At 48.4% G+C, this 71,554-nt stretch overlaps 3 protein-coding genes, 2 non-coding genes and 1 pseudogene across 5 annotated transcripts; 2 read left to right on the top strand and 4 right to left on the bottom strand.

The window, feature by feature from the left end:
* The first annotated feature begins 32,432 nt into the window (after positions 1–32,432).
* Positions 32,433–37,855, top strand: LOC123047161 (V-type proton ATPase subunit D). The gene is made up of 2 exons (XM_044470655.1): positions 32,433–33,394; positions 37,490–37,855. Exon 1 carries the CDS (start codon positions 32,551–32,553, stop codon positions 33,361–33,363), a length of 813 nt encoding a protein of 270 aa, XP_044326590.1. The 5' UTR covers positions 32,433–32,550; the 3' UTR covers positions 33,364–33,394; positions 37,490–37,855.
* An 856-nt stretch (positions 37,856–38,711) lies between these two features.
* Positions 38,712–42,966, bottom strand: LOC123047160 (glutamyl-tRNA(Gln) amidotransferase subunit A, chloroplastic/mitochondrial). The gene is made up of 10 exons (XM_044470653.1): positions 42,335–42,966; positions 41,670–41,981; positions 40,863–41,042; positions 40,666–40,760; positions 40,512–40,587; positions 39,938–40,015; positions 39,755–39,848; positions 39,602–39,651; positions 39,225–39,338; positions 38,712–39,122 (listed from the first exon to the last, which is right to left on the bottom strand). The coding sequence occupies exons 1-10, from the start codon at positions 42,875–42,877 to the stop codon at positions 39,039–39,041; spliced, it is 1,626 nt and encodes a 541-aa protein (XP_044326588.1). The 5' UTR covers positions 42,878–42,966; the 3' UTR covers positions 38,712–39,038.
* Positions 42,967–44,878: 1,912 nt separating this feature from the next.
* Positions 44,879–48,449, bottom strand: LOC123039551 (uncharacterized; annotated as a pseudogene).
* A 4,554-nt stretch (positions 48,450–53,003) lies between these two features.
* LOC123047159 (3-oxoacyl-[acyl-carrier-protein] synthase III, chloroplastic) lies at positions 53,004–57,983 on the top strand. The gene is made up of 8 exons (XM_044470652.1): positions 53,004–53,417; positions 54,308–54,456; positions 55,127–55,263; positions 56,337–56,439; positions 56,523–56,641; positions 56,840–56,904; positions 56,984–57,200; positions 57,278–57,983. Exons 1-8 carry the CDS (start codon positions 53,221–53,223, stop codon positions 57,497–57,499), a joined length of 1,209 nt encoding a protein of 402 aa, XP_044326587.1. The 5' UTR covers positions 53,004–53,220; the 3' UTR covers positions 57,500–57,983.
* A 222-nt stretch (positions 57,984–58,205) lies between these two features.
* Positions 58,206–58,277, bottom strand: TRNAE-UUC (transfer RNA glutamic acid (anticodon UUC)). Its single transcript has one exon. It is a non-coding gene; the product is annotated as a tRNA-Glu (tRNA).
* Positions 58,278–70,090: 11,813 nt separating this feature from the next.
* On the bottom strand, positions 70,091–70,164 carry TRNAE-UUC (transfer RNA glutamic acid (anticodon UUC)). Its single transcript has one exon. It is a non-coding gene; the product is annotated as a tRNA-Glu (tRNA).
* Positions 70,165–71,554: the final 1,390 nt, after the last annotated feature.

Below are 71,554 nucleotides of genomic sequence, written 5' to 3'. Positions count from 1 at the left end.
ACAAGGCAAGGAAAGCAATTCATCACAAGATGTACCAACATTGTGAGTAGATGGATTACAAGGACTAGCACATGGCAATATACTATTTTGACTAGAAGTAGTGCTAGTATCCACATGAGGCTCACTAGATGTTACCTTAGCAATCATGGCCTCATGAGCTATCTTTAGCACACTATGGGATACTACAAGATCATCATGAGAGCTTGAGAGCTTTTCATGACTTTCTTCCAATTTCCCATAATTGCAAGATAGCACCTCAAGTTGAGCCCGTAGCTCAACATTCTCCTTCAAAATGGATGCTTCATAAGTAATAGAATTAGTAGCACAAGCATCATCATTAACAACAAGAGGAGAAGGCAACTTGGCAAGCTCTTTTAAATAAGAAGCTTCAAGTTGAGCATGAGACTCGGTGAGTTTGATGAGCTCACCCTTGATGACCCTTGAGCCATTTTCGAGGTTCTCAAAATCCTCAAGGAGTCTAGCATGAGCAACTTCAAGCTTAGCATTTTTAGTTTCAAAAACATTGGCCACCTTAAGAGCTCTATCAGTAGATTCCTTCACCCTAGACAATTCTAGAGCAAAAGTCTCCTCAAGAGATTCCTTGGTGGTTTGTTCAAGTTCAAGAGCTTGAGAGAGGTCCGCAATCTCATTAGCGTAATCACTCCCATGACCTTCCATTTTATCAATGGTGACCTCATGCTCCTCAAATGAGATTCCAACTCATCAATATATTTCTTGCTCTCAATAGCAATGGACATAATTTCCATGAAGCTGGAACGAGCAATTTTATTTTTATGAAGAGCTTTAAAAACCATTTCCCCCTTAATTTTTAAGGAGGCAACATTATCATTCTCTCCATCATTATTCTCATCATCATTAGCATCAACATCATCATCAAGAGACATATTAGGGTACAAAGTAGGAGATACCTTTGACGCCTTAGCCATAAGGCAAAACGCAATAGATGATGATGTAGGATCCCTTGAGGCACCATTAAACACCACATCTTGTTCCATGGAGTGTTCGGTTTCCTCTACATTGTTAGCACAACAATTCGAGGAAATAGATGCATTTTTATCATGGCAACAAGACATAGCAAGCATATCATCATGATATTTAGTCAAGCAATTTCTACATGATATGCAAGGACTATCAACACAAGCATGTGAAACATTTGGAGTGCTCGAAGTGTTAAAGCCAAACAGGGAGCATTGCAATAATACAGTGATGAAGGATCATCCACAATAACCATACTATCATCATTGCAATGACCAACACTACTCACCATATCATTACCTTGTGGCAAACCACATGTAGGTGAAGTAGAATAAGTTGAGAAGACTATATTACCGGGGGTGGAGGGAGAACAACCATCCCCACAAATCTTGGACACACCATATTTATCTTGAAGCTTTGTCCATAACTCATGAGCATCCCGGAACGGCATGAGTTGAAATATAACTACATTGCTCAAAGCATCAAAAAGCACATTAGAGGCTTGAGCATTGAGATAAGAGTTTTTCTCATCCTCTAAAGATAATCTTTGGGGATCCTTTGGAGGAGAAAAACCCATATCTACAATTCGCTCTAAATTTGGGTCCATGACCCTAAAGAGATTAAGCATGCGAATTACCCAAACATCAAAATTTGTGCCATCGAAACTAAGAGTGTCAGAGAATCCTAATCCTCTAGTCGACATCTTTACTCTCTAGGCAGTTAAGCCGAACAAAGAGAGACGAGGCTCTGATACCAATTGAAAGATCGTAGATGTCGCCTAGAGGGGGTGAATAGCCGTTTTAAAATAATCACGGCTTAGGCTTGAACAAATGCGGAATAAACCTAACGGTTAATTTGTCAAGCACAAAACCTAAAACAACTAGGCTCACCTATGTGCACCAACAAGTTATGCTAAGCAAGATAAACAACTATGTGGTAGCAAGATATATAACAAGGAACACTACCGCTATCACAAAGTAAAGTGCATAAGTAAAGGGGCTCGGGTAAGAGATAACTGAGGCACACGGAGACGATGATGTATCCCGAAGTTCACACCCTTGCGGATGCTAATCTCCGTTTGGAGCGGTGTGGAGGCACAATGCTCCCCAACAAGCAACTAGGGCCACCGTAATCTCCTCACGCCCTCGCACAATGCAAGATGCCGTGATTCCACTAAGGGACCCTTGAGGGCGGTCACCGAACCCGTACAAATGGCAACCCTTGGGGGCGGTCACCGAACCCGTACACTTTGGCAACCCTTGGGGGCGGTCACCGGTACCCGTCAAATTGCTCGGGGCGATCTCCACAACCTAATTGGAGACCCCGACGCTTGCGCGGAGCTTTACACCACAATGATTGAGCTCCGAACACCACCAACCGTCTAGGGAACAAGCTCAAGGGCAACAAGCACCCAAGAGTAATAAGCTTCTCAACCTGTAACTTCCACGTATCACGTGGAGAACTCAAACCGATGCACCAAATGCAATGGCAAGGGCACACGGAGTGCCCAAGTCCTTCTCTCCCAAATCCCACCAAAGCAACTAATTCTAGGGAGGAAAATGAGAGGAAGAACGAAAGAAGAACACGAAGAACTCCAAGATCTATATCCAAGGGGTTCCCCTCACTTAGAGGAGAAAGTGATTGGTGGAAACGTGGATCTAGATCTCCTCTCTCTTTTCCCTCAAGAACTAGCAAGAATCATAGGAGGGATAGAGAGTTAGCAAGCTCGAAGAAGGTCAACAATGGGGGAAGAACACGAGCTCAAGGGATAAGGTTCAATTGGGGAAGAAGACCCCCTTTTATAGGTGGGAAAAAATCCAACCGTTATGCTCACAGCCCGCACAGGCGGTACTACCGCTCCAAGGAGCGATACTACCGCTAGGGCGGTAGTACCCCTTCGAAACAGAACAGCGAGGAGGCAAAAAGGCCATAAGAACCGTCGGAGCGGTAGTACCGCTTGACCTCACGGTACTACCTCTAGGGGTAGCGGTACTACTGCTAAGGGGTAGCGGTACTACTGCTTGCGAGCGGTACTAAAAAATTACATCCATGCGTACCACCACTGGACTTGTGACGAGTTTTTGGTCCCGAGCGGAAGTAGCCACGGAAGTAGCCGCGGTAGTACTGCTCCAAGAAGTAGTACCGCTCCCAAGAGCGATAGTAAAAAATTACTTCCGCTCCTACCCGCGGTAGTACCGCTGCAGCCTTTTCAGAACACCAAAACTACCACAACTTCTGCAAACGGACTCCGAATTCGACGAAACCAAGTTTATTGGAAAGCTAGATACAAGGGCTAACACAATCTTGATAGAAATACCAATAATAAGCAAATGAGAAAAGGCCCAAAAGAAAATGGTGAGAACCCTTCCTCGGATGACACCGAAAACATCATAGAAGATGCATGCAAACTCCGTTTTTGATGAACTCAAGCTTGTCATCAAGATGACCATAAGCTCTAAGACTCACAAAGAGAATCAAACAAGAACCAAGAAACATGATGCAAGGATGCAATGGTTTGAGCTCTCGACGAACGATACAATCAAGCTACTCACTTGAGAGCCCCCCTTGATAGTACGGTTATCGATCCTATATCCCGGTCTCCAAACTATCACCATGTGACCGGTAAAATATAAAACCTATCAAGGGCAAACCTTTGCATTGCACGAAGTCCACTTGAGCTAGATGATGACGATCTTGACTCCCTCAAGTTGGACCACCTTTCTTGATTGCATTCGCTCGATGAAGACTAGTTGATTGCTCCCCCATAGTCCACTATGGGTGAGCCACTCTTCGGCACATCTTCACAAGTCCATTGTCACCATAATGGACGGCAAGATTCAAGCACTTGATCTCTTTGTGATGCATCACTTGAACTTGCACACCGCAACCTAACCCCACAAAGAACTCTCACGAAGACCATGGGTTAGCACACAAAGCGTAATGGACAATGCTTACCATACCATGCGATCACTTGATCCCTCAGTACATCTTGTGCGCTTTGTGTGTTGATCAACTTGATTCACTCTTGACTTAGTCTTGATCAACCTTGAATCTTTCCAACTCTCTTCATTTGGATGATGTCTTGTAGGTAAACATGAATGATCACACAATCTTCTTCTTCAAGACATGCTTGCAATAAGCTCAACACTCACATGATCGATCTTTGGATAATTCCTTAATAGCACCGTGGTCATCACAAACTCTCCTTGAGACCAACAAATGGACTCCAAGAAAAGCCTATGGACAAACCTGTTAGGATTTAATTAATTCTCTTAATTAAAGGGATAATCCTCCCTATGTAATATCTCGTGCGGTTGTTTCTACAACCGTCGCGACCCACTCTCACGCCCCTGCGAACAGACGCATCTCTTCGCTCGCGTCTGTTCCCTTGTATATATACTGTGATCGTCAATGGAATAAGTGACACTTGAATCATTTGTTGTCTCTCTCGATTCTCTCTCGATCTGAATTCTAAACACGTTATCAGCACGCTCCTAGCCAAGAGCGATTTGGCCGAGAGAAAAGCAACGATTTGGCGTCCTCGATGACCGAAGCACGCGATGCAGCCCTAGCAACGTCGTCGCCGGCCGCAAAAGGGTGCATCCCTCGCGACGTCGTCGCCGGCCGCAACAGGCCGTAGCCGCTCCTGGCCGCGTCCGCGCCGCTCCCCGGCCTCCGCGGCCGCGCCGCCGAACTTGTGCCCGCGCTATGCAGCGCCGCGCCCGTGGCCACCAAGCGCCCTGCCGCCCGGCCCCCGTGCCGCTCACCGGCCTCCGCGGTCGAGCCTGGCCGTGCCTGCTCCACCTCATCTTGCCGCCCGGCCCCCGCGCCGCTCACCGGCCTCTGCGCCGCGTCCTAGCCTACGCGGCCGAGCCCGCCCACTTCCGCTCCAGGCTGTGGCCGCGCCCCGCCCGTGGCGCCTGTCCCGCGCCACGCCGCACCCCGATCCCGGCCGCTACGCCGAGCCCCACGCCCGACCGTGCGCCGCGCTACGCCAGCCGCCCTGCCGCCCGGCCACGCACCCTCTAGCACGCGCTTGGTCTTCCGACCTGCGGCTGGGCAACGCGGCGGCGCCCTCCGGCGTGGCTCCCCAGCGGAGACGGCGACGCGGCCCTTGGCTCGCATCCGCGCAGGCGGCACCCGAGGCAACAGCCCTCGGCTGGCCCTCCGGCCTCGGGAGCGGCGGCGCCCTCCGGCGTGACTCCCTGCAGCGGAGATGACGACGCGCCGGGTTTTTCCCGCTCCTCGCCGATGAGACGGCCGCCGGCAGCAGGGATCGGAGGAGCGGTTGCTCCCGAGGCCACTCCAGGCGGTGGGGCTGGGCCGCCTGTAAGGCCGTATGGGCCGGCAGGCCCTTGTGTTCTCGGTCCATTTTAAATCCTGCCGAATTAATCCTATATTTTCTTGATTATTTTGCATTTTGTTCTATTAACAGTGGTTTAACTCTGTTTTAGACACTGTTAATTACAGTACTTAAATTTCAGTATTGTAAATATGTTGAGTACTATGTATTCCATATAATATGTTGATGTAATATATCTCCAAGTTTCTTACATGTTGAGATTAATTACATCTATTATTTGCAATTGAGATTTTCTTTATCTCTTGCAAATACTCGTTTGCGATTGAGAATTTTCTTCTCTCGCAAAACAATCTCATTGCGATTGAGATTAATTTTCCCTCGCAAAATATTAATTCACTTTGCTGAATTATCTTGCAACTTGATACAACATCATCGCATTTAATTTGAGGTCTATGTAATTCAAGTTTTTCACTTGAACATCAAGATTGCAACATCATTACTATTCATTACAATAGTAATGTATTTCCGTTGAGTATGATGTATTCCGGAATGTATGTATCTCCATGTTCGCTACATGTCGAGATTAATACGTCTATTTGCAATTGAGATTTTCAATTTCTTGCAAATACATATGCAAAATTCAAGGTGTCATCCTTAGCAATTTGAGGTTCACACTAATGATTTCGAGCCACCTTCTTGAAATCTATTAATTTTGCAACATTAAGATATATTTATATTACGCAATCTGTAATATAAATAAATTACCGGTTTTTCACCGGGGATGATATGTTTTATGTGTTTACCACATTGACATTCTTCATAAACACGTCACAGCGGTCGAGATTGATTTCTCCCGCACAACAAACTTGTAAATTTTTGACAATAATATCTCCCTCATTATATTAGGAAAACACAAGGTAACGAGTTGGATCTACTGCCCATGTGTAGACTATCTATATTACTGTGAGATATGTATGATCTTCAATGTGTTATGTTCCCACAATTGAGGTTGAGCATTTTCAAGTTATACACTTGAGTCAAATTTTTACATTTTGATTACAAAACCATGATGGTTTTTAATTTACTGTCTGTAAATTAATTATCTCTGGTAATCGGTGGCTAGAGAATTTGAGGCATTCGCCCTCAATTGCCACCACTGCCCTTCCTGGGCCATGGACATCATGATCACTCTGGTGTCCCATGGGATAGCGTGTGTGAGGGAGTCCTGGACTAGGGGGTGTCCGGACAGCCGGACTATCATTATCCGCCGGACTCCCAGACTACGAAGATACAAGATTGAAGACTCCGGCTCATGTCCGGATGGGACTTTCCTTGGCGTGGAAGGCAAGCTTGGCAATACGGATATGTAGATCTCCTACCATTGTAACCGACTCTGGGTAACCCTAGCCTCCTCCAGTGTCTATATAAACCGGAGGGATTTAGTCCGTAGGACAACATACATTACAACAATCATACCATAGGCTAGCTTCTAGGGTTTAGCTTCCTTGATCTCGTGGTAGATCTACTCTTGTACTATCCATATCATCAATATTAATCAAGCAGGACGTAGGGTTTTACCTCCATCGAGAGGGCCCGAACCTGGGTAAAAACATTGTGTCCCTCGTCTCCTGTTACCATCCGCCTAGACACACAGTTCGGGACCCCCTACCCGAGATCCGCCGATTTTGACACCGACATTGGTGCTTTCATTGAGAGTTCCTCTGTGTCGTCACCGATAGGCTTGATGGCATCTTCAACCAACGACGTTGTCCAGGGTGAGACTTTTCTCCCCGGACAGATCTTCGTATTCGGCGGCTTCGCACTGCGAGCCAATTCACTTGGCCATCTGGAGCAGATCGAAAGCTACGCCCCTGGCCGTCAGGTCAGATTTGGAAGCTTGAACTTCACGGCCGATGTCCGCGGAGACTTGATCTTCGACGGACTCGAGCCACAGCCGAGCGCGCCGCACTGTGACGATGGGCATGATCTAGATCTGCCGCCGAACAGTGCCTTGGTGGCCGCACACGGATCCGCTTCGGCCGTTAGGCCGGAGCCGATCGCCCAGATCGAGGGCCGGTGGATAGACGCCGCCCTGGGGGCTTCAACATCCACGACGATGGAGCCGAACACTGATCTTGTCCCCTGCGAAACTCGTGATTCCGAGGCGCCGGACTCCTCGCCGGACTCCGAACCTCCCGCGCCCCTACCAATCGATCCAGATTGGGCGCCGGTTATGGAATTCACCGCCGCGGACATCTTTCAATACTCGCCTTTTGGCGATATCCTGAATTCATTAAAACGCCTCTCGTTATCAGGAGAGTCCTGGCCGGACTATGGCCAGGATGGCTGGGGTACGGACGACGAAGAAATTCAGAGCCCACCCACCACCCACTTTGTAGCCACTGTCGATGATCTAACCGACATGCTAGACTACGACTCCGACGACATCGACGCTATGGACGACGATGCCGGAGACGAACAGGAGCCAGCACCTACAGGGCACTAGAAGACCACCTCGTCATACGACATATATATGGTGGACACCCCAAAAGACGGGGATGGCGAAGAAGCAGCGGAGGCAGACTCTCTAAAGAAGCAGCCCAAATGCCGACGTCAGCGGCGCCGCTCTAAATCCCGCCACAGCAAGAATGGAGATTCCGGCACAGGAGATAATAATACTCCAGAGAGTGCCGAAGACAATCCCCTCCAGCAAGACTCAGCGCAGGAGGATTGCAGAAGCAAGCCCTCATGAGAGGGCGGCAGACGAAGAGGTTGAGGATCATAACTATATGCCTCCCTCCGAAGACGAAGCAAGCCTCAACGATGATGAATTCGCCGTACCTGAGGATCCCGTCGAACAAGAGCGCTTCAAGCGCAGGCTTATCGCCATAGCAAACAGCCTAAAGAAAAGCAGCAACAGCTCCAAGCTGATCAGGACCTGCTGGTCGATCGATGGACCGAGGTCCTCGCGGCCGAAGAGTATAAACTCGAACGCCCCTCCAAAAGTTACCCAAGACACAAGCTGCTCCCCCGATTAGAGGAGGAAGCATACATACCTCCATCACCAGCGCACGATATGGCTGACCGACCACCCCGTGGTCGTGACAGAGAGGCATCCAGGCCCCCAGCCAAGACCGTACCCCGGCATCGCTCCAAAAGTACGAAGCCAAGAGGGAACGCGCCGGACTTGCGAGACATATTGGAGGACAAAGCAAGGCAATCCAGATCCATCTACGGATCACGTGGGCGCCCCACGACCCATGACGAATCCCGTCGCGCCGGATACAATAACACCAGCCGGGCCAAACACAACAGACAGCGCTCTCTCGAGCTGCGTCGCGATATTTCTCAATACAGAGGCGCCGCACACCCGCTATGCTTCACTGATGAAGTAATGGATCATCAGATCCCCGAAGGGTTTAAACCCGTAAACATCGAATCTTGCGATGGCACAACAGACCCCGCGGTTTGGATTGAAGACTATCTTCTCCACATCCATATGGCCCGCGGCGATGATCTCCATGCCATCAAGTATCTCCCACTCAAGCTTAAAGGACCAGCTCGGCATTGGCTAAACAGCTTGCCCGCAGAGTCGATTGGGTGCTGGGAAGACCTGGAAGCCGCATTCCTCGACAACTTCCAGGGCACGTATGTGCGACCACCAGACGCCGATGACCTAAGCCACATCATTCAGCAGCCAGACGAATCGGCCAGACAATTATGGACACGGTTCTTGACAAAGAAAAACCAAATCGTCGACTGTCCGGATGCAGAGGCCCTTGCAGCCTTCAAAACATAACATCCGGGACGAATGGCTAGCCCGGCACCTAGGGCAGGAAAAGCCGAAATCCATGGCAGCCCTCACATCGTTAATGACCCGCTTTTGCGCGGGAGAGGACAGCTGGCTAGCCCATCGCAACAACCTCCGCAAAAATTCTGGCAGTCCGGATACCAAGGACAACAACGGCAGGTCACGTCGAAACAAAAATAAGCGCCGCATTAACGGCGACGATAAGGAGGATACGGCAGTCAATGCCGGATTCCGAGGCTCTAAACCCGGTCAGCGGAAGAAGCCATTCAAAAGAACCACTCCGGGTCCGTCCAATCTGGACCGAATACTCGACCGCTTATGCCAGATACATGGCACCTCTGAAAAGCCAGCTAACCACACCAATAGAGATTGCTGGGTGTTCAAGCAGGCCAGCAAGTTAATTGCCGAAAACAATGACAAGGGGCTAAATAGCGACGACGAGGAAGAGACCCGACCGCCGAACAACATAGGACATAAGGGTTTCCCCCCACAAGTACGGACGGTGAATATGATATACGCGACCCACATACCCAAGAGGGAGAGGAAACGCGCACTAAGGGACGTCTATGCGATGGAGCCAGTCGCCCCAAAGTTCAATCCATGGTCCTCTTGTCCGATCACTTTCGACCGAAGAGACCATCCGACCAGCATACGCCATGGCGGATTCGCCGTATTGGTTTTAGACCCAATCGTCGATGGATTTCACCTCACGAGAGTCCTGATGGACGGCGGTGAAGGAAATATGCCCTAGAGGCAATAATAAAGTTATTATTTATTTCCTTATTTCATGATAAATGTCTATTATTCATGCTAGAATTGTATTAACCGGAAACATAATACATGTGTGAATATATAGACAAACAGAGTGTCACTAGTATGCCTCTACTTGACTAGCTTGTTAATCAAAGATGGTTATGTTTCCTAACCATGAACAAAGAGTTGTTATTTGATTAACGGGATCACATCATTAGTTGAATGATCTGATTGACATGACCCATTCCGTTAGATTAGCACCCGATCATTTAGTATGTTGCTATTGCTTTCTTCATGACTTATACATGTTCCTATGACTATGAGATTATGCAACTCCCGTTTACCGGAGGAACACTTTGTGTGCTACCAAACGTCACAACGTAACTGGGTGATTATAAAGGTGCTCTACAGGTGTCTCCAAAGGTACTTGTTGGGTTGGCGTATTTCGAGATTAGGATTTGTCACTCCGAATGTCGGAGAGGTATCTCTGGGCTCTCTCGGTAATGCACATCACTTAAGCCTTGCAAGCATTGTAACTAATGAGTTAGTTGCGAGATGATGTATTACGGAATGAGTAAAGAGACTTGCCGGTAACGAGATTGAACTAGGTATTGGATACCGACGATCGAATCTCGGGCAAGTAACATACCGATGACAAAGGGAACAACGTATGTTGTTATGCGGTCTGACCGATAAAGATCTTCGTAGAATATGTAGGAACCAATATGGGCATCCAGGTCCCGCTATTGGTTATTGACCGGAGACATGTCTCGGTCATGTCTACATTGTTCTCGAACCGTAGGGTCCGCACGCTTAAGGTTTCGATGACAGTTTTATTATGAGTTTATGAGTTTTGATGTACCGAAGGAGTTCGGAGTCCCGGATGAGATCGGGGACATGACGAGGAGTCTCGAAATGGTCGAGACGTAAAGATCGATATATTGGACGACTATATTCGGAGTTCGGAAAGGTTCCGAGTGATTCGGGTATTTTTCGGAGTACCGGAGAGTTACGGGAATTCGTATTGGGCCTCATTGGGCCATACGGGAAAGGAGAGAAAGGGCCAAAAGGGTGGCCGCACCCCTCCCCTTGGACTAGTCCGAATTGGACTAGGGAGGGGGGGCGCCCCCTTCCTTCCTTCTCCTTCTCTCTTCCCTTTCCTTCTCTCCTACTCCTACTACATGGAAGGGTTCCTAGTTGGACTAGGAAAGGGGGAATCCTACTCCCGGTGGGAGTAGGACTCCCCTAGGGCGCGCCATAGAGAGGGCCAGCCCTCCCCCTCCTCCACTCCTTTATATACGGGGGCAGGGGGCACCCCATAGACACACAAGTTGATCATTGATCGTTCCTTAGCCGTGTGCGGTGCCCCCCTCCACGATATTACACCTCGGTCATATTGTAGCGGTGCTTAGGCGAAGCCCTGCGACAGGAGAACATCAAGATCGTCACCACGCCGTCGTGCTGACGGAACTCCCCCTCGGCGTCTCTACTGGATTGGAGAACGAGGGTGCATCATCGAGCTGTACGCGTGTCAAGAACTCGGAGGTGCCGGAGTAACGGTGCTTGGATCGGTCGGACCGGGAGGACGTACGACTACTTCCTCTATGTTGCGTCAACGCTTCCGCTTCGGTCTACAAGAGTACGTAGACAACACTCTCCCCTTGTTGCTATATCATCACCATGATCTTGCGTGTGCGTAGGAAATTTTTGAAATTACTACGTTCCCCAACAGTGGCATCCGAGCCTAGGTTTTATGCGTTGATGTTATATGCACGAGTAGAACACAAGTGAGTTGTGGACGATATAAGTCATACTGCCTACCAGCATGTCATACTTTGGTTCAGCGGTATTGTTGGATGAAGCGGCCCGGACCGACATTACGCGTACGCTTACGCGAGACTGGTTTTACCGCCGTGCTTTGCACACAGGTGACTAGCGGGTGTCAGTTTCTCCAACTTTAGTTGAACCGAGTGTGGCTACGCCCGGTCCTTGTGAAGGTTAAAACGGAGTCTATTTGACAAACTATCGTTGTGGTTTTGATGCGTAGGTAAGAACGGTTCTTGCTAAGCCCGTAGCAGCCACGTAAAATTTGCAACAACAAAGTAGAGGACGTCTAACTTGTTTTTGCAGGGCATGTTGTGATGTGATATGGCCAAGACGTGATGCTATATTTTATTGTATGAGATGATCATGTTTTGTAACCGAAGTTATCGGCAACTGGCAGGAGCCATATGGTTGTCGCTTTATTGTATGAAATGCAAACGCCCTGTAATTGCTTTACTATATCACTAAGCGGTAGCGATAGTCGTAGAAGCAATAGATGGCGTAAACGACAACGATGCTACGATGGAGATCAAGGTGTCGCGCCGGTGACGATGGTGATCATGATGGTGCTTCGGAGATGGAGATCACAAGCACAAGATGATGATGGCCATATCATATCACTTATATTGATTGCATGTGATGTTTATCCTTTATGCATCTTATCTTGCTTTGCTTGACGGTAGCATTTTAAGATGATCTCTCACTAAAAATTATCAAGAAGTGTTCTCCCTGAGTATGCACCGTTGCCAAAGTTCATCGTGCCCAGACACCACGTGATGATCGGGTGTGATAAGCTCTACGTCCATCTACAACGGGTGCAAGCCAGTTTTGCACACGCAGAATACTCAGGTTAAACTTGACGAGCCTAGCATATGCAGATATGGCCTCGGAACACGGAGACCGAAAGGTCGAGCGTGAATCATATAGTAGATATGATCAACATAAGATGTTCACCATTGAAAATTACTCCATCTCACGTGATGATCGGTTATGGTTTAGTTGATTTGGATCACGTGATCACTTAGATGACTAGAGAGATGTCTGTCTAAGTGGTAGTTCTTAAGTAATATGATTAATTGAACTTAAATTTATCATGAACTTAGTCCTGGTAGTATTTTGCAAATTATGTTATAAGATCAATAGCTCGTGTTGTTGCTTTCATATGTTTATTTTGATATGTTCCTAGAGAAAATTGTGTTGAAAAATGTTAGTAGCAATGATGCGGATAGGATCCGTGATCTGAGGTTTATCCTCATTGCTGCACAGAAGAATTATGTCCTTAATGCACCGCTAGGTGACAGACCTATTGCAGGAGTAGATGCAGACGTTATGAACGTTTGGCTAGCTCAATATGATGACTACTTCATAGTTTTGTGCACCATGCTTTATGGCTTAGAATCGGGACTTCAAAGATGTTTTGAACATCATGGACCATATGAGATGTTCCAGGAGTTGAAGTTAATATTTCAAGCAAATACCCGAGTTGAGAGATATGAAGTCTCCAACAAGTTCTATAGCTAAAAGATGGAGGAGAATCGCTCAACTAGTGAGCATGTGCTCAGATTGTCTGGGTACTACAATCGCTTGAATCAAGTGGGAGTTAATCTTCCAGATAAGATAGTGATTGACAGAATTCTCTAGTCACCATCACCAAGTTAGTAGAACTTTGTGATGAACTATAGTATGCAAGGGATGATGAAAATAATTCCCGAGTTTTTCATGATGATGAAATCGATGAAGGTAGAAATCAAGAAAGAACATCAAGTGTTGATGGTTAACAAGACCACTAGTTTCAAGAAAAGGGCAAAGGGATAGAAGGGAACTTCAAGAAGAACGGCAAGCTAGTTGCTGCTCAAGTGAAGAATCCCAAGTCTGGACCTAAGCCTGAGACTAAGTGCTTCTACTGCAAAGGGACTGGTTACTGGAAGCAGAACTACCCCAAGTATTTGGCGGATAAGAAGGATGGCAAAGTAAACAAAGGTATATTTGATATACATGTTATTGATGTGTACTTTACTAGTGTTTATAGCAACCCCTCGGTATTTGGTACTGGTTCAGTTACTAAGAGTAGTAATTCGAAACGGGAGTTGCAGAATAAACAGAAACTAGTTAAGGGTGAAGTGACGATGTGTGTTGAAAGTAGTTTCAAGATTGATATGATCATCATCGCACACTCCCTATACTTTCGGAATTAGTGTTGAACCTAAATAAATGTTATTTGGTGTTTGCGTTGAGCATGAATATGATTTGATCATGTTTATTGCAATACGGTTATTCATTTAAGTAAGAGAATAAACTGTTGTTCTGTTTACATGAATAAAACCTTATATGGTTACACACCCAATGAAAATGGTTCATTGGATCTCGATCGTAGTGATACACATATTCATAATATTGAAACCAAAAGATGCGAAGTTAATAATGATAGTGCAACTTATTTGTGGCACTGCCGTTTAGGTCATATTGGTGTAAAGCGCATGAAGAAACTCCATGCTGATGGGATTTTGGAATCACTTGATTATGAATCACTTGATGCTTGCGAACCATGCCTCATGGGCAAGATGACTAAAACTCCGTTCTCCGGAACAGCGGAGCGAGCAACTGACTTATTGGAAATAATACATACTGATGTATGTGATCCAATGAGTGTTAAGGCTCGCGGCGGGTATCGTTATTTTCTGACCTTCACAGATGATTTGAGCAGATATGGGTATATCTACTTGATGAAACATAAGTCTGAAATAGTTGAAAGGTTCAAAGAATTTCAGAGTGAAGTGGAAAAATCATCGTGACAAGAAAATAAGGTTTCTACGATCTGATCGCGGAGACAAATATTTGAGTTACGAGTTTGGTCTTCAATTAAAACAATGTGGAATAGTTTCACAAATTCATGCCACCTGGAACACCACATCATAATGGTGTGTCCGAACGTCATAACCGTACTTTATTGGATATAGTACAATCTATGATGTTTCTTACCGATTTACCAATATTGTTTTGGGGTTATGCATTAGAGACAGCTGCATTCATGTTAAAAGGGCACCATCTAAATCCGTTGAGATGACAACATATGAACTGTGGTTTAGCAAGAAACCCAAGTTGTCGTTTCTTAAAGTTTGGGGCTGCGATGCTTATGTGAAAAAGTTTCATCCTAATAAGCTCGAACCCAAATCGGAGAAGTGCGTCTTCATAGAATACCCAAAGGAAATTGTTGGGTACACCTTCTATCACAGATCCGAAGGCAAGATATTCGTTGCTAAAAAAATGGATCCTTTCTAGAGAAGGAGTTTCTCTCGAAAGAAGTGAGTGGGAGGAAAGTAGAACTTGATAAGGTAACTGTACCTTCTCCCTTATTGGAAAGTAGTTCATCACAGAAATCTGTTCCTGTGGCTAATACACCAATAAGTGAGGAAGCTAATGATGATGATCATGTAACTTCAGATCAAGTTACTACCGAATCTCGTAGGTAAACCAGAGTGAGATCCGCACCAGAGTGGTTCGGTAATCCTGTTCTGGAAGTCATGTAACTAGACCATGATGAACCTATGAACTATGAGGAAGCGATGATGAGCCCAGATTCCGCGAAATGGCTTGAGGCCATGAAATCTGAGATGAGATCCATGTATGAGAACAAAGTGTGGACTTTGGTGGAGTTGCCCGATGATCGGCAAGCCATAGAAAATAAGTGGATCTTCAAGAGGAAGACATACGCTGATAGTAGTGTTACTATCTACAAAGCTAGACTTGTCGAAAAAGGTTTTTGACAAAGTTCAAGATGTTGAATACAATGAGATTTTCTCACTCGTATCGATGCTTAAAAGTCTATCCGAATCATGTTAGCAATTGCCGTATTTTATGAAATCTGGCAAATGGATAAACAAAACTGCATTCCTTAATGGAGTTATTAAAAAAGAGTTGCATGTGATGCAACCAAGAGGTTTTGTCGATCCTAAAGGTATTAACAAAATGTGCATCTATGGACTGGTGCAAGCATCTCGGAGTTGGAATATACACTTTGATAAGTTGATCAAAGCATATAGTTTATACAGACTTGCAGTAAAGCCTGTATTTACTAGAAAGTGAGTGGGAGCACTACAGCATTTCTGATAAGTATATGTGAATGACATATTGTAGATCGGAAATAATGTAGAATTATTCTGCAAAGCATAAAGGAGTGTTTAAAAGGAGTTTTTCAAAGAAAGACCTCGGTGAAGCTACTTACATATTGAGCATCAAGATCTATAGAGATAGATCAAGACGCTTGATAAGTTTTTTCAATGAGTACATACCTTGACAAGATTTTGAAGTAGTTCAAAATGGAACAGTCAAAGAAAGAGTTCTTGCCTGTGTTACAAGGTGTGAAATTGAGTAAGACTCAAAACCCGACCACGGCAGAAGATAGAAAGAGAATGAAAGTCATTCCCTATGCCTTGGCCATAGGTTCTATAAAGTATGCCATGCTGTGTACCAGATTTGTTGTATACCCTACACTGAGTTTGGCAAGGGAGTACAATAGTGATCTAGGAGTAGATCACTAGACAGCGGTCAAAATTATCCTTAGTGGAATAAGGATATGTTTCTCGATTATGGAAGTGACAAAAGGTTCATCGTAAAGGGTTACGTCGATGCAAGTTTTGACACCGATCTGGATGACTCTAAGTCTCGATCTAGATACATATTGAAAGTGGGAGCAATTAGCTAGAGTAGCTCCGTGCAGAGCATTGTAGACATAGAATATTTGCAAAATACATACGGCTCTGAATGTGACAGACCCGTTGACTAAGATTCTCTCATGAGCAAAACATGATCATACCTTTGTACTCTTTGGGTGTTAATCACATAGCGATGTGAACTAGATTATTGACACTAGTAAACCCTTTGGGTGTTGGTCACATGACGATGTGAACTATGGGTGTTAATCATATACAGATATGATTATTGGTGTTCAATCACATGGCAATGTGAACTAGATTATTGACTCTAGTGCAAGTGGGAGACTGAAGGAAATATGCCCTAGAGGCAATAATAAAGTTATTATTTATTTCCTTATTTCATGATAAATGTCTATTATTCATGCTAGAATTGTATTAACCGGAAACATAATACATGTGTGAATATATAGACAAACAGAGTGTCACTAGTATGCCTCTACTTGACTAGCTTGTTAATCAAAGATGGTTATGTTTCCTAACCATGAACAAAGAGTTGTTATTTGATTAACGGGATCACATCATTAGTTGAATGATCTGATTGACATGACCCATTCCGTTAGCTTAGCACCCGATCGTTTAGTATGTTGCTATTGCTTTCTTCATGACTTATACATGTTCCTATGACTATGAGATTATGCAACTCCCGTTTACCGGAGGAACACTTTGTGTGCTACCAATCGTCACAACGTAACTGGGTGATTATAAAGGTGCTCTACAGGTGTCTCCAAAGGTACTTGTTGGGTTGGCGTATTTCGAGATTAGGATTTGTCACTCCGAATGTCGGAGAGGTATCTCTGGGCCCTCTCGGTAATGCACATCACTTAAGCCTTGCAAGCATTGCAACTAATGAGTTAGTTGCGAGATGATGTATTACGGAACGAGTAAATAGACTTGCCGGTAACGAGATTGAACTAGGTATTGGATACCGACGATCGAATCTTGGGCAAGTAACATACCGATGACAAAGGGAACAACGTATGTTGTTATGCGGTCTGACCGATAAAGATCTTCGTAGAATATGTAGGAACCAATATGGGCATCCAGGTCCCGCTATTGGTTATTGACCGGAGACATGTCTCGGTCATGTCTACATTGTTCTCGAACCGTAGGGTCCGCACGCTTAAGGTTTCGATGACAGTTTTATTATGAGTTTATGAGTTTTGATGTACCGGAGGAGTTCGGAGTCTCGGATGAGATCGGGGACATGACGAGGAGTCTCGAAATGGTCGAGACGTAAAGATCGATATATTGGACGACTATATTCGGAGTTCGGAAAGGTTCCGAGTGATTCGGGTATTTTTCGGAGTACCGGAGAGTTACGGGAATTCGTATTGGGCCTCATTGGGCCATACGGGAAAGGAGAGAAAGGGCCAAAAGGGTGGCCGCACCCCTCCTCTTGGACTAGTCCGAATTGGACTAGGGAGGGGGGGCGCCCCCTTCCTTCCTTCTCCTTCTCTCTTCCCTTTCCTTCTCTCCTACTCCTACTACATGGAAGGGTTCCTAGTTGGACTAGGAAAGAGGGAATCCTACTCCCGGTGGGAGTAGGACTCCCCTAGGGCGCGCCATAGAGAGGGCCGGCCCTCCCCCTCCTCCACTCCTTTATATACGGGGGCAGGGGGCACCCCATAGACACACAAGTTGATCATTGATCGTTCCTTAGCCGTGTGCGGTGCCCCCCTCCACGATATTACACCTCGGTCATATTGTAGCGGTGCTTAGGCGAAGCCCTGCGACAGGAGAACATCAAGATCGTCACCACCCATCGTGCTGACGGAACTCCCCCTCGGCGTCTCTACTGGATTGGAGAACGAGGGTGCGTCATCGAGCTGTACGCGTGTCAAGAACTCGGAGGTGCCGGAGTAACGGTGCTTGGATCGGTCGGACCGGGAGGACGTACGACTACTTCCTCTACGTTGCGTCAACGCTTCCGCTTCGGTCTACGAGGGTACGTAGACAACACTCTCCCCTCGTTTCTATATCATCACCATGATCTTGCGTGTGAAATTTTTGAAATTACTACGTTCCCCAACAGGCGGCAGTAGCCTGAACCTGCTTTATCAGGATACAGTGCGTAAAATGGGCATAGACCCATCAAGGATATAACCTACAAAGACAACCTTTAAAGGTGTCATACCAGGAGTGGAAGCCAACTGTACAGGCTTAGTCACACTGGAAGTGGTCTTCGGATCCCCGGATAATTTCCGGAGCGGAGAGTTAATCTTCGACATAGTCCCGTTTCGCAGCGGCTATCACGCTCTGCTCGGACGAACCGCGTTTGCAAAATTCAACGCGGTGCCGCTTTATGCATACCTAAAGCTCAAGATGCCAGGCCCTCGTGGAGTCATCACGGTCAATGGGAATACGGAACGCTCCCTCCGAACGGAGGAACATACAGCGGCTCTCGCGACAGAAGTACAGAGCAGCCTTCTAAGGCAATTCTCAAGTCCGGCAGTTAAAAGGCCGGATACAGCAAAGCGCACCCGGAGCAATGCCAACCAAGACCACCTGGCGCGATCAGAGCACGCGTAGCAATGCGGCCCCAACCCTCGCCCGCGCATGATCGCAAGAATAACACTCCGCGCCTTGGAGATACCATGGGCACAGGGGAGGGGGCACGATCGCAACGGACCCAGAGTGCGGTTCGACCACACCGGGGGCTCGCAAGTGTGCCCCCCTTTTTTTTATTTTTTATTTTCTTTTATGTACACAGGACTCTGTTAACCAGAAGCCCTGTCCGGCGGCGAACCTGCCGAAATCATGATGCAACAGTCAGGGACTAAAGAAGGCCGCGACGAATATTCAGGTGGTCTCAATTACGAGCATTAAATTCGATTATATACACCAAGTCTGCAGCTCATCCCTGGAGGGGGACATATTTATTTAGTCCAAATCCCTTGCTTACCGCACTATTTGTATCAGTCCGCTCTACTAGCAGACTTTCTTTCATAAATAATGCAGCACCTTTTTATTGCAATTGCATTATCTTTTATATATATGTTCATTACATGACATCTTGCACCCGTATATTTTGATACGGCCGAATACGCCAGGGGCTTCTGTTCCCCAAATTATGGTGTGATAAAGTCCGAACACTTTCACAAGTACGGCACCCCGAACTTATAGCATTATATGAATCGGCTCCGAATCATGTCTTGGGTCAATAGTTGGGTTTGCCCGGCTCCCACGTTTTGGTGCCTTACGTTCCGTTCTGTCGGCTAAGGTGGCACTGGGAGAACCACTGCGATTGCGCCCCGATTGAGCCGGGCGAGCGCCTCAGTGGAGAAAGCTAAAACTGACTGGTATGATAAGGCGAGAGACTGGTCGCTATTCGAGAGGTTTTTTTCGGGTCCTTAAAGACTCACGCCGCTTCAAGCGAAGTTCCGGACAATGTCCGAAGAAGGCGTAGATATCGCCCCGGATTCGGTCTTCCGAATACCAGGGGCTTCGCCGAAATTTAAAATTATAGAATTCTATGGCTAAGTGAGAGTGTTCAAGCATTATAAGTCCGGTTGCCTTGTTCGTTGTGTTGAGCGCCTCCCTCGATGGACCCAACAATGGGAACAAGAGTGCTCAAGTTTATCCCGAACACCCCAGCACTCGCGGCTTGGGGGCTGAAGCCAACGACTTGCCATCTCTCAGATTTTACAAACGGCCGCACAGAAGGTAATATTTTAAATTAAACAAGTGTTGCTCATGGTGCATATGAACGAAGTTTTCAGCGCACAGGATAAATACATAGTGAGTTCACTCAAAGATTACATTTCGGGGGCACTCATCCGCAATATTGCGGGCTCCCTTCAGGACAATTTTATAATACTTCTCCGGCGTACGATAATCCCTGCCCGGTGGCGGTGGATTCGTGAGAAGCTTCTCCGCATCCAACTTGCCCCAGTGCACCTTTGTGCGGGCAAGGGCCCGACGAGCGCCTTCAATACAGGCGGAGCGCTTGATGACCTCCACCCAGGGGCATGCATCCACCAGCCGCCGCACGAGGCCAAAGTAGCTCCCAGGCATGGCCTGTCCAGGCCACAGCCGGACTATGAGGCCCTTCATGGCCTCCTCAGCTACCTTGTGGAGTTCGACCAGCTGCTTCAGCTGGTCGCTTGGGGGCACCGGATGGCCGGCCTCAGCGTACTGAGACCAGAAGACCTTCTCCGTCGAGCTCCCCTCCTTGCCACGATAGAATGCGGCGGTATCAGACGCACTACGCAGCAGATCTGCAAACGCCCCTGGAGAGCTTCGAATGCGGGTAAGTGTCAGGTAGTTCACATTAACATGCCTGCTTTGCATGAAAAATGCCTTACCCGCCGCTATCTTCTTTATATCTTCAACCTCCTGAAGGGCCTTATGGGCCTCGGCCTTGGCGGACTTGTCACTTTCGAGAGCCGAGGCAAGCTCGGACTCTCGAGTCTTGGAGTCGCGCTCCAAACTCTCATGCTTTTCCATGAGAGCCTGGAGCTCTTGCCGAACTTCCGCCACCCGTGCCTCTTGCTTTTCTCGCTCAGCCCGTTCTGCGGCCGCATTGCATTCGGCCGCGGACACAGCATCCTTCAGGGCTGCCACCTCATTAGTGGCCCCTGCAATACACATATTATCCTTGTTAAATTTTATTGCAACCAAAATCCTTTTCTGTAAGGTACCTATTCAAAGTGGTGTTACTCACCTTCTTTTTCCTCGAGCTGCTTCTTCGCATGGCCGAGCTCTCGCTCGGACCGCTCGAGATCCTGCTTCAGCACATCGACCTCCGCCGTTAATGCGGCAGAGGCCAGCAGCGCAGCCTGCAAACCCATATTGACATATTTTTTAGCAACCCTGCGCATATCTTGTTAGATCCTCGGTCCGGCTTTTCTTTCCGAACACCAAACTGATCATCAGGGGCTAGTGTCTATGCGGTATTACATTACATGATTTTAACTTCTTACCTCAAAGCCTGTTAGAAGGCTGTTGCAGGCTTCGGTCAGCCTGCTCTTAGCAAGCTGAACCTTCTCAATCACCGCACTCATGATAGTGCGGTGTTCTTCCTCGATGGAAGCGCCTTTAAGCGCCTCCAACAGGTTATCCGGCGCCTCCAGTTGGACGGAGGCCGCCGGCATCACGGTCCTGCCCTTCTTTCGAAGGGGACGCTTGCCGGACTCTGGAACCACTGCGGGTTCCGATGTAGAGTCCGGCACAAAGTCCGGGAGGCTGCCTGACGGCGCCTCCGGAGCCTCCTCCTGACGGGTCCCTCTCTAGGATCCCACCTCGGCGTCTTCGCCTCGGGGGGTAGTGGCGGTAAGAAGTGAGTCCACATCCGATGGGGCCAATGACCCGCTTGATGAAGCGGTAAGATCATCATCGGCCGGACTACGGACAGAATGCGGCGTTAGAAGGACAATACGCGACACAAAAGAAATTACACATCAAGGATCCGGATACTTACGATCTTGCCGGACGCCTGGCCCTTGGAGGCCACTCATCCTCGCCAACGCTGGTGTTGGCGGAACTGTCCGGGGGGATAGTTCTCCCCCTCTTGGACCCTTCGGCCTCCCCGATTGGGGAAGCCTTCCTCTTCTTCTCTCCCTCCTTCGGGAGAGAATACTCCTCCTCCTCGTCTTCGGGGGAGGAGTCCGCGTCGTCATCAGACGCCTGATTGCGGGAACTCTTTCGAGTCCCCGCGGCCACCTTCTTGGCCTTCTTCTCCGGCACCACGTGCGGTGCGAAACCAGCAGCCCTGTTAAGCGGGCGTCCACTGGGTCTTCTGGCATGGGAGCCGGGCTGATAAGCAGCTTGGCCTTCTCCATCCATTCCTGTCAAAGGAAGAGGCAGAATGAAACCTCACCAAGAGTTAATTTAATTATCATAAGTGTCCCGTGATGGGGTTAAATCACTTACCTCGTCAGTTGGATACTGCGAGTTGAATCCGCGATCTTCCGTCGCGGATGCGGGGGCTTCGGCGCCCTTGAACAGCACCCTCCAGGCGCCTTCGTATGTTGTATCGAAGAGCCCGCTTAGCGCCTGGTGCTGTTCCGGATTGAACTCCCACAAATTGAATGCCCGTTCTTGGCATGGGAGGATCCGCCGAATGAGCATGACTTGGACCACGTCGACGAGCCTGAGCCCATTGCTCACCATCTTCTGGATGCAGGCTCGGAGTCCCGTCACCTCCACCGGATTGCCCCACTGCAAGCCCTTCTCTTTCCAGGAGGTGAGCTGCGTGGGGATGCCAGATCTAAACTCGGGGGCCGTCGCCCATGTGGGCTTGCGCGGCTCGGTGATGTAGAACCACCCCGATTGCCACCCCTTGATGGAGTCCACAAAGGTCCCTTCGAGCCAAAGGACGTTGGGCAATTTGCCCAACATGGCGACTCCGCATTCCGCTTGCGTGCCCTTCACAACCTTCGGCTTGACGTTGAAGGTCTTGAGCCACAGGCCGAAGTGGGGCCGGATGCAGAGGAAGGCCTCGCACACGACGATGAACGCCGAGATGTTGAGGATGAAGTTCGGCGCCAGATCGTGGAAATCCAGGCCGTAGTAGAACATGAGCCCCCGGACGAATGGATGGAGCGGAAAGCCCAGTCCGCGGAGGAAGTGGGGAAGGAAGACGACCCTCTCCTGAGGCCCTGGGGTAGGGATGAGCTGCCCCTCGTCGGGCAGCCGATGCGCGATATCGCCGGAAAGGTATCCGGCGCTGCGCAGCTTGGTGATGTCCTCCTCCTTAGCGGTGGAGGCTAACCATTTGCCTCCCGCTCCGGACATATTCGGAGAAGGTCGAGGCGAGATGCGCGAACTTGGGCGTTGGAGCTTGAGTGCGCGGAGATGGATAAGCAAAGGAGGAAGAAGGCGTAGGTGAGAAGGTGAATCCTTATCCCTTATATATAGGCGGACGAAACTGTGCGTCCCTCGCCGGCCTGGTAAAACTCGCTTGTCTCCCAAGCGCCACCATCAATGGCGCGGTTGGGTTACCCATGTCCGTATTGATGAGGATCCCGGAATAAGGGGAACACGATCTCTGCTTCGACAAGACGTGCCAAGGAAATCGCTTCACTAAACGTGCTGAGGTGGTGTAGTAAAAAATGATTCAAACAAAGGCTTGGTAGCGGTGTGATGTCACGCCGCATAATACGTCAGCAGATTGAGCTAGTGTATATTTTATTCTCTCTACGGTGGAATGTGGAATTTATTTTGCAGAGCCGGACACTATCCTGGTGTTCATGATCTTCTCTGGATTATTCAAGGAAGGAACCCGCCTTGCAATGCCGAACATTATGCGCGCCGGACTAATCGTGATTGAAGCCTGGTTCAGGGGCTACTGAGGGAGTCCTGGACTAGGGGGTGTCCGGACAGCCGGACTATCATTATCCGCCGGACTCCCAGACTACGAAGATACAAGATTGAAGACCCGGCTCATGTCCGGATGGGACTTTCCTTGGCGTGGAAGGCAAGCTTGGCAATACGGATATGTAGATCTCCTACCATTGTAACCGACTCTGTGTAACCCTAGCCTCCTCCGGTGTCTATATAAACCAGAGGACTTTAGTCCGTAGGACAACATACATTACAACAATCATACCATAGGCTAGCTTCTAGGGTTTAGCCTCCTTGATCTCGTGGTAGATCTACTCTTGTACTACCCATATCATCAATATTAATCAAGCAGGACGTAGGGTTTTACCTCCATCGAGAGGGCCCGAACCTGGGTAAAAACATTGTGTCCCTCGTCTCCTGTTACCATCCGCCTAGACGCACAGTTCGGGACCCCCTACCCGAGATCCGCCGGTTTTGACACCGACAGTGTGCAATCCAAGCCATGCCACCGGGACGCAAAGGACCTCAAGGGTAATGGTTTGAAACTCACTTCAAACCCTCAACATGACACCATCAAGCTGTCACGAGACCCTATGAGCATGGAGAACATGATGGTTGAATATGCATCAACCGACATGTTTGGAGACTATACATTTAGTCCCTTAGTCTCCTTAGTGATCTATTTATTTATGTCCATTTATGATGTTCTAATAAGAACATGATTATTGTTGTCATTATATATTGTATATCATAATATATTGTATCAGCACTTTGATACAAATTCATTTGTATGTATTCTATATATCTGACAGTGATTTTCTTGAGAATCTTCATGTCTATATATAGATTTCTACGGGAGTCAACCGATGAAAAATGATATGTGCCTTGTGGACATATGCACCACAAACTCTATACTCAGGGAAGTCCAATGTTTCCGCTCTCATTGAGAGAAAGGAGATATTTTAAAATCGCTGGATGCGATGAGGTATTTGTTGACTCAACTCGAGTCATATTTACTATCCCTGTGGGTACTCGAGTAATTTCGGGATGCTTTATTGCTTCCCAGGTTTAACTCGTACCCTACTAAGCTATAGAGGTATCCGTTCAAATAGTTTTCGTAGTGAAACTTATGATGACAACAAAGAGGAATACATTCTCTTTACCATATGCAACGGATATGGAAAACATATTCTCTATGTATCATCTGGATTGTACTACACATACTACAAAACCCGTAGCACATGTTGCGCCCGTGATAGTTTTCCAAAATGTCTTATACATGGCAAACTTGGCATACTCGCCTTGGTCATCGAGACATTGGGTTGAAACTGAAACTATCAACAATTCCAATAGTTTATGATTGTTATGATGCTAAATTCTAACAATACTTGGATTTTGTGTGCACTACATGTGATACAAGGAAGCTAATTTTAAGGATTGCGCACCTTATAGTTTACGCTGAACCACTCAGACTCCTTGAATGCATCAAGTCGAGGTAAGTGGTTTTTCCCAACCATTGACTAGACTATTCAGGTATCCATGGTTTTCCAAAGACACATCTACATGATGGTCTCAAGTGTGCTTTATTCACACGAAACCATTGACTCATTATCCTGACATCGATTTCAAACAAATCGAATGGATAGCATTTGCAGAATTCTCCTTGAGTGCCTTTTTCTATGTCCCTCGGATTGAAGTTTAGCAATTTGTCCTAATGTCTAGACTCAAAATGGTTTGGTAGAATCCCATCCAAAGAATTGAGCTCATTGCATGATCTTTACTTTGAAATTGCAACTTACCAACTTTACGTTGGAGTCATGGAGTTTTACACGCTCATGACCAAACTGCATAATTTTATTCCCCTCTATCTTTGATACGTGGAAATCTACCAAGTATTTCCTATATGCGGTAATTAGGTTAGACACCGATATCATCACCCTGACATACATCATTGGCCCCTCAACATATAGTTGGGATCTATGTGAGGAATAACTGTATTACCGTCAATACCTCAAGCCCCTCACAAGGGGAGTTATTCAAGGCCAGTATGTTGATTCAATGAGGAATATTTCTAGGCATTAGGGGGAGAATTCAAGTACCATAAAGAATGCCAGGAAATTAGTGGAATGTTCAACACATTTCTGCCTCATATCCACGTAATCAAAGAGCTGAACCATGTGTTCAGAAGATTTGCAACATATTGCAAATAACCTGCCAGATTCATTTACTGACTATAAAGGTGTCACACAATCCTACAATCCTGCAAAAGTATGCCTGAAAGAGTGGAGGTACCAACAAAATCTACTCCACTCCCCGTTCAAAGCAACAGGGGGAGATGTATGGCAGAAGTACATCAGGATTCAGCTTCTCGCAAGCAAGGATATCAAGGCCTGTGAATCAGTAAATGCAAGTCAACTTCACGTTGGCAGACACCTAATGGGTTGTATACACCCACTGGACGGCAAACCTCCACCAACCCAGGTCATAGTACACACAATGACCGGGATATTGGAATACCCGACTTAGCCGCATTGGGAAATCGCGAGCAGTCACCTTGGGTAACGATATTTCCATCAACTCTATATTGATATATAGATTCTGGAGAAACATATAACCGGAAGTCTACAATTGTCGACATACATTTCTCAAGTAGATTGCAAAACCTTTCAAATGATTCAGGTCCAAAGACCATGGCCATGGCAAAGTGTGAACAACACTTGGACTGAACTCAAGCAAAGGGTATAATCTAGGTAGAAATGATCTTGCTCAATAATGGGAAGGTATTCATAAGCAATACCTACACCAGTTTTCTTCTGGAAATAGAATTGAGAACAACATGGTGGTGAAACAAAGAGCAAGTATTGTAGCACAAGGGTTTACGCAGATACCTAACTATTCTCCAGAGGTGGAATCTCATTCCGATAACTTATATCATTGGCAGTACAAAATCATCTATCTCTGCAGTTGATAGATGTAGTGATCACATATCCATGTGGCTCACCAGATTCAGACATATATGATTGATTTCCAATGGAATCTCAATTCTGAATCGAAATACAAAATGCAACATTACAAAATCGGTAAGCCACCATGCGGCTTATTGTTGTCGGTACATATGGTACAACCGACACAGTGAGATACTTATACACAGGGATTACTCCTACAATGATGATTATCCATGTGTTGTGTGTCTACAATGACGACACATGTAATCATCTAAGTGACGGACCTTTAAATGAAGGATTTGGGTAAACCAAAATACCGCTCGTTACTACAACTTGAGCACCTTCATCGTACATTATGTCTATATTCAAAATATATTGGAGAAATTCATTGTGGACAAATCTTATCCATCCATAACTCTCATGGTAGTTCATTCTCTAGACGTAGAGAAAGATCTATTTAGACCAAGATATGATGGAAATAAGATATTGGAACTCAACGTTCCATAATGCCATTGGATCCACCAAACACAATTGGTTGGGACTTAAGAATATATTTTTGATATCTCCAAAGGCATCAAACATCTTGTCCTGGTTTTTCAGTTTCACAGAAATGTGAACACCGATATTGTTGGATACATCGATCAGATCCCCACTATGTCAGATCGTAGACAAGCTTAGTGTTCCTACTAGGTGTGATAGCCCTCTCATGAAGAGTCTTTGAAACAGACCTCATGGCTATATCCACCAACCATTATCTCAATGATAATGTTTCTTGTGTTGCCCGGATGCAAGCAGGTTACATAATAAGCAATATCACTATATTGCATATCTTGCAAGTCAAATCATGCAACTGATTTGTTCACCAAGTCTCTACCAACTTTTACATTCCAAGAATGTGTAAATGGAATTGGTATATGACGACTTTGGAATATGCAAGAATCAGGGGGAGTATCTTCCTAAATTGTTCCTGTTCAATGCATCATATTATACTCTTTTTTTCCTTCATGAGTTTACTATACAGATTCTCATAAAGGTTTTTAATGAGGTAATATCAACATGAGATCATATGTCATACTTTCTGTTTTCCCCACCGGGGTTTTTGGGAAAGTATATACGACATATTTATTGTCCTCTGAACTCTATGGGTTTTCTTGTATTGAGTTAAAAGAGACAATAACCATTATATGTTGCTTCATTTTCTCCTTATTTTTCCCATTGGGTTTGAAGGAGTTTTGGCAACATATCAAACACTATACTCCTCATATTTTTCCCACAGGGTTTTTAGAGGAGATTATTCCAAGGATGGTCGATCAAAAGCACAAGGAAGGATTAGGGGGAGTGTTAGGATTTAATTAATTCTCTTAATTAAAGGGATAATCCTCCCTATGTAATATCTCGTGCGGTTGTTTCTACAACCGTCGCGACCCACTCTCACGCCCCTGCGAACGGACGCATCTCTTCGCTCGCGTCTGTTCCCTTGTATATATACTGTGATCGTCAATGGAATAAGTGACACTTGAATCATTTGTTGTCTCTCTCGATTCTCTCTCGATCTGAATTCTAAACAAAACCCTTCAAATATAACTCAAGGCAACCATTAGTCCATAGAGATTGTCATCAATTATCAAAACCAAACATGGGGGCACCGCCTTATCTTTCAACCAATTATTTTGAAATGTCCAACAATTTATTTTAAGAGTGTCAACTTGTGAAACCGGTTATTTCAAAATGCCCAACAATTTATTTTAGGAGTGTCAACTTGTGAAACCGATTATATGAACTAAAATGTCAACTTGTGAAACGGTCATTTTCAAATGTGCAACTAAAATAGATGTGATTTATCTCAAACAAACCGGTGAAAAGTGAAATGTAAGTTCTGAATGTGAAAAACAACACAAAACTGAAATGTATATTTGTAAAACTGATTGAAATCATTTTATTCATAAGGTTTTAAGCGGCTGAAATATGTGAAATGTATTTCATGAATTTTAACTTATTTAAAATGTATCCAAAATCAGTCTTGTTTTAAAGATCTTTGCGACATGATTTCAAATATATAAAAAGTTTTGAAATCGAAAGTTTGCTTTAAGAGATATGAATGGTTTTAAGTTAGCAAAGGTAAAATAAATGTATGCATTAGTTTGAGAGAGAAAGAGGGAATGGATAGCACATGCATGCAAGACGCTATGTCATCTGACAATAAACTGACTTTGATGGGACCTGTGTATCCTGTTTGCATGTTGTATAGCTATGTATTCTTGAGAACAAACTGCTTTGTTTTTTATACTGTACAGTATTGCACCAATCTTTAAAACGCAATGGATGGCCGGAGATCCGCCGGTATGAGACGGAACCGCGCAATTTTCTGCTTCAAAGTCTCCTCTCCTGTGCTCATGCGCGATAGCAAGGTCGTGGTGTTAGTAGCGCACTTGTGGGTTCTTTCGCGGTGCAATTTCTGTTATTTGGTTTTTTTGGTTTTATAAGAAGAGTTTTTCACTACCAACGTTTGTGAGACAGGGGTTGGTTAATTAACCCCTCACGTAGCCGCCGCCTCCTCTCCCAAGCTTAGGTTTTATCCGTCTCCCGTCAGTGCGGTCGCCGGTCCGCCTTGTCTCGGGTGACCTTAGGGCATGGAGGTGCGGTGGATCTTAGAGTCTGTTTGGTTTATAGCCCAGAGGTGCCAAGCCAAAAAATTGGCGTTGACCCAGCTTTGTATGTGTGTTTGGATTGACACCAATAATTTGGCTCGCCCAAGCTTCCTCTTGTCTTCCCATTCAGTTTCACGCCAAATCTTTGGCGAGCTGTGGGCGGCCAAATCTTCCGCCAATATTTTGGTCTGCCAATATTGGCAGGACATACAGGGGCGGCATCCAAACAAGCCCTTAATCCTTGGTGGGAGGGATTCGTTTTTAGATCTTACTTTAAGTTTTGTTAAGGTTTATGTCCTACTTAGGGAGGCGAGACGGTGGCAACTCCCTGAAGATGGAATAAAATTCTTCCCGCCTAGCTCTCGTTCCGCTGGTGCATCTAACACCATCGGTGGGTGTGTGAAGGTGTGTATCCGACGGATCTATGTTTGGTGAATTTGCTCGGATCTGTTTGTCGTTCATCTACATTCATGCGTCTTCCTGTCGTATTCTTTCGATCTACGCTACTTTTCATCGGCGAGGGTTACTGTTGTGGTGTGTTGGTCCCATGAGGCGTTAGCACGACAACTTCTCGACTGTTTACTACAACAAGGTTTGTCTAGCTCTGACGAAGAAGGAGCGATGACGGTGGCGGGCCTTCGGCTCGCTTCGATTCTTGTAGTTTTCGCTAGGTAGTCTATGAATCTGGATGTAATTTTAATTATTTCTGGTGTTCGTTGTACTATCATAATTGGAGATGAATAGATTGAAAGTTTTCTTAAAAAAATAACTTTTCACTGCCTTATTTTCTTTATGACTTGTGGATCTACTTTATAACTCAATATTGTTTTCTTAGACAAACTCAATATTATTATATGTTGGTATAAGCCAAAAAGCTTTCTTATATGAACAAAAGTTGGAAAGTCAAGAAAAGCCCAAACAAAGGGACCTATTTGTTTGGGATTGCTTTAGCTTTTGCATTTTTCCACTTTGGCCTAATAAAAGCCAAAAAAGATGGGCTTTTGGTTTCGGCTTTGGTTGATGATCTTAATAAGTGTTTACTAAATATAAAATTATTATTCTAATACAATCACATTCATATAAGCAGATAATTACATATTAACACATTGAAATATTGTCGAGTATCACATCTAGCAACTCGCCAACTCTCGAAAAGAGCGGATCGTACACAAACGAATAGGAGGCAACTGCGGCTTCCCTTTGTGTACCGCAGGCACCACCGCTGGTTCCCTCTCCCTCTGATGGTCGCTCCAGTGGCGGGTGGGTTGGAGAACCTCGGATATGTGCGTAGGGTGGGTTCTCAGTAAGGTTAGGGTTGAGGGAGATACTGTCAAGGCCGGTGACGTCGTGTCTGAATAAGTTTCCCCGACTTCTGTTTGCGGTCAGGCAGGGCTCTTACCTTCGTCTAGGAGCCAGCGGGGTGGGGGTCCCTGGATCTCGTCGAGGTCGTGGGCTATGGTGTCTGGAGGTCGACCGACACTGGCCGGTTTGGTCCTCGTATGGGTAGTGGTTGTGTGAAGACGGAGATTATTCTTTTGCCCCGCTGGTATGATTTGTTGTTGTTGTTTTTCCTCTTTCATTGTGTTGCTGTTGGAGGGATGTTCTGATTTGCCCGAGCGATTGGTCCGGCCACATCGCCAGAACCGGATCCTAGTTCTATCCCATCCGAAAGGGACACATATAGCGGTACTCAAAGCAACAGATGACGAAGGTTGGTTCATGCGTGTTGGATGCACATGCATGTCCTTGTACTTTCGGCGCCGGAGCGGAGAAAAGAGGGAGCAGCATGGTGGCGATTATGTCGTTGTTGAAGATGACGCCTGCTTGAGTCTGGTTGCAGAGGTCTTCTCGCAAGTTTCATAGATGATGACCCAGAGCTCTCGAGATCTTCGTGTTTTACTGGTTGTTTTAGGGTGCTCTTTGTTATTCTGGTTCGTCGCGCGTGTGTTAGAGTGTGATCGTACGGGTCAAGGACTTTATATTATTTCATGAATTAAATACAGGCATTCTAAAAATACGGAGATATTTACACCTCGCAAAAGAAAATACAACAAAATACGGAGTAATTTATCTGTGGCAACCACGGACAATCCTCAGCTGCAACTGTGAGGACAAACACCAGGACGCTTTCCCTACCCTAGCCGCCGCCAACAGCCAGGCGACTAGGGAGGTGATCTCCTTCCACCGATCTCCACCGGCCGGTGCGCTGGCCCCCTCTCCCTCCAGCCGCTGCTCCGGCGGCAGGAGGGAGGGGGGACCCCGTTCCTCCGCTCTGTAGTTAGGTTTTGGATTTGTAGGTCGTGGTGCGTCGTTGGGGTGGTGGGAGCGGCGCACAAACGAATAAATCTGCCTTAGCTTCACTCCCATACCGGCGGTGCCCTTCACGGCGGCGTCTCGGAGTTGATGGCATCGTGTCTCTGCCGATCCTTCAGATCGGCAGCGTTAGGGTTCATGGATGATGTTGGCGAGGCAGCGGCGACCACTCCATCAGGTGTGTCTCTTCTTCTGCTATGTCCCCGTTGCTATGGCGTTGTCTCTGACGTCATGGTGGAGCAGGAAGGTTTTGTCGTTCAGGAGTACGCGCAGGCGGTTGTCTACGCAAGTGACAGCTGGAAGATGGAGAATCTTGTGCTGGGTCTGTGATTGAAGGCTGACAGTTCTGGTTTCCTCCTCCGACGTCGTCGTCATGCGGGGGTGTCAGTTCTGAAGTTCGATGGCGTGTCCGGGGACATATTGCCCCGGTCTGATTCTTTCAACGGCTATGGTTTTGCTTCTGGCAAACTACTTTGGAGGTCCGCAAAGCTGCTGATCAGCGATGGAGCCGCGTCGAGCTTGGGTGAAGAGGTGATCTGTCTTTTTACCCTTTGGTGGCCGTTTCGGTGGTGTCAAAGGAGAGGGACAGACGTTGGTATTTTGCATAGGATTTTTCTATCTTTTCAGTCTTGTATGGTCGGTGCTTACGTGCCTTGTAACTTGATCTTTATTTTATATAAATGAGAGACGTATTACCATGAAAAAAAAAAGACAAACACCAGGCACGCGGCTACACGAACCGGAGACGTGTCTCGATCAACTACAAGTATTTGTTTACCAGAGCGATTTAAGATTTCTTTTCTTTTCAGCTCACAAATCAGACAAAAAAAAACCTAATTTCCGATCCGATCCGACCCACGACGCAATAACTCTAATCTCTACCCCTCCTCCGCGATCCCCTTCCCCCTCCTCCCCGTCTTCCCCCCTCAGATCTCCGGCGACCCCCCGGCGAATCGGCGCCATGTCAGGGCAGAGCCAGCGCCTGAACGTGGTGCCGACGGTGACGATGCTGGGGGTGGTGAAGGCGCGGCTGATCGGCGCGACGCGGGGCCACGCGCTGCTCAAGAAGAAGTCGGACGCGCTCACGGTGCAGTTCCGCGCCATCCTCAAGAAGATCGTCGCCACCAAGGAGTCCATGGGCGAGGCCATGCGCGCCTCCTCCTTCTCGCTCGCCGAGGCCAAGTACGTGGCCGGCGACGGCGTGCGCCACGTCGTGCTCCAGTCCGTCCGCTCCGCCTCGCTCCGCGTCCGCTCCCACCAGGAGAACGTCGCCGGGGTCAAGCTGCCCAAGTTCACCCACTTCGTCGACCCCGCCGGCGCCTCCTCCGGCGGGCCCTCCGGCGCCTCCCCCAGCCTCACCGGCCTCGCCCGCGGGGGGCAGCAGGTCTCTGCCTGCCGCGCCGCCCACGTCAAGGCCATCGAGGTGCTCGTCGAGCTCGCCTCGCTCCAGACCTCCTTCCTCACCCTCGACGAGGCCATCAAGACCACCAACCGCCGCGTCAACGCCCTCGAGAACGTCGTCAAGCCCAGGCTCGAGAACACCATCACCTACATCAAGGGCGAGCTCGACGAGCTCGAGCGCGAGGACTTCTTCCGGCTCAAGAAGATCCAGGGATACAAGAGGAGGGAGGTCGAGCGCCAGATGGCCGCGGCCAAGCTCTTCGCCGAGGAGCAGCTCGCCGAGGATCTCGCCCTCAAGAGGGGCGTCTCCATCGGGGGCGCCACCAACATACTCGTCGGCGGCGGAGACAAGGACGAAGACATCATCTTCTGATCCCCACCCCTGCTATCCAATTGTTCAATCGGTGAGTAGCCTACCTACCTTGTGCACACGTTTTAGATCTAGGATTAGAAAGAAACCTTTTGGACATAGATACATAGATGTGTTAGCTGTGATGCTTTCTTTCACAGATGCTGCTGATTTAGTTCATTTGATTGTAGTATCAAACAAGGATTGCGGTTTTTGGGAACAATAGTCTTAGGTGGATAGTTGTCTGTCAAACATAAACAACATATATAATCACAAGTGCATGATTCATTAAATTATCCTCAATCTGCACATTATTCACCTAGAAAGTTTGCTAGCCAAGCATTACGGTAGCTTATTCAAACAATTGTTAACTCAATAAGGTTGTAAAATTCTACTGTTCGAGCCTACCAATAAGATTCTGTGAGCTTATTAGCAATTGTGATGCTTTCTTTCACAGATGCTGCTGATTTAGTTCATTTGATGATTGTAGTATCAAACAAGGATTGTGGTTTGGAAACAATGGTTCTTAGCTGGATGGTTGTCTGTCAAACATAAACAACATATAAAATCACCAAGTGCATGATTCATTATGTTGTCCTCAATCTGCACATTGTCACCTAGAAAGTTTGCTAGCCTTGCATCACAGTAGTTTATCCAACAATTGCTTACGCCATATAAGATCCTAAACTTCTAATGTTAAACCACTAGCCAATAAGATTTCATGAGCTCTATACTTTGCTCTTGTCTCGTTTCTGTGCTCTAACTTCTAAGTGCTAACTATCCAAGGAAAGTGGTCTTTGGATGGTTGCATCAGGTCACTGGCAGAGTAGTCACCTACAATCTTTTTTTTTTTTTGAGGATAGTAGTCACCTACAATCGATGAGTAGCGTTCTTGCCTTGTGCACATGTTTTGGATCTAGGATTAGAAGAAACCTTTCTTAGATAGATGTGTTAGCTGTGATGCTTTCTTTCACGAATCTGCTTCTTTAGTTCAGTTATAGTTGTAGTATTGAACAAGGATTACGGTTTGGGAACAATATTTTTCTTAGATGGCTGTCCGTCAAACCTAAACAACATATAGTATTACAAGTGCATACTTCATTATATTATCTCCAATCTTCACATTAATTTGGAAAGTTGCTAGCCTTGTTTTAGGATAGCTTATCAAACAATTGTTTACTTGATATGGCTCTAAATTCTAATGTTAAACCACTACTGGCCAATAAGATTTCATGGGCATTAAACTTTTCTCTTGTCTTCTTTTGTAGTCACCTATGATGCGTTCCTCAGGAAATCAGTATATGGCATGGTATTTTAACAAGTAAACAGGAGAGTACATCATAAAAAAATAGTGAAGCGCAAATCAGCAACAAACTAGTTCCATGTGCTCATCAATACACAGTAGGACCAGCTACAGAACATTATGCTTCTCATATAAATTAGCCTGGATACATATATATATTGAGGATAACTTCACCTGGAGCTAGGGGAAGGCTGGTCTCCTAGATACATGTAAATTAGGCAAAATAGGACTCATCAACTCTTCAGTAGAGAAAAACAGATGGGCCATAGACTACAAACATAAACAACATATGGAATCAGAAGCGTGTTCTTCATTATATTATCCTCAATCTTCGCATTATTCACCTAGAGATATTGCTAGCCTTGCATTCCGGTAGCTTATTCAAAAAATTGTTAACTCAATAAGGTTCTGAAGTTGTCTTAGTAATCACTGGCCAATAAGATTCCATGAGCATTATACTTTGCTCTTGTCTTGTTTCTGTGCTCTAACTTCTAATTGCTACCATCCAAAGAAAGTGGTCTTTAGATGATTGTGTTAGGCTCACTGGCAAGTTAGTCACCTACAATGCATTCCTCGGAACATCAGAATAGGGCATGATATTTTTTTTAGATCATCAGGGGATATATCCCCGGTTCCATTCCTTACGAAATGAAACCATGTTCAAAGATGCAAAGGTTCAAGGTTCACGAACTACACACTTAAAGGAAATGCATTTTCATATCATGAAAAGGAAACAAGTTGATGGAAACTAAAAAGCTAGCTGCCCCAAACAAAAGATCGCCCGGCTGTTAGCTTTCAGCGGCCACCTCCTCGCGCTTAGTCTTGGATCACGTGATCTGCACCGCTCTTGGAAGGGTGTAGATGAAGAAAATCCAGTGTTGCATACCCACCACCATGATCCGAGGCAAGTGAGGTTTCCCCCCAGGAAACCACACAATCCAAGGTTCTTGCATTCCTTTAGCCCGTATCCAGCGGCAAAGGAGTCCTGAGCATGCTCACCAGGTGTTTTGAATAGACATCTAGCGTCGTACATTCTTGGCTCCTGAAAATAATACTCCAGTTTTGCAGATTCTTCAGCACTAGGTGCCAACCTGCTTCTTGTTCAACCATGTGCTATGGTTAGACACAATCTCATTCCTAAAAAGCCACAATCTCCACATGGTTGAAGCAGAGATCACATTTGAATGATCAAATGTCTTATTGCAAAGCCATTTAGAAGCCGAAGACTCGAAATCAGGAATCTCAAACCAAAGAGAGTTTGAACATCAGCTGATAGCTGCTGTGCTAGTATGCAATCAAATAATAGATGTTTCACAGACTTAATCTCTTTGCAATGGCTATGTTTCAAAGGCTTAGGGATGCCCCTTCTCAGGTTATCACTAGTCATAATCTTATTTTGTGACAGTAGCCATAGAAAGAATTTGATGATAGGGCATACTATCAAATCAATGATGGGTATCACATCATAAACAAATTAGCAAAGTCGGATAACAAACTAGCTCCATGTGCTCATCAAAACATGGTAGAAAAGAGAAGACCGGCTAAACACAAACAAGCGAGTGATGTGCAAAAAACTTAACAGATATAGAACAGGCAAGTTTAGTTCTTGTCAAAGGATGCTACGTATCTTAAAAATTAGCCTAATCTGTTAGATGATTACCCACTGCTGCTAGATACATGTAGATTCAGGATAACCACACGTGTAGTTCAGGTAAGGCTAAATATACGTATAGATTAGTCAAATAGGATGTGCTCCTCAGAAGAAGAAAACAGATGTGGCATGCTGTTAACCCAACAAGTGCGACAACACCTTATGAACATATTAGCACATCACAAACATGGTAGAAAAGAGAGAACCACAACTCTCTTATATACACACACAGATTCATATTGGATAGACTGTAAACTCATTCAGAAGGCGTTTGCAGGATGAGAAAGTCAAAGACCCTCAGATGTATTCTCTTTCTCTCTTTGTCAAGACCAGATGGCTTGAGAAATTAATCAAACGATGTACTAATAATCACGAAAGATGTTACACTTCTCATGAAAGTTAGCTTAATCTGCACCCATGATTAGCTCCAAGATACACATAGCTTGATGGCAACCACATCTGGAGTTAGGGGGAGGTTGTGGTATCTCAGGGAGCAGGGGAGGGCTGGGGAAGATGCAGCAGTAGCATCATGCCAATAATTTTTCTTTGCATCAATCATGATTGATTGCTGGAAGTGATAATCAGGATGCATGTTCGGTGCGGTCGTGCGCATTTGGGCAACACTGCAGGCTGATGCTCCTTGACTTCCAATGCGAGATATATTCAGCTCTCAATGGTTAACTCCCTCTGTTAGGTTGACAGAACCATAAGTGTCTGGTTATAAGTAGCCGAGTATCTTTGGAAAGCAACTGTATGGCAGTCATCATTATCAGAGATCTTATTTTAACTGTCTGGATTTATTGTCGCCTATTTTCCATAGCAACAAATAAAATTGAAGCCATGCAACCAGTAGCTGGAACTCCCAGTTTAGGCATAAGTGCAGCCTTCTTGCCTGTTGGCAGTACCATAAATACTGTTTCTGAGATGTTTCTCCTGATCAACTTAGAGCAATCTTGGTTCCTCTCCTTAGCCTTACTTGCTACTAGCTGACTAGGCGATACTTTGGACGAGAGGAGAGCCGCTGTCTGTGTCTCCCTCGAAAGAAAGGAATCCTCGCTTTACCTTGCCGAGAAGCAAGGGACGGCCGGATGGAATTATTCTGCTCCGTTTGCGATTCTTTAACACGCTACACGCTTATTCTCGTGGTGCTCGACTTTGTTTCTGTTTCTTTAACGGCATATTTCTTCTCCTTGCAGTGGTGGAAACAATAAGTTCTGGTGCTGGAGCCCCAGAATGACATCTGTTTATAGAGTGGCGGAGGTTTTTGTTTCAGGCTGTGTGCAACCTGAATTATGGCCATCCAAGACCCAAAATAATCTCTCTCTGTGTACTTTTGGGAACCAAACATTGCTGGTGAAACTAGTGGCTATGTGCAGTAGTAAAAATTCTTTTGTACCGTATTACTGTATTTCATTTCCCTGCACGCTCGTTTTAGTTGCATATTTATTCAGACATTGTGTATCTGGATTTCGGCATGCTTCGCTGTGAACCTGCTCTGCTGCAGACTTGTATCCTTCTTTTTGGCCGTGTATTCTGGGGCATCTACTCTATTCTTTTCTCAACTTTTCCTGGAGGAAATAGATGATGTGTGATAACATGGCACCAAGATAAATATTAAATTCTGAACTTATGTGAAGTGTAAAATAAGATTTAGGTTGTTGTGAACCTTGAAATAAAGTACTCCCTCCGTTTCTAAATATAAGTCTTTTTAGAGATTACAATATAAACTGTATACGGATGTATAGACATATTTTAGAACGTAGATTCACTCATTTTGCTCTGTATGTACCTGTCCCAGAATATAAGAACATTTTTAACATTATGCTAGTGTCAAAAACGTTGTTATATTTTGGGACGGAGGGAGTAGTTCATAGTGAAATCTCTTAAAAGACTAGCCGGGCCGATGGATCACTGATGGTCACAAGAACGTGATTCACATAAACCCATGGACAGCTCGCACTATCATCAATCAGTCAAAAGGATTTGCTATTATCCATGTTGAACCTACGACAAAAGATATTATTGAACGTGAACTTTTGTAAGCACGGACTCGCTTGGTTAGACTGTTTCTTAAGGGCTTCTTTGATTCAAAGGAATTGTATGTGATTTTTTTTGGAGGGTTTGAATCTTTAGGAACTTTTTTCCGATGCAGGTCCTTTGATTTGCACTCTAGTACTTTGGAGGAAAATTTTCACCCGCTCAAACCTCTTTTCTTTATGCCCTGCAGTGTATAAAACACGGTTTGGTGCGAATTCCTTTGGTTGTCAATTCCTACAAGATTCATGTACTGTGTACATACCACTCTAATCCTGCGTTTTTCTTATGCCTATGTTTCCCACACCACTCCACTCTAATCAGTGATCGTTACAGGACGTGTGATGCACATGAAAGTAGCCGTGAACAGCCTGCACTGTTATCAGTCGAGTCAAAAGGATTTGCAAAATATCGCTGATGTGAACCGGGATTACAAAAAATATGTCATCGATGTCGGCCCATATTGAATGTGCATTGCAGGAGTTACACATGTGCACATGGCGTCCCAGACTCGGTCCCCAACTGCTGACTCCCACGGGGGAAACATGTGTACAACCAGCTTCCTCGGCATACAACCATGAAATGAAACATATATCTCAAAACTTTAGGAATGAATGAAAAGAGGGCCCTCTAAACCCACGTAGCCCTATGAACTGCTTGCAGAAAACCGCTCTAAACCAAAGACAGAAAGGAAGGGGCCGATGCGGCTGGCTAGCCATCCGCCAGCAGTGGTGGAACAAAACTGAGATCCTGCAGCGTTTGTTCGAAGATGTGGCCTACTCTTAGCAAACTCCCCTGTAAATTATGAAGAGAAAAAAGGCCATCAATGGTATCACTCCGGAAGGGGAACTGCACTAGTCCTGGAATGATGCTATTTCATTCAGGTCGGTATCTTACCTCACTGAAGGGAGATCCGATCATCTGAAGCCCGACTGGGAGACCCGCGGACCCACCTTCGACGAATCCACAAGGCACAACCAATGCAGGAAGCCCAGCCATGTTCACATTCACCTGCATCAGTCATATCAGATTTGCACTGCGCTCTTCAAGATCTCGCTACCATGGTAGCTTTTAACATCGCTAAATGACTCTGAAAAGAATTCTACTTCGGCTGGTAATTTTAAGAATATGCCAAACTATCTTTGCAAGAAACTAAAAGGTGCATGATGAGGCAGGCAACATTACTACTTATTAGTTATTACATTGGAGCTAAGGGAAACACAGAGATAAGTCTGCAGTTATGCGTTAAAAAAGCGCGTTCAACAATTTATTACCGTCATGATGTCTCCAGCGTACATAGCTAATGGATCATTTGTCTTTTCACCTGCCAAATGGGGTCAAGTTATCAATGTGAGAGGAAAGCAGAGAAGGGACCATACTTCTTTTTTAGGGAGGACAGGATTACGAGTGAGCAGATAATACCCTACCTATCTTGTAGGCTGCTGATGGAGCAGCAGGTGAAATAAGAATATCGTATTTTCCCAAAGCTTCTTCGAAGCTTTTCTTAACCAGCGTCCTCACCTACTACAGTGTAAATTTTGTCAGTTAAGTTAAGAGGTAATAATAATCAAAATGCAAATTCGCACTGGGGGCTCCCTTCCTATGGTTACCTGTTGCGCTCGCTTGTAGTATGCATCATAGTATCCAGCAGATAATGCATAGGTGCCCATCAAAATTCTCATTTTGACCTGAAAAGAGCAATCAAAATTATACTTCATGTGATTTACCGCAAACCATTACTGTAGTCCACTGAAAACACAAAATATATAAGTAATACCCCGCGTTGCATACAGAACTATTATCCTTTTTCCTTGCTTAGGTATTATAGGTTCAGCTGGCGTGTTACACACAATATCAATACAATTAGCATTCCTACTAGCATGGTATCACCGACAATGACATGTGCAGATTTGGTTGGGTTACACAGCTTAGCATGGCCATGGCACGCAACAGAAGTTTATTTATGCATGTATATACTCGCCGGTACTAAATTAAAAGCTATGCTTGATGATGGACCGAATCAGCTTTCTAAACTCATGCAGGACTAACACGTGTGATAGCTTCCTATGCTTCCTATTTGGCAGAAAACCGTTTCCATAGTACTAATATTCATTTATTCACAATAAGGACAGATACTGAGAAGTGGGGAGGAGGCTCTTGGGTGGCCCGGTGGAGGCACTGTACCTCATGACCGAGACCATTAGCCCGGGAATCTCCATACATCTCATTCAAGTCATCAGCTGAAACCTGCTGCCCATACCTGAAAATGACTTTCCAAGAACATAAATATTGATAGAAAGGAAAAAATAACTGGAGAAGGATGAGGTTCAAGTACCACCTGATGCCATCATAGCGTGACAAATTAGATGAGGCTTCAGAAGAGGCCAGTATGTAATATGCTGGTAAGCCAAGAGAAAATGAAGGCATCGAAACCTGAAAAGCATTATTATCTTTCAGAAATCCCTCATAGAACAAGAAAAAATATCCATCTTTATTTATGTTTATTCTTTTTCCAGCAAAAGGGAAGCAACAAACCTCTTCCACTACTGATCCCAGCTGTTCCAGATGCGAAGCAGCAGACCTGATTGATGATACGACTCCAGCATCCACACCCTCTCCAAGAGTTTCTTGGATAATCCCAATTCTCACATTATTTAATGGTTTTGATTCTAGTAAACTTAGAGATGCCAAGTCTGATCTATAGTCTGGAACATCCTGAGAAAGTGATACAAGAGATCAGACTGAGCAGTAAGGAACCAAGCTTATTGCCGTCTTGCTTCGAGATCTACTGGTTCCCGATCCGCTTGCAAGATGTGGATCCAGAACAAAATAAATGAAGAATTTTAACGCTTTGCAAAGAAACACTACAAGCGTGCATTGCATTTTTTTCTTACACATAGTGAATTGCATTAGCATTTTATATGGTTGAGAGGGGCAGCAGTATGTAGTCCTTCTGCCCTCACAAAGTAAATGGGCAATAGCATTTCACAGTGGTTGGCAACAGTTCAACATCATAAGTGCATCAAACAAGTGACACACAAAAATCATGATTCATGAGAAGGAAACGTACAACGAGAGAATCCTCCTCATTAAGAATGACAGTTGTCAACACAAGATAAGGTCGCTCAGGCAAGTTAATAGCCATATGACTTCTGTTCATGTTTCGTACTACATGCTTGCATGCTAAAAGGCTGCTTCTTACTTTCTTAGTGATAGTTATTGAACTCGATGAACCTAAGGAAAGTATAAGCAATTGCCAGCTAAATCATATGAAACCATATCTAGATTGAAACAAACAAAAAATGTAAGATGTACATTAAGGTTAAGTTTCAGTTTCCTTACATGAGAGCTACTGGTTGAATCCATTTTGTCATGGCCAGCAATGACGGACAATATGGTTGCAGTGTCAAAAACTGATGATCCAAAGCATCCCACAACATCCAGTGATGAAGCATAAGCCATGAGGCCAAAACGAGATACCCGGCCATAAGTTGGCTTTAACCCTACCACACCACAAAACGATGCCGGTTGCCTCACACTTCCACCTGTATCACTCCCTAAGGACACCACACATTGTCTAGCAGAAACCGCAGAAGCAGAACCACCCGAGGACCCCCCAGGCACGCGCGAATCGTCCCAAGGGTTTGTTGTCACCTGCATACGATCAGTGTTATCCGTTAATGTTATGTCATCCCATAGGGCCGTAATTATTATGCAACAGAGGAAACTAGAGGTATGTTTAAGAAATTTGGAAGCAGCAAGAAGTTCCATTCACATCAATAAACACTTGCAACATGTATTTGCAATTCAATAGTAGATGAACTGAGACGCCGAGTCCCAAGTTTGATTTGATTGACCTCAACGATCTAAACACTGCAGCATGTATTTGCAATTCAATATACAAACTAACCAAATTTGATTTTATTGACCTCTACGGACCAGCATAAATACGCATCTACTGCCATTCTTGGCACTTTTTGCAGGATCTGATCGGTGAGCCTCCGTACCTGAAACCCAGAGCCCTCGGTGGTGCTCCCCATGCCGAACTCATCGAGGTTAGTCTTCCCCACCACAATGGCGCCCGCCTCGCGCAGCCGCCGCACGGCCGTGGCGTCGTACGCGGGCTGGAACCCGTCCAGTATCCGCGACCCGCCGGTGGAGGGCATGCTGGCGGTGCAGAGGTTGTCCTTGACGCCCACGAGCACCCCGGCGAGCGGCCCCACCGCATCCTTCCCACCCGAGGCAATCCTCCGGTCGAGCTCCTCGGCCTCCCGCTCGGCGGCGGCGTCGGCCACGTGGATGAAGCTGCGCAGGCTCGGCTCGGTGCGGCGGAGGCGGGAGAGGTACTCGGAGGTGATGTCTGCGGCGGTCCTCTCGCCGGACAGGAGCGACTCGCGGATGGAGAGGATGGAGGAGGCGGGCGGGCCCGGGGCCACGGTCTTGGCGGGGGCGGAGGAGAGGGAAGAGACCGCGGTGAAGCGGCGGCGAGGGATAGGGGATGCGCGGCGGTGGGAGAGGAGTATGCGGTGGGCCTGGAGAGGCGGCGGCATGGCGGCGGCCGGCGGGGAGGTTCTCCGGCGGACGCCGGTGCGCGTGGGGGTTTGGGGTTTGGATTCGTGGGAAGGGAAAGGGTGTGTGGATTTGGGGATTGGGTGGGAGGGGGCTGATGGTCGGATGGAGGACACGTGGAATGTCAACGATTTCTGGGCGTCCGATCAGTCTGCTTGCGAGGATTACCGGGGTTCAGCGAAAGTGCTCCTGGTGTAAATCTTCAGATTCGTCGAGACAAATACGTTGAGAAAAAGATTTGGCTAAAATTTAAGAAATATTTGGCTAAAATCCAACTAAACTAGTCTTCAATTTGTTCCTGGTAGAAACAGCTAGGGTTCTACCAGGCCTAGGGCGTAGGTTGTAGGGGCAAGGAGGGGAGGGCGAGGGGAGGAGCGGTTGCGCCGGCGGCAGGGCGCCGTCGCAGCTAGGGTTGAAGGCGGCGGCGCGGCTAGGGTTTCTGGCTCCTCTGGGAGCCGGGCAACAAAAGATAATAATAGTCTTTATTGCTTGCCTCAAATCGATGTCTTACATGAGTATTTATAACTTTAGCCTAAGATAACTTTCCTAAGATAATTTCCTAAGATAACTTGTGGACCAAGTCCCTAATACTAATCCCCTATGGGCCTCTTCCTAGTATAGACCGTGCCGGTCATAACATCTCTCCCCGCCTGCACAAACAGCTCGTCCTCGAGCTGAAAGTCTGGATAGTATTGGAGGAAATCTTCACGCTGTTCCCACGTAGCCTCCTCCTCCGGAAGGCCCGCCCACTGAATTAGAATGAACCAGACGCCACGACGGAGCTGGGCCTGCAACACCTTTGCTGGCTCAGGAAGAATGCGACCCTCGGCGGTTGGAGGAAGCGCTGGAGGAGCATCAGGTGGATCGCCATGGAAAGGCTTGAGCAGCCCCACATGGAACACGTCATGGATGCGGGCGCGGGCTGGAAGCTGAAGACGATAGGCCACCTTCCCGATGCGCTCCACGACAGGGAAGGGCCCGGCGTATCGAGGGCCAAGCTTGCGCTTCGCGCGCGGGTCTAGTGACTGCGTAGAGCGGTGGAGAAGACGCAGCCACACCCAGTCGCCCACGGCGAACTCCGCCTCGCGATGATGATCGTCGTAGTAGTGCTTGGCCGTCTGCTGGGCCTGAAGTAGGCGCTGACGGACCTCCGCTAGCATCTCATCACGGGTGCGGATAAGGTCACCTGCAGCCACCGTTCGGGCTGTCTCTGGGTCGACCGGAAGTATAGGCGGGGGTGGGCGACCATAGACCACCTCAAATGGCGTCGCGCGCAGGGCGGAGTGATAAGAAGTGTTGTAGCAGTACTCCGCCCAAGAGAGCCAGTCCACCCATGCGCGAGGCCGATCACCTGTCACACAACGTAAATACATAGCAATGACCCTGTTAACCACCTCGGACTGACCGTCTGTCTGAGGATGGAACGCCGTACTGAGGCGGAGCTGAACACCCGCCATCCGAAAAAGGTCGCGCGAGACATGGCCTGTGAAGACTGGGTCCCGATCACTGACAATCGAAGTCGGGAACCCATGGAGACGGACAATGCCGTCGAAGAAGGCCCGAGCCACGGACGCCGCCGTGTACGGATGGCCGAGCGCGATGAAGTGGGCATACTTAGAGAAGCGATCGACCACCGTGAGGATGACTGACTTGCCCCCAACCTTGGGAAGGCCCTCGATGAAGTCCATGGAAATATCCGCCCAAACCTGAGATGGCACTTCCAAGGGCTGAAGAAGCCCCGCCGGTCTCAGGGTCTCCGTCTTATTGCGCTGGCAAGTCTGACAAGACCGAACCCAGTCACGGACCAGGGCACGATCGCCAGGGATGTAGAAGTCGGCGCGAAGACGATGGAGGGTTTTCTGCACACCCTCATGGCCGGCCGAGTGGGTGACGGAGATCATCATGCGCCGGAACAAAGATCCGGCGCCCATGGAGGAACAGTCCATCAGAAAAGCGCCAAGGCTCCTCCAAGGTGCCAGCCGCTAGCTGCTGCTGTAATAGGGCGGCATCATCTGCCGCCTCAATAGCGCGTCGAATGTCGGCGAAGAGACTGAATGACGGCCCGGAGCGGATGCACAGGACCGTCCCGGCGGTCGAGTCGGCGGCCGGCGCGAGGTTGGAATCGCGAGGGACAGCGCGTCGGCCACAGTGTTAAGACGGCCCGGCCGATACTCGACGGAGAAGTCGAAGCCGAAGAGCTTGCTGATCCACTGGTACTGCGGCACGGTTGACAGGCGTTGATCTAGCAAGAACTTCAGACTGTAGTGGTCCGTACGAATGTGGAAGGTCCGTCCCCACAAGTATGGCCGCCAATGACGCACGGCCTGGACGAGGCCAATGAGCTCCCGCTCGTAAGCAGCCAATTTAAGATGGCGCGGAGCGAAGGGTCGGCTGAAGAAAGCGAGGGGCCCATCGCCCTGATGAAGTACGGCACCGAACCCGGCGCCCGAGGCGTCACAGTCCACCATGAACGGGCGGTCGAAGTCGGGCATCTGGAGGACGGGGCCTGTCGTGAGGGCCCCCTTGAGGGCCTCGAACGCCGCTGTTGCCTCGTCGTCCCAAGCGAAGGCGTCGCGGCGAAGCAACCGCGCGAGGGGCGCTGCGATGAGTCCGAACTCCCGGATAAATTTCCGGTAGTAGCCAGCGAGTCCGAGGAACCCGCGGAGAGCCTGCGGCGAGTGCGGCGTCGGCCAGGCGGAGACGGCCGCCACCTTATCGGCGTCCATAGCCACCCCGTCCGCTGAGATGACATGGCCGAGGTAGGCGACGGTAGGTGTCCCGAACGAGCACTTCGAACACTTAAGGTGGAGGTTGTGCGCTCGAAGCTCGTTGAAGATGATGGCGACGTGCTGGAGATGTTCGGCCCAGGTAGCGCTGTAGATAAGAATGTCATCAAAGAAAACAAGCACAAACCGCCGTAAGTAGGGCCGAAGGACGTCATTCATTAGGGCCTGGAATGTTGCCGGGGCGTTGGCGAGAACGAAAGGCATCACCAAGAACTCGAAGTGGCCATGGTGGGTGTGAAACGTCGTCTTGGCGATGTCGTCCGGATGCATGCGCACCTGATGATAGCCCGACCGGAGATCGAGCTTGGTGAAGAAGCGTGCCCCATGGAGCTCATCCAAGAGCTCGTCGACCACCGGTATAGGGAACTTGTCCTTGAGCATGAGCGCGTTGAGGGCGCGGTAGTCGATGCAGAAGCGCCATGTGCCGTCGGACTTACGGACGAGAAGCACCGGCGCCGAGAAGGGTGACGTGGAGATGCGGATGATGCCTGCGGCGAGCATCAGGGCACACTGGCGCTCCAGCTCATCCTTCTGCAACTGTGGGTAGCGATAGGGCCGCACCGCTACCGGAGTGGAGCCCGGTACGAGGTGAATACGATGGTCGTACACCCGGGCAGGCGGAAGACCTCGCGGCTCGTCGAAGATGTCATTGTGCTGCTGCAGAAGAGGATCCAGTAGGGGGTGCTCGGCCTCTGAGGACGCGGCGGCCAACTGTAGGTGCGGCACGGCCGGCGCGGCGCCCCCAAGGCCTTCCCACCGGATGCAGCGGCCCTGCCGCCAGAATGTCATCGTGAGCGCGTCAAAATCCCACAGTATGGGCCCTAGTGTCCGGAGAAAGTCCACCCCGAGAATGAAGTCGAAACAGCCCAGATCGATCCCTGCACAGGTAATGGAAAATTTTTCGTCGCCGATGGAGATGGGAACGTCTCGGGCTAGCCCATGGCACCGGAGGTGATCGCCGTTTGCCACTGTAATCCTCAAGCGCTCCCCGCCTGTTGTTGGGAGTGCTAACCGACGCATGGTCGACTCGGGCAGGAAGTTGTGTGTGGAGCCCGTATCCAGCAGGGCCACCAGTCGCTCGCCATGGATCGTTACGGGCAGCAGCATGGTCCGCTCGCCCCGGATGCCTGCCAGGGCGTGAAGGGAGATGACACACGCCGTTGCCGCGGAATCCACAGCCGCATCCTCCGTAGCCGCAGGCGGTGGTAGTGCGTCGGCCGAGGCGTCCTCCTCGGTGTAGTCCACCATCTCTAAATAGAAGAGGCGGGGGCAGACATGGATCGGCGTGTAGGGCTCGTCGCAGTTGAAGCAAAGACCCTGACGGCGACGCTCCTGCTGCTCGGCCGGCGACAGACGGCGAAAAGGCCAGGTGGTCGCCGGGGGTGGGGCCGTCGTAGGGGAGGGCCGACCCGATGCTGAAGAAGTCAGAGCGGCCCGACTGGGCTGACGGCCGCTCCGTCCGAGTGGCTGCTGCAGTGCCTGGGCCCGCTGCTCAAAGGCCCGGGCGTAGTACATGGCCGTCTGGAGGTCGTGGGGGTCCCGGAGCTCGACGTCCACGCGGATATGATCCGGCAACCCGCCCACAAAGAGCTCAGCGGGTCGCGGAGACGCCCGGCGCGTGGCATGCCAGGGCCTGGAAGCGGTCAGCGTAGTCCTGCACCGTCGATGTGAACGGCAAACGGCCGAGGGCCGCCAGTCTGCTCCCGCGGATAGGGGGTCCAAAGCGGAGGAGACAGAGCTCCCGGAAACGCTCCCAAGGTGGCATGCCGCCCTCGTCCTGCTCGAGGGCGTAATACCAGGTCTGAGCTGCACCTCGAAGATGATAGGACGCAAGCCAGGTGCGATCCGAAGCGAGCGTCCGCTGCCCTCGAAATAACTGCTCGCACTGGTTGAGCCAGTTGAGGGGGTCCTCCGTGCCCTCGTAGGTTGCGAAGTCCAGTTTGGCGAAGCGAGGGGGTGTTGGGCCGCCGTGCCCTGGGGCGGCCGCATGCGCCGGCGGTGCGTATGCTGGGTCGGGCAGCATCGGGGCGTAGTTCGCCGAGCTGGAGGGGTGATCAAACCGCAGGGAAGGCCTCTGGTGTTCCGGCGGCGTGGAGTAGGCTGTGCCCGAAGACGGGTCGGTCGCCCAAGCGGGGATCGGCGATGGCGACGGTGGAAACTGCACCTGGTGCAGGGGCCGACCCGTAGCCCTAGGTGCAGGCGGTGTTGCTGTTGATGGCGGCGGCTCCTGGGGGGCCGTCTGCTCCGGCGCCCGCGTCGTCGTAGCCGGCGGTGGCGCTGGGAGGAGCTGCTGGGGCGGGCTCCCCAGCACGGTGGAGGCCGGCCAAGCGGGCCACGGCTGCACCGCCGCCTGGTAGGGCAGCAGCGGCGGCGGCTGAGGCGCCCCGCCGTAGGGCACGTGGAAGGCCGAGGCTGGCCACTGCAGCGGCGGCGGCCCGTAGGAGGCGGTGACGGCGCTCGGTGGCGGGGGCTGGGTCCCGGTGAGGTATAGGGAAATACCCCGGACCGCCTGGACCAACTCCCGAAGGGTGCCGGACACTTCCTCGGGCGAGAGCAGCGACGGCGATTCGATCGTGGGGGGAACCGCTGCTGGCGCCGTAATGGTGGTGGTGACGGCCGATGGCGTGGTGGTGGTGGTGTCGACGGCTGCTGGCGCGGTGGTGTCGGTGGTGGTGCCGGATGCGGTCGTCATCGTAGACGGCGCGGGCGGCAGCGAGAGCTGGGCGGTGGCGGATGGTAGCGGCGGCGGTGATGGAGGCTGGGACATGATCGGCCTGGTGTCTCTAGATACCAAATTGGTAGAAACAGCTAGGGTTCTACCAGGCCTAGGGCGTAGGTTGTAGGGGCAAGGAGGGCGAGGGCGAGGGGAGGAGCGATTGCGCCGGCGGCAGGGCGCCGTCGCAGCTAGGGTTGAAGGCGGCGGCGCGGCTAGGGTTTCCGGCTCCTCTGGGAGCCGGGCAACAAAAGATAATAATAGTCTTTATTGCTTGCCTCAAATCGATGTCTTACATAAGTATTTATAACTTTAGCCTAAGATAACTTTCCTAAGATAATTTCCTAAGATAACTTGTGGACCAAGTCCCTAATACTAATGCCCTGTGGGCCTCTTCCTAGTATAGACCGTGCCGGTCATAACAGTTCCCTCAAGAAAATAGTCTTGCATTTGTTTAGGGGAAGAGAGATAAAGCGTCCATGCCTTTGTTCCTCTCTCGCCAGGCGACTAGGGCAAAGTCTTCCTCTTCTTGATCTCCACCAGCGAGCCTGTATATTTGCCTCCCCTCTACCTGCCACTTCGGCGGTTGGTGGTGGGGGGAGAATCTCGGTGCCTTAGTTTCGACTTGTAGATAGTTTAGGGTTTTAGTCCTCACAAGGTTGGCAGTCAGACGAATGTCACCGTTTCTTTGAGTCAGCCTTAGGTTTTCGATTCTCCTCAAGTTTGTCCGTTGAAAGGATTAGGCGGCGCTCCCTCATAGATTCATGTCATCTCCTTAAGACGTCGAAGTTAGGTTTTCTCATTGTACATATGTGACGGCAAGATTTATTTGGTGTCGGTTTTTAGAACAGTTCAAGTGTTTAACAACGACGATTGCGGCTTCAAGGCGTTGTCCTTATGGGTACATTCACAAAGACTTCTCAGCTGTCATGGTCGGAACAACTCCAGTATAGAAGTGATGACAACAGCGTGTCGGCGGCTCGTTCTGACAACGACAATGTCATCCAATTGTTTAGGGACCTAATTGTCATTTTATTGTGTTTGAAGTGATTTGTACTTCTGATGAACTTCTGCAATAGTAATAGATTTGAGTCCTTTCCCAAAAAAGATAGTTTTCTTAAACATAGTATAGACGCAAGCGCCCATATACACGCACATACACTCACCCCCTATCGACGTACACACGCACATCCTACAGCTATGAGCACCTCCGGAAGACTGAACCGACATATCATCTTGAAATTTGCGAAGTCACCGTAGGCACCTCGTCGTCGACGGAAGCGTCTCCTCCCACTGAATGCGCATCGCCGAAAATCCTGAAATAAATCTAGGAACAAATGTGAGCACCAGGACTTGAACCCTGGTGGACTGGGATACCATAGTCCCTCTAACCATTCAACCACAGGTTGATTCGCAAAAAAAGATAGTTAAGTCTAAATGCATGATTCATATTTACACGACCCAATGTTTTGGTAAACAACTTTATTAATAAATATAAGCTAGATATTAGTGTGGAAAAGAGTTCTAGTTTGCATGGACGTCAAGCATCCGCTTGTGTTCATAGTTGCGGCAGACATGCTTCAAAGAACTATTTGTTTCTTGTTAAATATTGTTGCAACGGTTAGCCAGGGCACGATACTATTGCCATATTGGTTTGACATAGAAGTAAGAACATCCTCTTTGAAACACAAACTTTTTCGTCTCACTATTTTCAGTTATTTCACAGAGCTACCATGACAACCAACACAATATCTCACATATCGCTATAGAACCTCATAGCTCTTCTACCTCCACAATTCTCACCCAACCTTGGTGTATAACTTTCTAGTTTGGTTACAATATTTCCAAAAACGATGATAACAATATTTTAGCCCTAACGAACCAGTATCCTACAGGTGGCACATGTGGTAAGCTACCTAAACTTGATGAAAAGAAACACTTATGACTTATCCTTCGAGCGGTACAAATATAATTTGGTTTTGAATTAAGACATTTACCTTCGTTTACCGGATAATTGAGAATATCATAGCTCTTCTACCTCAACAAAACTCACTTCACATTGGTGTATAATCTTCTACTCCCTATGCCCCAAAATAAGCTGTACTAAATCAACAACACTTATTTTGGGACGAAGGGGGTAAACTGGATATAGTATTCCCATATGGGATGATAGTGGTATTGTAACTCCTCAAATCAGTAGCCTTCAAATGATACAATTCTAATTTGTTATTTTGAATTAAGACATTCACTTTCGTTACGGATAATTGAGAATACCATATATCTTCTACCTCCACATTTCTCAACCCGCATTGGAGTATACCCTTCTAGGTTGGATACCCAAATAGGATGATGGTGGTATTGTAACTCCTGAGAAAAAGTAGCCTTCGAACGACACAATTCTCATATATGGTTCTACTTCGACCCCATTCTTCATCTCCCTAGTTGAAGTGTTCTTGTTAAGTGGTGATTCAACATGGATTCTAGATATTGGAACCAGGCCAATTTGGTTTACTTTTGTTTACCCGATAGTTGAGAATCTCGTAGCTCTTCTATCTCCACGGTTATCAACTTGCCTTGGCAATAATACCAAATAGGATGGTAGCGGTACTATAACTCTTAACAAACCAATAGTCGTTCAATTATACAATTCTCGTTTATGAAATTGAATTGACATTTGATTTGCTCCATGTATAACTGAGAACCCCATAGCTCTTCTACCTCCACGGTTCTCATCCTGCATGAGCGTGTAACCTTCTAGTTCAGACACAATATTACCAAATAGTAGGATGTTACTGGTGTTGTAACTCCAACAACTAAATTTCTCGCCTATGGCTACAAATCAAGACGTTTTATGTTTACCGAATAATTGAGAAATCTCGTAGCTCTTCTACATCCACAACTCCCATCCACCCATTGGTGTATAACTTTCTAGTTTGGATACATTTTTCCCAAATATGATGATAATGGTATTGTAACTCCTAACAAGCCAATAACATTTGAACGGTGCACTGCTCATTTATGGTTCTAAATTAAGACATTTTACTTTCATTTCCCAGGTATTTGAGAATCTAATAACTCTGCTAACTCCACGATTCTCACACCGCTTCGGTGTACAACCTTCTAGTTTGGATAACATATTCTCAAATATGAATCAAGACAATTAGTTTGACAATATTCTCAAATAGGAATGAAGACAATTAACCGTGCTTGGCAGTAGGGCAGATAAAGTTTGACAAAATATCTATGCTACTAGTACTATATAGTGTATCAATTTTGAAATTTCGAATCCTACGCTTGAGATGTGATATCGGCCGTTGATTGATATAGATCCATTGGTCTAGGTGGCCGAGATTTACATCCACAGTAATTTAATTGTATCTAGCAGTGTCTTCATTCTTCTGAAAACCAGCAGAACGCCAGTGTGATCAGTAACACAACAAAGCTCGCAATATGGCCCGACGTCATATTAATCACTATATGTTGGCTGAAAAACGAGAGAAATCACCCGAAACGAGGTATTGCCCGTATTTTGTTCCCACAGAGTTGTGGTGTGCAATTAAAATTCCGATTTACGTGCTTTGCATGCACCCGAGTGCTAGTGTGAGAAAAGAGTGTGAGGATATTTGTCTCTGCGAAGAAAAAAAAACCCAGGAAAAAACACAACATATCAAAGTCTGTTGTTGATGACCGTAGGAGTCAACAGTCCATGTGGTTTTCGCAAACAAAAACAGGCCCTGTGGTTAACCGGTGACCAGCGAGGCGACCGAGAGAGAGAGAGGGGGGGAGGCGTTAAACGCTACAGTTGCTAGCCGTACCGGTGCCAAAGGTCGTACTGTACGCACGATGACGACCGATGCGTCCGAAGCTGGGCGAGGACGGAGACCCGGAGTGGAGAGGCCGCGTGACAAGCCAAGGGTAGGGCATCGGCGACCGACCGACCGCTACGTTGCACGATACCGGCGCGGAGTCCTCCACCGCACGGCCGCTACGATCGATCACACGGTACCCAAAATGAGTTGCGCTCTGCACGTACGCGCCGCATCGACCCCTTTCCCTTTCCGCTCGATATCCCCGACGATGTGGCCGGTTTCCGTCGAGAACTAGGGGGGGAACGGCTTGGGGCGCTCCACCGGTCCAACCCCGAGGCCAGCCAAGCCAAGGCAGTCCGCATAGGAACGAGATCCTCTAACATCAAGGGATGTTAGAGAAGCTACAGTATCCTAACATTCCTTCTTTACATCCATATGATTAAGCCTAAAATGACTTGAATTAATTTGCAAATTACAAATCTATTGTATACATTTACAAAAATTACATACAAACAAAATTATGATGCAATAAAATTAATTTCAGATTTTATTTTCTGTGAACAGTAACTATGCACAGTGTCTTTGCTACAGTGTCTGTGACATCCCTTCTTCGTTTTGCACTGGGATTTCACTGTAGCTTCGTGACGTCCCTTCATGATGTTAGAGGATCCGTTCCCGTCCGCATAGGGTGTGGCCGTGTGGGTGTCAGTCGGGGTCAGTCACCCACGGCACGGCCCGCATCGGCATCACCTTCCCCATAAAAAAGGCCTCCCTCGCCTCCGGGCGGAGCTTTCGAAGCTCCTTCCCCCCTCCCCCTCCCCCTCCCCACCTGCGCCGCGGCCCCACCCACCTCGCAACCATCACCACCGCCCACCGTTCCCACCGCCGCCGCCCCTATATCCACTCCCCCGGCCACTCTCCCCCTCGCACCCGCCGCCCACCCTCCACTGATTCCCTCCTCACTGCTGCTCTCTCTCCGCGGGGCCGCCGCCGCCGCCGCCGCGAGATCTCCGGCCATGGTCGCCGCCTCCGGCATCGCGCCGCCGCGGGCCGCGGCGGTATCCACCTGCGCGCGGGCCCGCGCAGGCCACCGGCCCGGCTTCCTCCGATCCCCTCCGGTGCCCGCACCCGCTAAGGCCTCCGTCCGGTGCTGCGCCTCCGCCGTCGACGACAGCGTGGTCGCGCCGGCCGCGCCCAGGCCCCGCCTCCCCAGGTAACCCCACGCCACTGCCCCCGCTCACGCGCCCCACTACCCGCAATGGCGACGCTCCGAGATGCGAATCAGTCAGTGACTGCTCGCGCTCTGCTTCTCCAATCTCTGTTAACATGAATTTAGTCCCTCCTCGCGCCAGAGGCGTGATGCTTGCGCTGTTCGTTTACCAAGGATCTTCCTCCGCGGTCCTCATTGTCTGGTTCCGGGGAGATTCCGCTAGGATAGCGTGATTTTCAGTTTGATCTGTCCATGATTCGGCTCGGGTTTTGGTTTCAACCGGCTCAGGTTTTGGTCTCAATCAGGTGCTCGTTTAGTATGTGATTTGGTTAGTCGGTGAGTGGCTTTCCGGTAGCAGGTTCAACTACCCTTATCTGGGGCAGTTTCTCATTTATTAGGCTGCGTTGGCTCGCACTGCATAAGGGGGCTCTGGGGCCTTCCTTTTGGTGCTGCTACGGGTTTATACGGGAATTTTAAGATCGAAATGAAGCAGTTCTATGTAGTCAGATCGGATGCTCATCACTGTTGAGAAGCTTCTGCTCCTTGGTACTATAGCGATGGTGCCACGATGCCTCTTGTCACTAGTCTCACAGCATGTCACCAGAATAGGTCACCCTCATGCATAGCGTTGTGCAGATGGTAGCTCGCTAGACCCCAGCAATACTCGTGGTCTCCAATCCATGACCCAGCGATGGGGATCTGCCCAGCTTGCTCATAAATGCGGCGGCAGATGATGCTATTTTTGTAGCTCACTGTGCGGTAGGCAGTGCCACAATGCTGCTGCTTGCGTCTTGATCCAACTGTGTTGCTGGGGTCACTCATCTCAATTATTGCTAACATGATTTAGGATTTACCGTGGTAGAAAATTTCTTAACGGTCATGGGAAATTGCAGGGTGGTTGGCATGGGCTCAAAGCTCATCGGAAGCGGATCGGCCACCCCATCACTTTGTATTTCAAATGACGACCTTTCAAAATTTGTTGAAACGTCCGATGAATGGATCGCTGCGCGGACTGGGATTCGGAACAGGCGGGTTCTTTCAGGTATTTTGTATTACACTTCTTTCCCTCCTCGTTCGCTAAGCTAGCCTGATTCAGGCCAATTGTGGCCCCTCTGGCATGATGTATACTGGTTGCTTCTGAGTATTTATTTTCTTCTCTTAGCTAGGTGACAACTTGTGGATGATATGTGTGTCACATCGTTGTTGGTGGTTTAAGTAGTTTAATGAACGCACGTCGATTCAATTAATGATTGTAAATGAGCATTTGTCGCAAAGCACCCTTCTGTATACATGGTTAAGGACTAGCAACACCATGTGACGTGGGCACGAGCTATTGTAAATATAATAAATGAACGGATTGAAGAATAAATATAAATGCTGATAAATTTATGTCTTGGGATCTTACCTAATTCCTGGCTGGCTTATAAGACGTTCTATATTTATTTACGGGGGGAGTATATAATAAACACATCGCTTTTCACAACTTTTTAAAGTCAATGCACATATCTAATTTTCCCGCAAAAAAAGTACATATCTAATTATAAAACATGTGAATAACATCATTGGGAGTTGGCCCCACTGTGTGTAAGTAGGCAGGTAACAGAGTATCAGATTTTGTGGAAGAAAGCTTAGGAGTCACAACGATTCCGTTTTGGAGACATATTTCATTTGTTTATGTTTCAGGAGTAATTTGTTCTTTTCAAATGTGTTAGGAGGCGAAACACTGGGAGGGCTTTCAGTAAAGGCAGCACAAAGGGCACTTGAGATGGCCCAAGTAAGACCTGAAGATGTTGACCTTGTTCTCTTTTGCACATCTACTCCAGACGATCTCTTTGGCGGTGCTGGTCAGGTATGGCTATGCACATCTATTGAATCATTCTATTAGTTGTCATCCATTCCTTTTCTCTAGAATACAGTGGTTGTCATACTTGTGTGGAAACTGATGTTATTTAAAACAATGATATGTTTGAGCGACTGCATATTCCTGCTTTTAATGCGAGTCATCTCATGCTTGAGAATATTTTCCTTTTTCTTTTACTGTATATCATAAGTTGGGTCCAAATGGTGCTATCTTATTGTTAAGTTTATCTGAGGAATTTCTTTCTAAATTATAATACTCTCTGTCAGTAATTTTTTTCATTTCAGTACTGATAGTCTCCAAAGTACTACATTCAGTCTTTGAACAATACTCCCTCTGTTCCTGAATGGCTGTAATTTAGGGAACTCCAACTAAGGCATGTATACAAGACACTAACATTTGCCTCCATAATTAGCTCATTTATGAATACATTTGCCTCCATAATTAGCTTTATGAATGTTGGATGTTATGTGTTAATCTAGTATATTAATGAATGTTAGGGATATGCAAAGCAAACAATGGCAGTACCGCAGTAGTTGCCTCAAACTTGTAATTGGCATGTATTTCGGAACAAAAATCCAGAAGCTAGAATGAGATGTATTTAGAACGGAGAAAAGTGATTTCTGTGGAAGTATGTTGTGATGCATGACAATGAATATGTATGATGATAGTATGTTTCATTTGTGATGACTATATTGGTACTATGAAGTTATTACATATCTATATTTGATAGTCAAAACTAAAAATATTTCACTGGCATACATTGTGGAGCAGCCTATATTTGATAATAACGTAGTCATCAAATAATATAAACTATGTAATGGTCTTTCCATTTTTGTATTTTCATTCAAGTTTTTTCCCTGTTTAGTACTCCTTCCGCCCCAAAAAGCTTGTCTAGATACATCCATTTGAGCGAAAAGCTTTTTGGGACGGAGGAGTACTGTTAATGTTTTGTACTATCAGTAAATTAGTTGTTCTAATCATCAATGCCAGTCTGCTTTAGTGCTTTATGCATTTTATATGCCCATTTTCGCATAAATAACATCAGGATAAAATGAAAACAGGTGCTGGCGGAGGTGGGGTGCACAAATGCATTTGGCTTTGATATCACTGCTGCCTGTAGTGGATTCATTGTTGGTTTAATTACAGCTACTCGTTTTATCAAAGGTAATTCCCTTGTTAAATATTCACAGTAGGTTGTTATTGAGCGCCTTGTTGGATTAATAATTTATTATCTGCCACTATTGTAGGTGGAGGTATTCAAAATGTCCTTGTAGTTGGTGCAGATGCTCTTTCACAATATGTGGATTGGACAGATAGAGGTACATGCATCCTCTTTGGCGATGCTGCTGGTGCTGTTTTGGTCCAGGTATCTGTTCCTTCTTGCTGAAATGGTCGTCTGCTTTCCATGGTTCAATTGGCTGTAGTCTTTCTGTGTAGTCTATTGGGTAAGACACTGCAATTTGTTGTATTACAGCGATTCACTGTTGGGTATTAGCGTGGCATTGTAATTTGCAAGATCCTTCTGCAAGTTCTTTTGTCTAATTTTTAATCCTCAATATCGCAGTCATGCAATGCTGATGAAGATGGTTTGCTAGGTTTTTGCGTGCAAAGTGATGGCCATGGGCAAAAGTATGCCTTCTTTCTAAAGAAGTGTCCTGGTTACATTTCTAGTAGGTCACTTTCTTATGTTTGCTGCTTACTTATGTAGGCACCTGCATTGTTCGTCGTCGAACGCTGACTCGATCTTATCCAAGACCAATGGTGTCCCTGGCTTCCCACCAAAGAAGACCAACTTTTCTTGCATCGAAATGAACGGAAAGGAGGTTTTCCGCTTTGCTGTACGTTGTGTTCCACAGTCCATCGAGAAGGCGCTAGAGGAGGCCGGCCTACCTGCCTCCAGTATAGATTGGCTGTTGCTTCACCAAGTGAGTATCCTATCCTGTCGATCATGAAACTCTTTGACCTGAAGCATCGACCTAACTGACCCTATCGACGTTTACAGGCTAACCAGCGGATCATCGATGCCGCTGCCAGTCGGTTATCTATCCCATCGGAAAAAGTCATCTCAAACCTTGCCAATTACGGCAATACCAGCGCGGCATCCATCCCATTAGCACTGGATGAGGCTGTTCGCGGCGGGAAGGTGAAGGCGGGCGACATCATCGCAGCATCTGGCTTCGGAGCTGGACTCACCTGGGGTTCGGCTATCGTCAAATGGGGTTAATCGACCGCTCTGCACAGCGAACTATCACAGCAAACCAAACACCGGTTCCAAAGCTTTTGCCTGCATACGGCCCTAGGTCTAAGAGCCTCTGCGGGGTCATCTACCTACCCTTCGCCTGTCCGGCATTTTTCTTTTATATCACCGTCCGTCCGTCCGTCGTATTTTCTTGCACATGAACAGCGGCAGTTTGCCTTATTCATCCATTCCTTTGGCCCGTTACACAGCTCAGCTGTCATTGTGGTTATCACTACTGTACTTGTATTAGTCTTGTGTAGTTTGAGTGGCACGCTCGATCGGGTATTTTGCATCTGGGATGGAAATTGGAAATTTAGCTGGTATTGGAAGGAAGGAGGATACTGCGTTGTAAAGTGTTGATGGGCCTTCGTAGCAAGGTGTTTTTGTCTGGAGATTCCGATGAATTGTGATCAGTTTTGTGGCTCCCGGCAGTAATAAGAATGTAAAAGAAGGATGAATATTGAGCAAATGCCGAGTCCTGATTCGTCAGCTAGTTCTACACATTAGAAACAAATAATCGTTGGTAACTCTGATGAAATTTGGAAGCACAAATTGCTGAGCAAAGCTACGAAGTTATTTTTGCAACGTATAAATAAAAGGTACCACTGCGGCTCTAGAGAATAACCAAAAAAAAGGACAGTCGAAGGAACAAATGTTACCAATGAAAAAAACTCCAAAATGAGAAAAAACATTCCATTGCCGGGAATCGAACCCGGGTCGCCTGGGTGAAAGCCAGGTATCCTAACCGCTGGACGACAATGGATTGGTGACTACATCCATGTTGAGACTTATTTATTGAGATACACGCGTAGGCAGTCGTAGTCTGTTCGCAGAACTCCGCACCACCGTCGAATCGATGAAATGGGCACAGAAGTAGGTCTGTCGAAGTTCTAACGAGCCATTTCATATCTGTCCGCCTCCAACATCTCCTCTTCGATTCAGACAGCCACGAGTCATCTGCTACAATTGTTAGCAACGAGACCGTTTTTTCTCTTCTTCTACAGAGCAGTGTAATAAGAGAAGGTGAATTAACGGCTAGGAGTGCGAGGCGGTCGCTCCCACGCTCGCACGCGTCTCCCTTGTGGGCCAGCACTGCAAGCGGACTAGCGAGGACGTTGCGAACCGGCGGGCGCACCGATGGACGATGGTGAGCGAACACAAGGACGAGGTGGGGCGGCTACGGCAAAGGTGCGCGGCTGCTGCGACAGGTGAGGAGCGATGCTGTGACCGCGACATGGGACGATGCAAGGGGGATGGACGGCGCCACAAGGGGGCTTCCATGCGAACTCCAACGACAGACCCAAATGAAAGCGAATTTTATCCCCTTTTTTCTGTTTGGGTCGGCTAGACGAACACCAAAGTCTGATTTGTCCGCCGGCTCATAAATGTGTCCAACGTGAACGGACACATTGCGCATTTGGACGCAAATTCAAAATTTGAAAACAGACAGCATATCAAGTTTTGCATTAATTTAAACTGAAAAAACTAAAAAAAAACTATGCGTCGTCATCCTCATCCTCTTTGGTTAGGAGGACGAAGACCGGCGCCTGCATCCACGGAAACGCCTCCTGGAGCGTTGCCAGCGTTTGACCTCTTCCTAGGACGCGCCCATGCCACGTGCATGGGCGAACAGGGCACCGTGCTTGTCCACGACCAAGACAGGTGCTCCAGCTCCCACCACTCTTCCATTGGCTCGAGCGCAGGCAGGGCTGGTGGCAGTGGGGGTGCGTTCAGCTGCACTCCACCCGCCGATTAGGCCAGGACTTGCGAAAGGCAGGCTACCTGGCGAGCTCCTCAAGCTCGGACTTCTCAATGGCCTTCCTTGTGGCTTTCTCGCGGTCCGTAATGTAGGCATCTTCGACCGCCCAATCCTCCTCCTGCACCACCAACAGTGGTGGTGGAGCGGCAAGCTCGTGCGGTGCACGGGGCGTACCCTTGAAGCTCAACTGACGGCGTAAGTCATGCTCGAAGGTGAACACACGTCCCAGTTCGGCGAGTCCATCGCATACGCTATATCGTGGTGGAGCTCAACCGAGAGTTGAGCATGACGGTGACAGATCTTTGCCAGCCGTGCGCGATCTGAGACCAGCATCACCGACACCGAAACCCTGTCGTGGTTGAGATGCCACCCGTTCATCACGTTCACACCGGACCACTGCACCAACATGCCATGCTCCCAGAAGTACTTGCAGCGGTGGACATGGATGTAGAGGCGAAGGCATGCTGATGGCTCAGCATGGTGCGACGACATGGTGAAGTTGGCTGCGCGGCACCCCAACGAGGAGTCGACCTCGTGGTCATGCTTGCCACGCTTCATGGTGGGCGGCGGCAAGGGTTGGTGTCGGGCGGCTGGGGGAGGGGGGGGGGGAGGAGAGGAAGAAGAGGGAAGAGGGTTGTTGAAGAAGTGGACTGGGCGCCCCACTCCCACCGCACGCGTGGCATTAAAAAGGACACACATGGAATGGGTTACGTGGCTGATGAGCGAGTCCAAGCGCACCCGTGAAATTAAATAGGACCGGTAGGTGGTGGTTGGGTGGTGATGTGCAAGTCCGAGGCGAACACAAGTCTCTTCTTTTTTGCGGGAATATGGACGCAAAACGAGTCGCACGGACATGAAGCGGACAAAATATGCGTTTGTGTCGTGCGGACCCAAACGGACACGACCGAACCAAATGGGTCTCCTTAGCGAGGTTTTGCCTCGTGGAAATTCCATGGATTTGTGATGAACCCATCAAACGGCAGTGAAGTTCCCTAGAAGAAATCAAATGGTAATGAATAAAAGAACAAACGGCAGATGAATATTGGGCCATTCATGAGTAGGCCTATTGGAGACTGCTGTCGTGTTCTACTAACTGTTAGCGCGCCGTCATGTTCCGAAATGACGTTGTTTAAAAATGAACAGAAGGAGAGGGAAATAGCACAGCAGGGAAACATACCTGCACCTCAGGTCTGGAATGACGTTTGTTTAACCATCAGAGATAATAATCTTAAAACACACAGAAAGACAGGCAACAAAGGAAGAAAAAAAGCCAGGCACGAGAAACTGATGCACGTAATCGCGCACCCACAGGATTAGATTCCCGTAGCACGCCCACAACAGTCCCCAAACAAGTTTGCACCAGGATACCAGATAGATTGAACACTCTACATTCTTTAGAGGACATTGAAAACTATTGACACCCGACGCTTGTTTGCAACAGAGTGGAGCGTAAGTAGAACGTCAGTTCCTATCGTGAGATCGGCCCTTGAAGGACTAAGGAAAAGAGGAATGAAGATTGAAGAAATGAGAAACAGCGACTGGACAAAGAATGATCAGTGGCAAATGACAAAGGATTAAAGAGTAAAAAACGAAAATGAGACACAGGAAAGAAATTAAGCGAATTAGGTAGGTACACTGAGAAGCTAAAGAAAGAGGGGTAAAAGTGTGATTCAACTAAGCGGCTGAGGACCAGAGAAGATCGAACAAACAGAAGAAGCTGGAAAACTGGAAAACTGAAGGAAAGTCCGTTTCAAAAAAAAAAAAAAACTGAAGGAAAGAGAGGCCCAAGACTGAAGAAACCACAATGGCTAAGAGCATCTCCAACAGCCGCACAAAAATCCCGCGCCCAATAAACGTTATAGCGCGCCACTGTAGCGCTTTTAGTGCGCCGGGACCAACTTTGGTTTAGCAGGCGCCCAAAAACGCGCGCCCAAAAAATAGACAGTGCAAATTGCGAAGCGCGCGCAATCTGGCGTCCCAAATATGCTGCGCGTGATAGCGTTTTTCAGCGCGCGCCCAAAAACTTTTAGCGCTGCAGCTTCTGCTGGAGCAGTCCGGCGCCAAAAAAAACAAACTTTTAGTGGGCGGAGCTCTTTTTGTGCGCCTGTTGGAGATGCTCTAAAAGACTGAAAAATGATGCAACCACAGTGACTGAACAGAGGAACGAAACCACGAATAACCAAGTGGCTGAGAAATGATACAGCTGCAGGGACTGAACAAAGGAACAAGCAACGGAAAGACTGAATCACAGAGGAATAAGTAACTGAACCTGATCAACTGAATGCGCCGACACTAAAACTGAATGTGACACTGACTTCCACTTATCCCTCGTTCGTGCATTAGAGATTCAGAAAAGAAAATGTTGATTTTTTCAATGGGGTTAAAATTATATTGTGAATTATAGGTCATGCCTACACAAAAAAAAAGGTATAGGTACCCCATGAAGTACCCAGTTTCGGCCACATCACCCCCCTCAAGTCAGAAAACCGGCATAATGCCGTCAACTATCCAAAACCACCTTTCAAAAATAATCAACTTGTGGTTGAGTTGGTTAGGTGGACAGTGGTATCCCCAACCCAACAGGGTTCAAATCCTGGTGCTTGCATTATTCCTGGATTTATTTCAGGATTTCCGGCGATGCGCTTTCAGTGGGAGGAGACGTTCCCGTCGACGACGAGGCGCCTACGGTGACTTCGTAAATCTCAAGATGATATGCCGGCTCAGTCTCTCGGAGGTGCTCATAGGGGTAGGGTGTGCGTGTGTGCGTTTATAGGGATGAGTGTATGCGCGTGTATATGAGCGCTTGTGTCTGTACTAATGCTAAAAAAAAAACAATCCAAAACCAATTTATCAAAAAAAAGGAAAAAAACTATCCAAAACAAGCCAAATCACCCCTGGAAAACTAGAAGTTGGTTTTGTCCACAATGGCATGTTGACCGGAATTTGGTATTTGACTTATACTGCTATATCTCGGTCCCGGATCCACATGTCAGTGCGTACTCTATATGTTGCCACGACATCTCTCTCTCCTCTCCACTATGTCGCGGCATGCTCTCCCGGCCGCCAGCGCCGAGGCAAGGCGCGCACGCGCTGTAAAACGTATATTTTGGAAACTGCTCGACACCCTAAAACGGGGTGTGGCTATCTCATTATATAGACGTACCAAGAGGTACAATACAAGGCATGTACAAGACTACGTATATACAGTCTAACACCCTCCCTCAATCTTAACTGTAGCATGAAGTACAAAGTAAGTTAAGATTGCGCCTACAACCTACAAACTGTGGTTGTGGAAGAGGCTTCATGAAGATGTCAGCAAGTTGATCTTTGGAGGAGATGAACTTGATACAAAGTAGTCTCTGTGCAACACGTTCCCGAACAAAGTGATAGTCGACCTCGATGTGTTTTGTCCTAGCATGAAACACCGGATTAGATGAAAGGTATGTAGCGCCGATGTTGTCACACCACAAAACTGGAGGATGAGCTGGAGAAACTCTCAGCTCCCGTAACAAAGACTGTACCCATATGATCTCAGCGGTAGCATCAGCAACAGCTTTATACTCAGCTTCGGTACTGCTACGAGACACGGTGGCTTGCTTGCGTGCATTCCAGGCGATCAGGTTAGGACCAAAGAACACTGCATATCCCCCCGTGGATCGCCGATCATCAGGACTGCCAGCCCAATCCGCATCAGAGAACGCCGAAAGGTCAGAAGACGGTGCAGACTGAAGGAGCAGACCGTATGAAGCAGTAGAGGAAACATAACGCAGGATGGGTGGTACGAGGTGCATGCAGATACTGGCACACACGATTAACTGCATAAGAGACATCAGGTCTGGTGATAGTGAGATATTGCAGACCACCAACAAGGCTGCGATACTCAGTGGCGTCATCAGTGGAAAGAAGATCTCCATCAAGGGCAGACAACCGGTCAGTGGCAGACATCGGAGTGATAGCATGCTTGCATTTGATCATCCCAGCACGGCCTAGCAAATCCAGCGAGTACTTTTTCTGACTCAAAGTCAAACCAGTAGAGGACCGTGACACCTCCAATCCAAGAAAATAATGCAAAGCACCCAAATCTTTGACAGCAAATTCCTCACCCAAGGCAGACACAAGGCGATCCGCAGCAGCATTGGAGGAACTGACAAGAATGATATCATCAACATATACCAAAAGATACATCGTCACCTCAGGGCGCTGAAGGAGAAACAGTGATGTGTCAGCAGTTGAGGGAATAAACCCAAGAGCCCGGAGTGCAGAACCAAGACGAGCATGCCATGCACGAGGCGCCTGTTTAAGTCCATACAACGCCTTGACGAGACGACAGAGATGATGCGGCCGCGTGGGATCAACAAAACCGGGTGGTTGACGCATATAAACCTCTTCCTCCAGAATTCCATGGAGGAAAGCATTCTGCACATCAAGCTGACGAAGCGACCAACCACGAGTAACGGCAAGAGATAGCAGTATACGAATAGTAGTAGGCTTGATGACCGGACTGAAAGTGTCTTCATAATCAAGACCGTACCTCTTCTTGAAACCCTTGGCAACCAGCCGTGCCTTGTAGCGCTCAATAGAACCATCTTCATGACGTTTGACCTTAAACACCCACTTGGAGTCAATGATGTTGACGCCAGAGACCGGAGGAACAAGTTGCCAAGTACCATTTTTCAGTAAGGCCTGAAATTCCTGCTCCATCGCAGCACGCCAGTGAGGAATACCCAATGCAGCCTGAAAATGACGCGGCTCTGCCGTGGGATCCGCAGCAGCATGAGCCACACATGCAGCAAGCCACGCCACCGTCCCGTCTTTGCGTTCCTTAGGACAAAAAATACCAGACCTGCTGCGTGTGTGCGGTCGATGATGAACCACAGCGGGCGGTGCTGGCACCACGGGGGTGGCCGCAGGCGACGGAGGCATCGCAGCCGAGACAGGGCTGGAGGCGTCAGCCGACTCAGCCCCAGACGATACTGCCGAGGTGGGGCTGGCCGGCGCTGCTGCCGTGTGTGCTGGGCCCGACGAGGGCGCTGGGCCAGGCGAGCCAGGCGCTGGGCCAGGCGAGCCGGGCTTCGGACCGGGTGACACGACCGACGGGGCGGACCCGGGTGCAGAGGCGGGCGACCCAGGCGCAGGCGTGGGCGAGCCGAGCGACGGGGCTGGCGACCCGGGCGTGGAGGCGGGCGACCCGGCCGCGGGGCGGCCAAGGCGGGTGTAGCCGCGGGCACCGCCGACGCCCGCGGGCCGGTAGTTGAAGCATCGGGCTGGCGGGTAGGACCCGCCATGCATGGGCCATGCACAGGATCACCGTGGCCATTATGAGTGTCATCGGGAATCTCGTCATCCAGTAGTTCAAGGCGAGCACCGCGTCCAATACCTGCAGCATGGTTAGGAAGCAACACATGAGCATTTTCAACATCCACAAATTGGTCAGGTGAAGGTGTAGCGGAGTGCACAGGTGGTAAACTAGTGGTAGAGTGGTTCGGAAGAGCACGAAACGGGAACACATTCTCGTCAAACACGACGTCACGAGAGATGTAGACACGATTGGTGGGAACATGAAGACACTTGTACCCTTTATGAAGAGAACTGTACCCAAGGAAAACACACTTCTTAGACCGAAACTCTAATTTGCGCTTGTTGTAAGGCCGCAAGTATGGCCAACATGCGCATCCAAACACTTTGAGAAACATGTAGTCCGGAATATCACCGAGCAAGAGTTCAAGAGGGGTTTTCATTTTCAGTAGTCGTGAGGGAAGCCTATTTATCAAGAAACAGGCGGTGGAGAAAGCATCACTCTAGAACCGAAAAGGAACGGAGGCATGAGCTAGTAAAGTGAGGCCAGTCTCTACAAGATGACGATGCTTACGTCCAGCGGTGCCGTTTTGCTGATGTGTATGAGGACAAGACACACGATGCGAAATCCCAAGCTTATTAAAAAACGAGTTGAGGTTGTGATATTCACCCCCCCCCCAATCGGATTGAACATGAATGATCTTGTGCTTGAGGAGACGCTCAACATGTGCTTGGAATTGAATAAAAACATTAAACACATCAGATTTGCGCTTGATAAGATATAGCCAAGTAAACCGACTGTAAGCATCAATGAAACTGACATAGTAATTGTGACCACTAACAGATGTTTGGGCATGACCCCACACATCAGAAAACACAAGCTCAAGAGGATGTTTCACAACACGACTAGACTCTGAAAAAGGTAGTTGGTGACTCTTGCCCTGCTGACAGGCATCACAAATAGTTTCAGCACTTTTATTGGACACAACTGGTAGTTCATGGCGATGCAACACATGACTAACTATAGGAGCAGCAGGGTGTCCAAGGCGCGCATGCCAGTGCGTGGGTGACACACGAACACCACTGAACACCTGAGGAGAAGACGGCGTAGATGCTGACGGTGCGTCAAGTGCATATATGCCATGGCGAAGACGACCACTAAGCAGAACGGCCCTCGTGTCCCGATCCTTGATAAAGAAACGAAAAGGGTGAAACTCAGCAAAGACATTATTATCACGAGTAAGTTGAGGAATAGACAACAAACTACGCGTAGCAGAGGGAACTCGAAGGACGTTAGAAAGATGCAGTTTGCGAAAATTGTGTGCAAGAAGTGATGCCTGACCAACATGGGAGATGCGCATACCTGCTCCATTGGCGGTGTGCACCTGATCATGTCCACGATACGGTTCCTGAACGGAGAGCTTGCCCATCTCGCTGGTGAGGTGATTCGTGGCTCCTGTATCCATGTACCACGCAGGATCAAGAGAGTACGACTGGGTCCGCCCGTGGTCATGTCCGGTCACCGCAGCTGCAGCTTGCTTATCATTCCCTTTGCCATTGTTGCCAAGGCCAAGGAAATCTTGCTTGTAGCGTCGGTGGCAGCGAGAGGCGAGGTGACGGTCTATGCCACAAAGCTGACAAGCCCGAGGAGCGCCGCAACTGGAGCAGCAAACAACTGGGCGACTCCCTCCTGTGATAGTCGGCGCATTGCCCCGCGAGGCCTGTGACGGGGAAGCCGGTGGTTTTCCACCTGATGGGGCCGGCTTCTGAGGTTTGCCACGTGTGGCGGCGTTGGCGGAGACGAAGCTGGGGGAGACACGGCGCGCCTTAATGCGCTGCTCACGCCCAAGGAGGCGCACATAGAGCTCACGACGTGGAAGTGTATCATCTCGTCCATGGACGTTCTCAATAAGATTATCATAATCGTCATCGAGCCCGTTGAGCACAAAGGTGGTGAAGTCCGCATCCAGAAGTGGCTGACCAACAGAGGCCAGAGTGTCTGCGAGGCTCGTCATCTTGTTGAAGTACTCCGTGATGCTGAGATCGCCAAGCTTGGTCTCGCCTAGCTCGGTGCGTATAGAGTGCGCACGCGCCTGAGACTGGGAGGCGAAACTAGTGTGGAGGGCCGCCCACGCCTCCCTGGACGTAGCGGCGAAGATGACCATCGACGAAACACTCGGCGTGAGCGAAGACTGGATGGCTGAGAGAATAGCCTGATCCTGCGCCACCCACGTGTGATATGCTGGATGGTGAGGAGGTGGGCACGGGATGGACCCATCAACATAGCCCTCCAAGTAACGACTGCGGAGGAGAGGCAGGACCTGCGCACGCCACGACAGGTAGTTGTCCGTCCCGAACTTCACCGGCAGCAGGTGCGAGAAGTAAAACGGCGATGGCGGTGAGGCACGATCCTGTGGCGGTGGCGCGTAGGGACCCATAGCCGGATCCATCTCGTGAGGGGGCGCGATGGCCAGGGGCGCGCCATAGCCAGGGGCACCAGCGTACGGGTCCCCTGGTGACGGAGGCGGCGCGGCCCCGTAGGGCAGCGAAGACGGCGCCGTGTAGGGTTGGGGACGCGTCGGCGCCCCGTAGGGCTGCTGCGGCAGTACGCCGTAGGGAGTCATCGGCCAAGCGGCCGGCGGCGGTGGCGGGGCACCCGGAGCAGGAGCGCCATACCACGAGGGGCCATAGGCCGGACCCGAGTACGGGTGCGGGGCGACATATGGCGACGCAGCAGCGGCAGCGCCGTAGGTTGGTGCAGGGGCGGTGCCGTACGCCGGCGGCTGGCCCTGGAAGGGCGGCGGCGGTGGCGGGGCACCCGCAGAGGTCGAGGGCGACGGGCCACCAGAGGATGGCGGCGGAGGGAGGTCGCCGTGGGTGGCGCCCGATCCGATCGGGGATCCCGCGGGCGGCTGGGTGTTCCACCACGCCGAGACCGCGGCCAGGGGCTGAGAAGCCAGGAACGGCGACGAGGGCGCGACAGCAGAGGCCGGCGCATGGGGCGGCGCCGAGGCGACGTCGGGAACGGGAGGAGCAGTCGGCGCGGCGGCGGCGGCGGCGGCGGAGGCAGCGGAAGACATCGTAACCCTAAACTGATACCATGTAAAACATATGTTTTGGGAACTGCTCGACACCCTAAAATGGGGTGTGGCTATCTCATTATATAGACGTACCAAGAGGTACAATACAAGACATGTACAAGACTACTTATATACAGTCTAACACGCGCAATGCGGGCCGCCTCGCCACCGGCCGGAGCAACCAAGCGCGGCGAAATGACAGCAGCAGCAGCAGCTGACCATACAACGGCGAACGAGGTAGCGATGACCGGCGTCTTGCCGTCTTGTGAAGGAACTGTAGGATGACACGCACGTTGGCCGCGACCATTGTGCATTTGTGCTGCTCCGCCGAGAAGAACGGGAAGGTGGAAGAGGGCGGCCATGGCCTTCGGTTCTCCAGCTGCTGCTATGCTATTTCCGCTGCGAGGGGAAGGACTGCTCGCCTTAAGGAGCGCCTCGGCGCCCGGGTCGTTGCCAGCCTCAGCCAGGCAGCATCACATCGACGGCAGTGACGCGCTCTCGCCGGATCAGCTGGAGGCCGCGCTCTCCTGGCCTCCTCACGTCCGCCTCGTACCGCTCCTGCGCCTCGCGGCCGGCCAGGAGGCGCCCGAACCCGCGGCGGCCGTGCTTGGACGCCGACGCGTCGGCCTTGGACACGCGCGCGAGCAGCCGCGTATACGCGTTGGCTCCCAAGGATGTGGACCACGAGCTCCACGCCCACCCCAGCGTTCGTCGTCGACTCCGGCGCCTCCAGAAGGGTCTTCGCCTTGGACTGCCTGACGCTCTGGGGGCCCTGGCACGGCATGCTCTTGGGATATGTGGATGAAGTGCACGAGTACATCTCTACATTGTTGTTGCCGCAGCCTTCTCCCTCGCTCGCCGGAGCTCTCTCTCTCTCACTCTCTCTCTCTCTCTCAGACGCACGACGAAGAAGAAAGGAGGAATGAGAAGGAGCAGTAGACACGGTGGAGTTTCTGGCGCACGTACGCCCCGCCGCAGCAACGGCGATCCTTGTTTCTCTCGAGCACGAACTCGATCCACCAGGACAGTTACAATGATCAGCTCGAGGCATTATATTATATAGCTGGGCCTGCGCTGGGCACGACCCACGCGCTCCCTACCCAGCCGGCGCCCCGATCGGCCCGCTCCGCTCGCGGCCACCACGCGCACGAACGCGCACAGCTCGCGGCGAGCCCGCAGCGATCACGCCTGCCTCGCGATCCCTCAACTGCCTGCACCTAATCCTACGCACGCCTGCTGGGTGCACACACACGCGCGCGCACTCCAGGCTACTACACGCACGCACACACGCACCCGGCTCAGTCCGGTCCGCGCCCGACGCGCCCGGCGCGTGCACGCGCACCCGACACGATCGCCGTGGCTTTATCGGCCAACATACATCACCGTAAGCACGAGGGTAGTGGCCTCCGGCGTGGGTGTCGGCGGCCCGGATGGTCAAGGGGAGCGCAAGCTGCGGACGCGTGCCGGGATGACAAGGGGCGGCGGCTTCGGGGCACGAAAGTGTGCGTCCACCATCTTTGCCCGGCAGCACGGCGCTGGCGTCGGTGCCGAGCGTGGCGGAGCGCGGCACCATGGCCTCGTCCAGCGCCTCCGGTTGATGCGTCATGCGACCACCCAGTTCTGGCCTCCTCATGGCGCATGAGAACTGTTCGACAGAATGACTAGAATTACAAACTGAAAATAGGACCCTGCAAACTAGCACTCATCAATGAATCCAACTGAATAGGTAGAGAACAAAACGAGGTGACGGCTGACATTTCTCAGTGGCCATTGCTCCATCTGCAAGAGCATATAGTTCTTCTAGAGCATATAATAGTTCGAGTGGCCATTGCTCCATCTTCTCCTCTGCCATGCTTGACATTTTTCAGTGCAAACTTTTGTCAGGATGCCACACCAAATCCCAGCAAATTTTGTTCTGTTTTTTACACGACATGACAAAGTTGAGGCCGACCCTTGACAATATTGTAAGCTGCTAGAAAATGGAATGAAGCATATGCTGAATGCGTGGAGAAAACACTGACCTGAATAATATTACATCCTACCTAGCTCTCTCGTCAATGAACTGAATCAAATCAGCAGCACTGCCCAAGGACAAAAATGTTTTCAGAAACTCGGATGAAATTTGTAAGGTTATTATATATGCGCTGGCTCTGCTCTGGAGCCTGGACAATGAAAAAAGGAAAAAGAAAAAAGAAAAAAAAAACTCCATTGCCCAAGGACAAAAAGAAGCATATGCTGAATGCGTGGAGAAAACACTGACCTGAATAATATTACATCCTACCTAGCTCTCTCGTCAATGAACTGAATCAAATCAGCAGCACTGCCCAAGGACAAAAATGTTTTCAGAAACTCGGATGAAATTTGTAAGGTTATTATATATGCGCTGGCTCTGCTCTGGAGCCTGGACAATGAAAAAAGGAAAAAGAAAAAAGAAAAAAAAAACTCCATTGCCGGGATTTGAACCCGGGTCGCCTGGGTGAAAGCCAGGTATCCTAACCGGGCTGGACGACAATGGATTGGTGTACGATATGATGTTGCGTCTTATAGTTAGCAACCTTCAATTTACATCACTGAGAAACGAAGTTCCACAGCGCATGACATGATCATGCAAGGTCCACAAAAGGAACCAAACAAAGCTGGAACAACCTTCCAAGAAACCGAACACTTTGAGACATGATAACAAGTTTGAAGTTTCAGACTAAAAACAACAAGACAAACTACCAAGCGAGAAAGCAACAGAGCAAGGAAAGCCGTTCGCCGGAAGGCGAAGAGAAGCAAATCAAGCCTCGGGTCCATGATTAGCCACCAATTCGAAGAACTCCAAGTCTCCAGCTTTGTGCTGCTCGATAAACCTCACTCTCCTCAGCTTCAGCACCCTTTGTTGTAGCCTCTTTATCTGCAGAACAGACCAATCAACGATCCACGAGCACATTATCTTGATCATAGTCATTGGATTAGATATAATTTTTCTCTCAAAAATAATATCATTTCGACATCCCCAAAGCATCCAAAACATTGCTGCAGGTGCTACCAGAACAACCACTCAGGTTAACAAGAGTAGAATTAAGAGCAAAAACACATTTCATGAGGCTCCAAGTTAGCCTTTTGAAAATACAAATGATCAATACATTAACCCTGTCCACAATAAACACAAATTTTACTTCCTTTCCAGACTCATCTCAACAAGTTATCCTTATTTAAGATACTTTTTTTTGGTCATTATAACCAAAAGAAAATCTTACTCGTTGAAGGTACTTGGGTTTCCATAGATATTATTGTGGGAAACCACACGCAGATTTTACCAAAAAAAAAGATACAAGGATCTGACAGTAGGCATGTACTTGTTATACATGAACCTTCGTACATGGCTTCAGCAACAGCTCGACCCACTTTCCTCGTGGTCGTGGAGGTCAAAGAAGAAGGGCAGTGAGCGTCGGTGCACACTTTTTTGTTAGAAACACAACCTAATGTGTATGGGGAATCCATTTTGTGGCCGGTACGGGAAGTTGGTGGCAAGGCATCTTTGGGAGAAATCCCTTTACCGATCTTCATCGGTTCGGATGATGGTGACTGTCTCATACCCTTGAGGGCACTTCCACACCTCAGCCCAGGATAACGAGCATGCATGACTGAGTTCATGACATGGAAATGCTAACGACAACATATTCTCAGGTTTACAGAGCTATTACAAGATTGTTTATACGACATTGTCGTAATAGACCAGTGGCTTAAATTATCGCAGCGGAAGACTTCAGTGGTTACAATGGCTCATGGATGGGCTCTATAAACGCACATGACTAGCTGGATTAATCTTCTAGCACACGAACACTCTAGCTGTATATTAGCTGAAGATGTCCACGTTAAAAGTCTTGTGAGTACTTTTAATGTACTGCAAGCTCAATCAAA

Source organism: Triticum aestivum, chromosome 2B (genome assembly GCF_018294505.1).
Source record: "Triticum aestivum cultivar Chinese Spring chromosome 2B, IWGSC CS RefSeq v2.1, whole genome shotgun sequence".
In the NCBI taxonomy this organism is placed as follows: Eukaryota; Viridiplantae; Streptophyta; class Magnoliopsida; order Poales; family Poaceae; genus Triticum; species Triticum aestivum.
Note: the sequence above shows the minus strand (reverse complement) of the source record. Positions and strands in the feature narration are given on the sequence as shown.

Coding starts and splice junctions, on each gene's coding strand:
- LOC123047159 (XM_044470652.1), top strand. CDS start 53,221: ATGGTCGCCGCCTCCGGCATCGCGCCGCCGCGGGCCGCGGCGGTATCC. Junction 53,418..54,307: donor CCCAGGCCCCGCCTCCCCAG/GTAACCCCACGC, acceptor GGGAAATTGCAG/GGTGGTTGGCATGGGCTCAA. Junction 54,457..55,126: donor GAACAGGCGGGTTCTTTCAG/GTATTTTGTATT, acceptor CAAATGTGTTAG/GAGGCGAAACACTGGGAGGG.
- LOC123047161 (XM_044470655.1), top strand. CDS start 32,551: ATGTCAGGGCAGAGCCAGCGCCTGAACGTGGTGCCGACGGTGACGATG.
- LOC123047160 (XM_044470653.1), bottom strand. CDS start 42,877: ATGCCGCCGCCTCTCCAGGCCCACCGCATACTCCTCTCCCACCGCCGC. Junction 40,761..40,862: donor TGGGATCAGTAGTGGAAGAG/GTTTGTTGCTTC, acceptor AATGCTTTTCAG/GTTTCGATGCCTTCATTTTC. Junction 40,588..40,665: donor TCACGCTATGATGGCATCAG/GTGGTACTTGAA, acceptor AGTCATTTTCAG/GTATGGGCAGCAGGTTTCAG.